Source organism: Leptopilina heterotoma, unplaced genomic scaffold, assembly GCF_015476425.1.
Source record: "Leptopilina heterotoma isolate Lh14 unplaced genomic scaffold, ASM1547642v1 Lhet_221, whole genome shotgun sequence".
NCBI lineage: Eukaryota > Metazoa > Arthropoda > Insecta > Hymenoptera > Figitidae > Leptopilina > Leptopilina heterotoma.
In genome coordinates this window covers 850,097-922,185 of record NW_025110939.1, presented here as the reverse complement: position 1 = coordinate 922,185, position 72,089 = coordinate 850,097, and the positions used below count along the sequence as shown (strand labels likewise).

Sequence of the window (72,089 nt, the reverse complement as noted above, 5' to 3'; positions counted from 1 at the left end):
CGAACATCTCATTTATTATTTACAGAATAAATGTACATTAATAAATTTTATTTTTTTTTAATTTTATACATTTTTAATAATAATTTTAACTTTTTTCCTTTTTTTCAATTTATTTTTTTCCACGACCGATTCTTTTATAGTACGGTATTTTCCGCGACCAGGGCGTTCCTTAGTGTTGTTGTTGTTTATAGGTTAGTTTTCCACGACCAGGGTGTTCCCACTGATTTAGCTTAAAATATAGGTGGAGCGCGTAAGGAGTAGGTGGAGCAATTTGTTGGTCGTGGAAACTGACTTTGCGTAAAAGAATATTGTTTTTTATTAAAAATAATGCTTAGTTTGAATTTTTTCTTGTATAGATGGATTGTCCGGCATGAGGAGTATCATTTAGAAGTAATGAAATGGTTGGTCGCGGAAACTGCCCTTACATAAAGATATATATATATATATATATATATATATATATATATATATATATATATAATTTAATATTCACAGTAGACCAAGACATACATACGAATACATGAAAACAACTCAGATATTCCTGACACGTAATAACAAAATATTGGTTGCCAGTTTTAACCATTATTTTCCACTGAAACTATTATTAACAATTTTTGTCTAAATTTTAGGTCTAAATAAAATTGATGACGCAACTTCTATTCCCAATTTGACAGACATAATTTCGAATATTTATATTCAGATGAATGAGCAAATCAAGGGCCAATTCAACAAAATTTTAAGACCAGAAGTGGATCGTCCTCAGTTACTCAAAACCCACTGGTGAAGGAGTCCTTTCTTCTTCCAAATTATTTAATCTCTTAAAATAGGATGAATGTAAGTTGGAAATAATGGACATTTCAAAAATAGAAATTCCATTCTATTTTGTAACCCATTAAAGGTTGTTACAAATCCAACATTAAATCAGTTGTCCCAATAATTATTTTAATATTGCGTAGAAACCTTCCGCAAGTATGCAGTTTATGGCAGGCAAGGTTCGTAGGCTAGGTTGGTAAAGGGAAGCAAGAAAGGATAAATTATAATTCATAAATAATTAAATAAAACCTAAAAGTTCCCGTTCATGTATATACTGTATGATAAATATAGTTTTAATTTAACCGGGCCAGCATCTACCCTGTATTCAATAATTTGAAAAATTAAAAGATGTATTAAAATAATAAAATTCACTATTAGTGGGAGAGAAAAAGAGCTACAGGACAGAAAGAGTACGCAATACTCTGTAAAAACAATATGTACGAGAGAGAACGCTTCAATGCTATACATAATATTCCTTCTCTCTCGCACAATGTTAAGGGGAGCGCGGGGAGCCTTCACTCAACGCGTTGAGTGAAGCCTCTTGTCCATTCTTCGTATATATATATATGGGACGTTTCACGTTAAGTGTGCCACCCCGTTGGCCAAAATTGAGAGCTTCCTAAAAAATTGGTTATACCCAAAAGTTATTCATATATATAGGTACTTTCGAAAAATATGTGGCCTTTTGAAAAATCCAATATGGCGGCTCCAATATAACCTATAAATGTATCTAAATTAAAAAAAAGCGGCCTAAAAGTGCTAATAAAAAGGGATTGAATGAGGAAATCACCTATGAATTGGGGGTAAAATTAGCACAAGGATACATACTTTGTATTCTATAAGCAAAAACGTTAATTTGATATCGAATTTCAGAAAATAAATATGGCGGATCCAATATGGCGGACAGAAAAATTTTAAAATGCATCGGATTTGCTTGAAAGTTGATACTCAGGGGTTTTTAGGGTCGCTGATGCCGAATCTGATGTTTATTTTCAGAAATTCAAAATGGCGGATCCAATATGGCGGACAAAAAATTTTTTTAATTCATCAGATTTGATTGAAAGTTGTTTCTCGGGGGTTTTTGGGGTCGCTGATGCCGAATCTGTTGTTTATTTTCAGAAATTCAAAATGGCGGATCCAATATGGCGGACAAAAATATAAATTTTTCAGCTTTTATTGGTACTACTTAGTATTAAATCAATAAATTAAATAACACATTAAGTTAAATTTGTTACAAATATTCTTCAAAATTGTTTAAACAAATATTTGTTATTTATTAACGTTTTAGTTTTTTCCATTGTACCTTGAGGGATGTAGTATTTATCTAATTTTGCAATTTATAAAGCTAATTATAATGACCGATAAAAGTTATAAATGTCAAATCGATATTTCAGCAACTGTTTAATAATCATATAATTAAACAATTAATTGTTAAATTTTTTCTAATTACACATAGAAAATGCGTATTTTCAAATCTACAATTTACTGAACAAATAATAATAAATAAGTAATATGAATGACAAATTACAGTTAAAAAAATATTTATTTGAATAATTATTGAGATAACCATTTCACGAAAATTCTTTATTCATTAAATAAATAAATTTTTCGAGGCGCACCGTAAAAAAATTAATAAATATCAATAATAACTTAATTAGATAATTATTAAAACAATTGGAGGATGAAGTAATTGATGTTTTTAAATTTTTCCTTCCTCATAGAGGAAGTATCTTTATTTTTTATTATGTGTAAAGCCGAACACAAGAAAAACTTAGGAAAAAGCATTTTTTTAACGCACCATATAAAACTTTCTGAAAATCGACATCAGATTTAGTATCAGCGACCCCATAAACCCCCGAGTAACAACTTTGAACCAAATCTAATAAATTAAAAAAAATTTTGTCCGCCAAATTGGATCCGCTATTTTAAATTTCTGAAACTTAACATCAGATTCGGCATCAGCGACCCCAAAAACCCCCGAGAAACAACTTTCAATCAAATCTGATGAATTAAAAAAAATTTTGTCCGCCATATTGGATCCGCCATTTTGAATTTCTGAAAATAAACATCAGATTCGACATCAGCGACCCCAAAAACCCCCAAGAAACAACTTTCAATCAAATCTGATGAATTAAAAAAATTTTTGTCCGCCATATTGGATCCGCCATTTTGAATTTCTGAAAATAAACATCAGATTCGGCATCAGCGACCCCAAAAACCCCTGAGTAACAACTTTCAAGCAAATCCGATGCATTTTAAAATTTTTCTGTCCGCCATATTGGATCCGCCATATTTATTTTCTGAAATTCGATATCAAATTAACGTTTTTGCTTATAGAATACAAAGTATGTATCCTTGTGCTAATTTTACCCCCAATTCATAGGTGATTTCCTCATTCAATCCCTTTTTATTAGCACTTTTAGGCCGCTTTTTTTTAATTTAGATACATTTATAGGTTATATTGGAGCCGCCATATTGGATTTTTCAAAAGGCCACATATTTTTCGAAAGTACCTATATATATGAATAACTTTTGGGTATAACCAATTTTTTAGGAAGCTCTCAATTTTGGCCAACGGGGTGGCACACTTAACGTGAAACGTCCCATATATATATATATATATATATATATATATATATATATATATATATATATATATATATATATATATATACTTTTTTTTTTATATATATATATATATATGTACAAAGAATGATTTGGGGACGTATGTTTTTTCGCGCATATATAGCTTCCTCATTATTTAAATAATAAGGCTAAAGAGAATAATTGTAATATACTCTAAAATTTCTAAGTTTAAATCGACGATAAAGTAGACAATGCATACTTTAAGGACATACACTCACAAAAACAAATAAATCATGATCTTTTGTACTTACACAGCATAATATAATAAAGATCATTTTCTTATATCTTCTTCGAAGAAAAGGAATTTTCATGAAACCTTTTAAAATTGATTTATCTTAAAACAATTTCATTTTAATCGTAATTTTTTTGAGCAGTCTACTTATTTGTTAACCCATTAAGGACCAGGCGGACGAAAAATTCCAATTGACTTTGCAATTACAATACAATATAAAAAAATTGTCAGCTACCATTTTTAATGTAAAATTTACTCCTCTTTCAGATTCTGCTGTTAACATTTGTTTTTTCCAAATTGTTAAAAAGTTATAAACAATTTTTTCCAAAAAAACACGATTTTACGAGAAAAAATTTCATTTCACACGTATTTTCACCGGAAAAAAGTAGGTAGATACTCTCAAAAACTCAAAATACCGCGTCCATGGACCCTTAGCTACAAAACCCTAAAGCGATCAATTCTTTTTTTCAAAATGGCGGACGCTAATATGGCGGCTAAAACTAAAAAAATAACTCACATATGAAACATAGTGCTCCAACTTTTTGAAGTCACTGAAATCGCCTGAAATCACTGAAACTCGTTACTTGGGGGTTCTTGGAGTCGCTGATTACAAATATGATGTCAGTTTTCAAAAATTCAAAATGGCGGATCCAATATGGCGGACGAGTTATGTAAAAATTAATTGGATTCACCCGAAACTCTCTACTCGGAGGTTCTTGGGGTCGCTGATTACGAATATGACGTCAGTTTTGAAAAATTCAAAATGGCGGATCTAATATGGCGGACGAGTTCTGTAAAAATTAATTGGACTCACCTGAAACTCTCTACTCGGGGGTTCTTGTGGTCGCTGATTACGAATATGATGTCCGTTTTGAAGAATTCAAAATGGCAGTTTAGTTTTGTAAAAAAAATTTGGATTTATCTGAAACTCTCTACTCGGGGGTTTTTTGGAGGCGCTGATTACAAATATGATGTCAGTTTTTAAAAATTTAAACCTTACAGCGCACCCTGGGTGTGCGACACTCATATTCTAGCTTTTTACTCTAATATCTTGTTTAAATTCGTAAAAATTGAAAATGTATCGCTATTGGACGGTACATTTTGTACATAACTTTATGTTCCCTGAGTGACATTATTCTCCTAAGTGTCTTTGTGTATTTGACAACTGTATGAAGTTGACGGCGAAAAATTTCTATGTGGCTGACGCCCTGTTATCGGTTTAAGGTAATTTCAGTAGTTTAAGAAATTTTTTTTGTAGAAATTAAGAATAAATAAATTATTATGAAACCTATTTTTCTTTAAAATAGATGTACTGAGCTACAATAAATAATTTTTATAAAAGATAATATCCTATTTTAGCTTAGAGAACACACAGTAAAGTCCCCGATTGTCGCTCACCCAGTGTGCGGTTTAAGGATAGATTCGTACACGGAGAGAAAAAACAAGGCTTTTCCCCGTGACTTCAATTGATGCCTTTTTTAGGTAGTAGTTTCACCGGATTCCGCGATGAATTTTTTGCGTTTAGCAGTTAGGCCACGCCTTAGCCCTTATTGGCCTAAGCTCGTTGCAAGAATCTTACCGGGAAAAACCGTGAGCGTCCTGCATTTGTACTGTGGTTAAGGGTTAACATGTTTTGGGGTCTGATTACAAATTCGGTGTTAGTTCTTCAAAATTTTTGATTACAGTTCCAATATGGCAGAATTTTTTAAAAATTATCCCGATTGACCTAAAAATGTTTACTTCTGGATTTTGAAGATCACTGATTAAAAATCTTATGTCAGTTTCTTAAAATTCTAGATAGCGGATCCAATATCACGGGAAAATTTTATAAATAATCTTATTACCCTGAAACTTCTTACTTGGGAGTTTTCGGAGTCGTTGAGTTGGAATTTGACATTATTTTTGTAATCAGCGACGCCGAAAACCTTAGAGTGACGAGTATCAAGTGAAATAGACGACATTAAAATTTTTCGTCCGCGATATTGGATCTGCCATTTTAAATTTTCGAAAACTGACATCATATTCGTAATCAGCGCCCCCAAATAACCCCCGAGAAGAGAGTTTCAGGTGAATCCAAATAATTTTTACAAAACTCGTCCGCCATATTGGATCCGCCATATTAAATTTTTCAAAACTGACATCACATTCGTAATCAGCGACCTCAAGAACCCCCGAGTAGAAAATTTCAGGTGAATCTAATTAATTTTTACAAAACTCGTCCGCCATATTGGATGCGGACAAATGGTCAAAGGTCATCGCTCTGCAGTTGGCCTCAGGTCACAGACGTAGGTCAAGAGGTAAACATAACCTCAAAATCAGGTCAAGGTTCATCGCTCTGAAGTTGGCCTCAGGTCATAGACGTAGGTCAAGGGGTAAACATAACCTCAAGATGAAGTCAAGGGTCATATCTCTGAAGTTGGCCTCAGGTCATAGACGTAGGTCAAGGGGTAAACATAACCTCAAAATCAAGTCAAGGGTCATATCTCTGAAGTTGGCCTCAGGTCATAGACGTAGGTCAAGGGGTAAACATAACCTCAAAATTAGGTCAAGGCTCATTGCTCTGAAGTTGGCCTCAATCAGCTATAGTATATTAAACATAATTTCAGATCACATAACCAAGAGGTCAAGAGGTGAACATAACCTCAAAATCAGGTCAAAATCAGTTATTGCGGTCACAGACGTAGGTCACGAGGTAAACATAACCTTAAAATCAGGTCAAAAGTTATTGCGGCCACAGACATATGTGGAGAGGCGAACATAACCTTAAACTTAGGTCAAAAGAGGACCTATGAAATCGACAAATTTCCTTATATCTTCTGGAGTTAGATGAAAATTTAGATCAAAATTAATCTATTTATTAACTTACACATAAAAAAGCCCTCATTAAGGCCTTCCAATGGATCAAAATTTAGATAAAATTCAACCTTTTTTTAACTTAAAGGGGGACATTAAGGAGTCGTTATCGTACGTCACAATTAATGTCAACAGTGTCAAAAATTAAATTACATTTCTACTTACCTTCCATATGATTGAAAATCGACTTCATATTATTACAAATTAAAATAAATTCAAAAAAATTTTATTTTCAATTTACAAAAATTTACAAAAATAATATTAATTTTTGTAATATTATTAATTAAATTAATTTTCCTGCTTTATTGTTTATTAAACAATAAAGTTTATTATTTCAACGTTTTTTTCGAAGATATATTACAAAGAAAAAACGAATTTTTTAACTCAAAATCTAAATAAAAAGAAATTAGTCATGTCTTATATTTCGGACCTGATTTCAAATACTACAATCTGAATCTATAATCTTGAGATACAAAATTGGTTACTTCCCCGTAGTGTATCTTAAGAAAAGTTGAATAATACAAATAATTTTAACAAACACTAATTTTACTGAATTTGGCTAAAAACCAATATTGATAAAAAATATTATTAATTAATTCTTAATTTAAAAATTAATTTTAAAATAAAAATAGGGGGTTGGCGCGCGAAGTGCGCAGGGGGGCGGAGCCCCCCTAGTATATATATATATATATATATATATATATATATTCTTTTATAACTTTGGTCTGAGATTTGGCACAAAGAGTATCAAGATTCATCCACGGTTAAAAATGAGCTTTACATCACCACCGCGGATAATTCCTGCTACAAGTTCTTTTTTTAAATAAAATGCTTTATGAATTTTTGTCTTATATTGTTAGGTTATGTTCAGAGTCTTCAGTGAGTCACGTTTCGTTATGTTGTATTCGTTAATTGTATTCGTCACGTCGAGAGGCAAGAATATTATTTATTATAAAATAAACAACATTCCTGCTATCAAAAAAAATATAAAAAAAAGATATATTGCAAATAAAAACATACAGTGCCGCTCAAAAGGATTTGTTCACCTTACGCCATGCAAGAGCATTACAAAAAAATAAATAAATAAATAAATAAATTTAAAAAAAAAATAAATAATAAAAAAAAAAATAATAATAATAATAAAAAAATAAAAAAAAAAAAATATATATAAATAAAAAAATAAAAAAATAAAAAAAAATAAAAAAAAATAAAAAAATAAAAAAAAAATAAAAAAAAATAAAAAAAAATAAAAAAAAATAATAAAAAAAATATATATATATATATAAATAAAAAAAATAAAAAATAAAAATAAATAAAATAAAATAATAAATAAAAATAATAAATAATAATAATAAATAAAATAAATAATAAAAAAATAATAAAAATAGCCTATTTTTTCAATTGTTGGTAACTTGAGAACAATTGATTTTTGAAAAAAAAAATATATATATAAATAAAAAATAAAAATAAATAAAATAAAATAATAAATAAAAATAATAAATAATGTGACGAAGTGAATTTTCATCTTGTCATTTAATTGCCGAAAATCCTGAATCGTCACGCCATCCATCGGAAAAGTCCCCGAACTAGCATAAATTACCGATGGTAATTAGGGAAAGTAAGTGCCGCCGGCTGGCCTACTAGTAGTAGCGAAAGTGGGTCGCGCGGCTAGCTACTGGAGAAAGTGATAGATGGCGGGGCCAGCACTATTTTGAGAATACAAGAGGAAGAAGACGGGCCACGTGTGGAGAAAGCCGAGACGCGACAGGTGTCCTGTACTTTCGCCGCCATAACGGATTTTGTTGCTTATTGCGCCGGTACAGTAGTCCGTCGTTACAATTAAATTTCCCGTTTTTGCTGATTTTGAGTTCGTTTTTGTTGGAGTTTTCAGAGTTGTCGAAGAGTGTAGAGTGTTGAGAGGTGGAGCGTGAAGCTCAAAACTTGTTAAAAACAATAAATTGTGAGTTACGAGAATTGTGGTGTAAAGTTCTAGTTTCCCCTTTTCCTTCATATTTTTTTGGATTGAGCCGATATTCTCAGAGGAGATAACTGCCGACTAGCCGAAACTCAAGGAAAACAAGGAAGCCAGAAAAGTGATCGTCGTGGGTAAGTCGTTTTGCCGATATTGTATCAGTCGTGTCTCGCCGTTGGCATTTTCTGCTTGCCAATCGTTCGAGCAGAATTTTCTCTGAGTGAGAGAGTAAGTTCAGAGGAGTTGATCTTGTTAGTAGTCGAGCCGAGTAAAGTTTTATTAATTTAGCTTCAAAAAAATTAATTGGCGCCTGACGGCGAGATTTATTTATTTAAATTTCAAATTATTATTTTGTTGAAAGCGTCGGATTTTGCTTGACGTAAAGCAGAAACTTTGGCTTAAAATTCAATTAGTTAAAATCATACGTCACAAAATTTGGCGCCCAACGTGGGGCCAAGCTCGAACCGAGACACGACTATAAACATAAATTTGACATTGTGTTGTACAAATTTCTTGCCAGAATTCTGAACTTAAATTTGCCAAAGCCGAAAAGTTCAGAATTCAATAGCCAAAAGCCGAAATTTTTGAATTTTCTATTTGCCAGAGCCAAATATATATTTTTTTTTGCCAAGAAAATTCAAAAATTCAATTGCCGAATTGCTTGCCGAATTATTTTGCCAATGCCGAAATTTATTTATTCATAAATTATGAGTAAATTAATGCCAAAAACTGCGTAAAATAAAATTGTAGAATGCCTTTGCCATTAAATTTGAAAATTTCTTTTCTTTTGAGACTGTAAAAAAAAACTTTCCTGCCGTGATAAAAATTAAATTCAGCAATTTAAAAATTTTTTTTCTTGTCGAAAGCCTGTTTTGTGAGAAAAATCCGAGTAAAATTCCCAACAAACTCGTGCAAAATCAAAAATTTTCCCAAAATTTTATGCCGAGCACATGTTAGACCGGAAATAAAATTCGAATTAGTCACGTGACTGCAAATAGTGCGCCGGACGGTCGAGAGAAACGACGCGCCGGGAGATTTAAAAATTTCGACAGCCGAGAGAAAGTTTGCGCGCGCCAGGAAAAAGTAGCCCAGTAGTAGTAGTAATAGCGGCTACACAGAGAAAGAGAGAGAGAGAGAGAACGAGAAGAAGAGATAGAGACGAGTCGAGTCACCAGTCCGCCAGAAAAATTAAAAATTTTAAAAGGGGGCCCTCCTTGAATAGGCACGTCCTTGCTTCAAGACAGCACAGTGCCGTATATACTAATTGTGCACCCCCCTGAAAATTTAAAATTATTCAGACTTAGAAATTTTTCTTTAAAATTTTTTTTTGAAATGGCAAAGGCAATTAGCGAGATGGAGGATTACAAGAGACGAATGAGAGTACTAATCGAAAACCCACAAGTGAGCCAAACGTGGGAAACCATTAGTGAAATGCCGGTCGGTCAGATAGTGACGAACCTATTACGGTACCAACTATGTATTAGTGGGTCGTTGCAAGTTCTTAGAGAGAGACTATTGCGTGGCGAGATGAGATTAGCACTAAACGACGGTAGTGATGTGCCATTTTGCGATCGGTATTACTTAGGAAATTCCGACAAAATCTTTTTGTTGGAAGCGTTCCCGGAGCCAGAAATGGAAAAATTTCCATTTGTGAATTATCGCAGGGGTGGCCAGATGTCATCGGCAGATGACGAAACATCAGACAGCGGGGCGAGTCAGGTCATCGAGCGTATTAGTGCCAGGAAAACCCGAGGGAGTGGGGGAAGTAGAACCAAAAATGGAGCATCGTACAGTAGACCCAGTCCGACCAGCGTTGCGTCCACCCCAAATTTTACACCCCCAACCCCAGTCATGACAACAGCCAGCATGACGACGTTTTCCCCCATCACTACCAGTGCTCAAATGAGTATGACAACGAGCACGATCATGACAGCGCCCCACACTATTCAATCGGCTACAATGGCACCTAGCGTACAAACCATGCGAGATTCGGTAATGAGGTTAGGCTTATCTCCCGAAATTAAGAGGCTAGCAGCTTATGCTGAGGAAATGGACAGACAGTATTCGGGAGGGGGCTGGGAATGGCAACAAAGCCAATGTAGGCCCGCAGTCAGGGACGGATTTAAATTGACCCATCATCAAGAATCCAGAATTGTGTCCCCCCAAAGAAAACAGCCAGTAGCCGAGACCTCACACTCACATCACATTAACGAGAGAGTGAGGCCCACACCTGCCCCTAGAAACCAGTCAAGCTGGAGTAGTGTGAGTGACGTTAGTGTCACTCATCGAAAAGTGCCGAAGAATGGAGAGCCGATTTTCGAGTTTGAAAATAACAAGAGTGTGAAAAGTGAGAGTAGTAGAGGGGGAAGAGAAAAACTTCATACCGGTCAGATAGAGAGAAAACATGAAAGGAGTCGTAAAAAAGGGAGTAGGAGAGAGAAGGTCGAAAGGAGACTCGAATATGACGATAGCGAAGAGAGTCAAATTAGTAGCAGATGCAGTTGTGGGGGTAAAAACGAAGACCGAGCAAGTGAAAAAAGCCGAAGAAGGAGCACTAAAGCGCGTAGGTCACAGAAAACCGTAAAAGAGAGCCGAAGGTCAATCTTGGATGACTCTACTAGCGAGTCCGAATCCGAGAGTGACCTGAGTCAAAACATAAGTAGTGGGGGGGAAAACAGGAAATTTAAATCCAGCCGAAGGTCCAAAGTGATCAAAACACTAAAGGACTGGGATTTAAAATTCTTTGGGGATGACGACAATGCCGAAGAATTCTTGGAACGATTAAAGGTTGCAAAGACAATTCAGATTTCTCAGAGATAGAAATACTACAAGCATTACCAATCATTCTACAGAAAACCGCTAGCAGCTGGTTCAGGTCGTTGCGCCGTGAAATAACTTCGTTGAAATCATTCCAGAGGGCATTCAAAAACGAATACTTAGTGACGGTCGACGATGATGACGTCGTAGACGAGTTAAGAGCCAGGACGCAAGGAAAAGGAGAGAAAATTTCAGCGTATTTGACCAGTTTTAGACTAATTTTGGGCCATATGAAGCGACCTTTAGGCCAAAAACAACAATTCAAGATTGACAAAAAGGCATTATACCAACTTATAGACGTCAGCTGGAACATTGTCATTTCGAGTCACTTAGCCAATTAGAAAAGATTCTTCGGAATTACGAGAAGACAAAGGACTTGGACGAAAGATACGCCCCACCACCGCCCAAAGAGAAGATGCGTTTCCCATCAGCAGCCGCGAAGGAGAAGAAAAGCAGCCAGAAACATGCCAAGAGTGAAAAGGTGGCAGCACTAGAGAAGGAATCGGAGTCGAGTGAGAGCGATCACTCTACAAAGACCGAAAAGCCGAAGAAAAAGAAGAAGAAGAGCAAGAAGAGTAAGAAAGAAACGAGTAAGCCAGAAGAAAAGAGTGTTGAGGCCATCAGCCTAGCAACACCGAGTCAGAAGCCAGCAGTGGTCCAGGGTCAAGTTGCCAGTACTGCGCCATCCCAAGCACAAGTACAAATGCCAATGCAATTTGCCTACCCAATGGTTTATCCAGGGATGTTTCCACCTGGGATGAAACCAAATTACCCCAGGCCAAATGGTCCTAAAGGACCCAAGCCGGGGCAAAATGGTACACAAGCCCAAAGTACCCCCAAAGAGTTCGTTGGGGCATGTTTTCACTGCCAGACTACAGGACATCGAGCCAGAGATTGCCCTCAGAGAACCTGTTTTTCTTGTCAACAACAGGGGCATTATGCAAATCAATGCCCTTTGAAGCCAGCCCAAACAGAAGCGTGTTTGGTATGTAAGAGACCAGGATGCAATTTTCTAAATTGTTCAAATTGTGTGTCAGTCAGAGCCGCTTTGGGAAACGGTGTGTGGGGGCACAGAGCAGCCCTGTACCCCCCTCAAACCCAACAGGACAGTAAATAATACTGTCGAGGGGTGTAGAGCCGAATCGTGTGAGCCGAGTATAGTAGAAAAGAGAGCCGAGATTTGTGAGCCATGTAGAGTAAAGATAAACAGCGAGTATAGAGACAGATTCATGCCTAGTTGTAGTTGGGTAAAAACTGAGCGAGGATTACAACTAGAAAGAGGAGAAGAAGTTAAGGAAAGTTTAGAGCCAGTCATAGGTAGGGACGACCTAACAGAGAACAATGCGTTCAAATTTATGCCAGATTATAGTCAAGGGAGGTCGAGTGAGGAGAGCTCACTCTACCGAAACGAAGTAGAGAAAATGGCCGAAGAGTGTGGGACAAAAGGTACGGATGTGATCCCGGTACCTATAGTCCAGGGGAGGGGAGAGGCTGTGAGAGTCACAGCTGACCCGAACCTAAGTAATGAGGAGGACATCGACGGATCTAGGACGGAGAACAGATACTTCTTCAAAATGTCTATCGGCGACCATCATTACGAGGCACTTTTCGATCCTGGTGCTATGATTTCAGTAATTACCACCAAAGTCGCAGAGCCTTTCAAAAGCTGAATTCAGCCGTGTGGTACAGTTGTGATGAGTGCAACAGGAGGTATCACCGAAACAGCCGGACTTCTGGACCTCAACATCGTAGTCGACGGATTTGCTCAGAAATTCGCAGTAAAAGTCATGAAGACTTTGACACAGGACATCATCTTGGGCATCGACTTCTGTAAGGCCTGGGACATGGAAGTGAAGCTGAAAGAAGGATTATGGAGAGTATTCAATGGAGAATGGCACGAGTTGGGGCCAACAGAAACATACGAGAACGAGAATCTAATATTCGCTGAATGTGCCGGTATTTCTGCGCTTGACGACGAACAGAAGAGTATAATCCAAGCCATAGTAGACAAACGGGTATTGCCAGAGTCAGAGAACACGGAATGACAGACTTGACGGAACATCATATACGTGTCACGGACGAAACGCCAGTACAACATGGTATCAGACGGATGTCGCCAGCCATGTTAACTTGGGCCCAAGGTAACGCCGCCAAACTGTACAAACTAGGGATCATCGAGCCATCTGCCAGCCGTTGGAGGAGCGCGCCAGTAATAACGAGAAGAGGAGAGAACGATTTTCGACAGTGTAACGACTACAGAGATGTCAACAAAGTTACAATCAAAGATGGGTATCCACTGCCATCCATTGATTATATTTTGGATAAGCTCCGAAAAGCCAGATACTTGTCGAAGGTAGATCTCAAACTGGCATATCACCAAATACCAATGGCCGAAGAGAGTAAGAAATATACCGCCTTTGCCATACCTGGGTCAGGACTATGGCAGTTTCGCCGAATGCCATTTGGACTCATGAACGCGCCGATGACGTTCCAACGCCTAATCGACGCATTGCTTGGGCCGAAAGTAGAGCCGCATGTCTTTGGGTATCTGGACGACATCATAGTAGTCACAGACACTTTTGAAGAACATGCTAAGTGGTTAGAGTTCGTCCTCAAGGAGTTGAACAAAGCGAAGTTAATAGTGAACCCAGATAAGTGTGAGTTCGGGTGTTCCGAAGTAACTTATCCGGGTTACTTATTGGACAGAGAGGGTCTGAGGCCAGATCCGAATAAAACAGAGCCGGTGAGAAACTATCCAGAGCCGAAGAACGTGAGACAACTCAGACGTTTCTTAGGCATGGTCGGGTGATATTCCCGTTTTATTCCAAACGACAGCGAAATTAAAATACCATTGCTGAAGTTGCTACACAAAGGCCGAACGTGGGAGTGGGAGGAAGAGCAACAAGAAGCTTTTGAACAGCTCAAACAGAAGCTGACATCTGCGCCAGTCTTAGCCCGACCTGACTTCACGAAGAAGTTCACAATTCAGTGTGACGCCAGCAACTATGCCATTGGAGCCGTACTAACGCAAGAGTTTGAAGACGGAGAGCATCCAATAGTCTACATCAGCCGAGTCTTGACGGAGCCAGAGAGAAACTATAGTGTGACAGAAAAGGAGTGTCTGTCATTACTGTAGTCGATCAAAAAGTTGAGGCCGTACATCGAGGGGTACAAATTCCATGTGATCACGGATCACAGTGCCCTAAAATGGCTCAGGAACTTGAAAGATCCTACAGGCCGATTAGCCAGATGGGCCCTAGAAATGCAGCAGTGGGACTTCAACATAGTTCACAGAAGAGGTGCACAACATCATGTCCCAGATGCATTGTCCAGGTTACAGGAGGAAGAAGAAGAGTCAATAGCCGCGTTTGAATCCATTGAGGATCAGTGGTACCTCAAACGCCGAGAGTTGGTGAGCCAGCATCCTCAGAGGTTCCCAGGGTGGATCGTTGAGAACGAGAACCTATATTGTCACAGAAGTGACCCACTTTTATTGCCGATAAACGGAGATGAGGACGGCTGGAAATTAGTAGTGCCAGAAGAGTACAGAACGAGAGTAATGCAAGACGGACACGCCCAAACTTCAGCCGGACACCTGGGTATTGAGAAGACCTACGACAGAATAGCACGAGAGTACTATTGGCCAGGTATATGGAATGATATAAGGTGTCTCAAGCCGGACCAGTCGGACTAATGGGCCAAAGAATTGTCGAGAGGCCGTGGGCAGTAGTAACCGCAGACACGATGGAGTTTCCGCCGAGTAAGAGAAATTGTAAGCACCTGGTAGTGTTCCAGGACTTGTTCTCGAGGTGGATCGAGGTGAAGCCATTGAACTCAGCAGACGGAAAGTCGGTAGCCAAAGCATTTGAGGAGTTGGTCCTATTTAGATGGGAAACGCCGGAGTACTTACTAACCGACAATAGTAAGGAGTTTGACAACAAGTTTCTCAAGTCAACACTTGAGGAATACGGAGTCAAACACATCACGACGCCATCTTACCATCCACAAGCCAATCCAGTCGAGAGGAGCAACAGGACTTTGAAAACTATTATCTTCACTTTCATTGGTGCCGATCATAGAAACTGGGACCTTCATGTTCACGAGTTCCGCCATGCTGTGAACACAGCAACACAAGCGGCAACGAAGACGTCTCCTGCGTTCCTGAACTACGGAAGTAGACCAGATGGTGCAGAAATAGTGGTGCCTTACCGCTGGCCAGCCGATAGACGACAAGGTGAAAGCATCGAGGAGTATGAAAGCCGGCTAGCAGAATTTGAGTTAGACCGTTTCCTACGTCTCCAAGAACCACTAACGTCTGTGTCGTTGGAAAGAATGCGAGCTGGTCAACGAAGAGCCATTGAAGAACGAAAGCGCCCGATGCTCCGAAAGGAAGACATGGAGAGTGGGGAGCCTGTGCAGAGGGCACAACGTTCACACTCGCCCCATCCCGGACCACCGGTCAGGTGCGTCGAGGAGACCGGCACAAGACACAAGGAGCCCAGAGGAGAAAGACGTAGGGAAGATAGCCAGGAAGGCACCAGTGGTTGGAGACCTAGGAATAATGGGGTCATCTTTAGTGGTTTGAAGGAGATTCCAACAATCGAAGGTTAGACCCGCCCCCCTATTGTTGCTTTAACTGATGGAGGCGAGGACATAGAGCGGCGAACTGCAAATACCCTATTCTTCACATTTACTGCCGAAACTGTGGACGTCGAAACATCAAAATGAAGGACTGCCCAAGATGCGCGGAAGCATATTGCCGTTTTGCGGGTATTCCCTATTATGTAGAAGAGGATGTGGAGGACATTGGGACCGATGAGCCAGAAGAAGAAGACATCGAGTCAACAAACGAGATCAACATGCCGAACGAGAGTGACCAAATTGCGGAAGGAGACACTCAAGAGCCAGTAGTGGAAGAAGAGGAACCGTTAGAGTCGAAAGAAAGCAATGAGCCAGAAAGCCTAAAGTCTCAGTCAACGAGTGTGGAAGAAAAAGAGGACGAGGACCTAGTGGAGAAAATTATGGCCATCACAAAAGCTCTAGCCGGTCTTCCAGCGTCAACGGTCGACTTGGCAATTAGACAATTGTTGGAGGAGAGAAAGGCAAAGAAGAAGAAAGAGTAGGAAAGCCAGGAGAGCCGAATAGAGGAATGGAGAGCCGAACGGAGAGTAGGAGAGCCGAATAAAGAATGAGAATAGAGCCGAATGAGAAAGGAGTAGAGCCGAACGAGAAAGGAGGAGAGCCGAACGAGAAAAGAGGAGAGCCGAACGAGAAAGGAGGAGAGCCGATCAAGAGATGTGAAGAGCCGAACGAAAGAAGAGAAAAGCCGAACAAATTAGGAAGGCCAGTCTTCAAGATCATCATATGATGACGGTCCTATATAAAATAGTACCGGTCATGGGGAGGGGATTGTGACGAAGTGAATTTTCATCTTGTCATTTAATTGCCGAAAATCCTGAATCGTCACGCCATCCGTCGGAAAAGTCCCCGAACTAGCATAAATTACCGATGGTAATTAGGGAAAGTAAGTGCTGCCGGCTGACCTACTAGTAGTAGCGAAAGTGGGTCGCGCGGCTAGCTACTGGAAAAAGTGATAGATGGCGGGGCCAGCACTATTTTGAGAATACAAGAGGAAGAAGAAGATTACATTGAAAAATTCTGACCCTTTAGGATGCGATACAAAAGTTTGAATCTGTGTAACATGTGCCTTTATACTTAAATTTTAAATCAGTGGTTTAGTTTCTATTAAGCTATATGTAATATGTGTATACTATTAATCTTAAGTGGTTTTGATTAAGGAAGATTTCGACTATATCAGCAATTAGTGACATCTATTAGACGTCAATTGAACTCTTTGGTTTAGAGTCAGGTGTTATTCTTAAGATAATTATTCCGATATGGTTGTCGGTAAATAATTATATTTTTGAATTTAATTTTTGATCTGAAAAAATAAGCTGCGTGAACGACTGCACTCTGCATCTGTGAGGACTCGAACCCCAGTTAATAGCTGCCTTTCGCGGGACTAACGCCTACCAATGCACCATGCCAACACAGCCTGGACGTTCACGTTTCTTGTAATCTCAGATCAAGCCCATACACTAGTCGAAGAGCTGTATAGTTAAATGTAGGAAATTATTTGCTGATTAAGAATTTTAATTAAGGAAGATTTCGACTATATCAGCAATTAGTGACATCTATTAGACGTCAATTGAACTCTTTGGTTTAGAGTCAGGTGTTATTCTTAAGATAATTATTCCGATATGGTTGTCGGTAAATAATTATATTTTTGAATTTAATTTTTGATCTGATTATTATTTTTTCAGATCAAAAATTAAATTCAAAAATATAATTATTTACCGAGAAAATTTTTTTTTCAATAAATTTATCATCAAATAATAAATTAAATAGTTAATACAGGCTACAACACAAGAGGGGAAGGGATATAAAATGCTTTACACGCAGTACTAGTATAGTACGAATACAGTAACCGTACGATAATCTAAATGACAAAAACCTTAGTATACCATACTATCATCGTACCCGCACTACACCAGTATACAATACTGGTACGGCATACCAGTGCAGTACCCGTTATCGTACAAAGGCAGATGGCAAGTACAGTACTAGTACGACTCATTCGACATACTTGCACTGTACATGCATCGTACCAGTACGCTGGTTAACTGGGTAATTATAAGTTTAGATTTCTTTCCGCCACCGCAAAATATTCCTGCAAATTTGTTGCGAGAATAGAGAAAGAGAGAGAGAAAAATAAATAAGGAAACAGAAAAAAATTGATCATTTCAACTTTTATTTTTGTAAATCATTAATAATGGTATTGATGATTTTGTGAAAATTAAAAGAGTGGATGTGTGATTTATCTTTACAGTGGTGGAAAATTAAATTAAAAAACTTTTTTTTTACTAGAAAATACAAGAACATGTATTTATGATAAAACAAAATTGTTATATAATTATTAGGGCCATATAAACCTGAATTAATTATAATTTCAATTGTTTTTATACTTTAGTAGTATTTTTTTTCAATTTAGAAGTAAAAGAGGGAATAGAAAAAGAAATACAATTCTGGATTTTACATCAACCTTTAATATTCAAATTTTAATACTGAAATAAATTAAAAACGGCTAGGATCATGGTATCTAACTAAATTTTATTTTTGACTAAAATCAATTATGTAGGGGAATGTAGTCAAGGTTGGCCTACTGTCTAGGTAGGCCACTCGCGTTTTTTTGTCAAGTTCACTAGCGCCACCTACGCGCATTTTTGTCGAAGCTTGTCTTAGTGAAACCTAACTTTTTGTTCAATTACATTTTCGGAAAATCGAAAATTGTGTTTTCTGTGACGTCGGTACAAAAAAAGCTCAAAAAAAGTTTTGTGCATAATGTGAAAAACCATTAATAAAAGATAAAAAACAAATTGAATCGTCAAGGCAAGTATGCAAAAAATTTGTGGGACTCATGGTTGAAAGGAAAACAAAGTAAAAAATCGAATCCCGAAACGTATTTCTTTATGGTTACAACAATTCGGTAATGTTACTTACTGTCAAGGTCGGCCACTATGTGTTTAAAATGCGCAAAGTTGAGGACGAGCTACTTCATTTGCAAAAACTGCAATTCTGTATAACTCATAATATAATTGATCATCTTATTAATATTTTTATTTAATTTTATTAATATTTTAGTGCAAAACTTTTTTTTATTTATATTTATTTTTTTATATTGTTTATTGTTATTATTTTGTTATTTCATTAAGTTACAAACTGTAAACAATAAAGAATCAATTTTCCGTAACTCCAAACATGTTATTTTATTTTTTAACGATTAATGCCCTTTGAATTTTAAACATGGCCGACCTTGACTGTAATGGCCAACCTGGACTACAAATTTTTTATTTTTTAAATCTTTATAACTTTTTCATTTTTAAACCTGTCAATTTACTTTGTACAGAAAAAATGTTCCTATTAAACAGGACTTTCCAACCATATACTTCAATTGTCCAAATTCATTTTTAAAAAAAAGTTATAAACAAAAGTCAAAAAGGTGGCCGACCTAGACTATGTTCCCCTATTATATTATGTATTTTTTTTTTTGATTTGTTAATTCAGTTATTAATGATTATTATTGATTAACTACTAGATAAATAAAATATTTATTAGTTGATTATATTATTTTTATAATATGATTATTCAATCAATGATTAAAGAAATGATACAAGGCCGATTATCCACCCGAACTTAGATAATCAAATTTATTCTCATTTTACCCCTATATCATTAACATATAACAATCATATTTGTTCATTATATTATATTATTTATAACTGTAATAATAATTACTTTAAAAATAAATTTTATTTACATTTATTTATTAATTATACTTAATAATATTTTATAAAGATACTGTTATTAATTATTCGTTTAACTTATTTACTAAATTAATATAATTATACTAATTGTTTATTATAATTTCATTTACGCATATTTTTTTTATACTAAAACTTCTAACCTAAGAATTTTACTATATATATATATATATTTTTTTATTTTTACTTAATTTATTAAATTTATAATTATAATTTAATTAGTGATTCTAGAAATAATACAAAACCAACCATCTACCCGAACTTAGATGGTTAGTTTTTCTATCATGTTATTTTATATTGGAAAATTTTAAATTTTATTTATTGATTATATTATTTTTATTATTATTATATATTTTTATTATGTAATATCGATTATTTTGCTTTATTGTTATTTATACAATTAAGTTTTACTTTCATTTATATTTATTTACTTATCGATTACTATAAAAAAAATTATTTACAGTTTAGCCGACATTCTAAATTTACTCGATTTTACAACTTGATTGACTTAATTTTATTTATTGAAGTTGATGTTTTTATTTATCATGATTCTTAAATCCCTTGAAAGAATCACAAATATTTTAATTTTCATTGTAACTATTTTTCCTTTCCATTAATAAATATTAGTCTTAAAAACAATTTTAATTATTCAAAATTATGCAAATTCCTTTTAGTTTTTATTAATTGCTGTAAAAAAATTGATAAATTTTAAGTTTTATTATATTGAAATATTAATTTTTTTTAAGAACAAGTAAAAAAAAATTTAGCAGATTGTTATTTACTATTGGTTGTATTAGAGTATTTCCTAAAAGTTATGCGGAAAGATTCTAATTACAAGGACGTAATGTATGTGACCCAGTATACTCGCGTTTAAAGAGTCATGGTCGTTCTTTGTAACTCGATACATGAAGAATGATGACAAATACTTTTTTGCATTTAATAGAAGAAATAAGAAAACAATTATAGAATTTAGATCACACCCTTTTTTTAGAAACCAAAAAAAGTTTAAATTAAAAATTGCAAAAATTTTAAATTGACAAAATATATATATATGTATTTATAAAATTATTTATTTCTGAATTCCAAAATGACAGATTTCTTTTCAACTGTTTTTTTTATTCATAGAATAAAATTGGAGTTGCGCTATTTTTTTAATGTTAATATTCTATCGTCTATATTGACATTAGAAAAATGTGTTTCTTTTTATGAATAATTAGATCATTCTTGGAGACAATTTGGAGAGCGTTATAAACTAATTGGTTTAAACCAATCAGTTTACAACTGGTATTTTATTCATTTGCATACATTCAAAAAAATAAGATAAAATAAGGAAAAGCATAAAAGGGAAAATATTTTCCCTTCTTTCCCGATTCTAATTCCATTTTTAAATTAGTGATTATTTTTCATCGCCACCGCAGAATATTCCTTGTAACTTACATGGAATATACATGATAAAAAAAAGAAACAGAATCAAGAAATACTCTTTCTCTTATAATATATGATTCTAAATTTTGATTGTGTGTTAAAACAGAAAAGTCCAAAATACAAAAAGAAGAAATTCTCCCAAAAAAATTAGAGGAAAATTGTTAGTTGGAAAATGAAATGTTGCAGGGAAAACTGTCTGAGAGATGACAGAGTTTAAAATTTCTATAGCTTTTCCATTTACTGCAAATTTATATGATAGTAAAAGTATAATTGGTTTGATCAAAATTGTTATATTTGATTTTATTTTGAAAATCTAATCTTTCTGCAAGTTCACTTATTTCTTGCAATTGAAATAATTTGTTAAGTATTTTATAATAGAATTTCGGAGACTTGTCTTCCAGTGAGCGTATCACGGAGACTTGTCGTCACGGAATATCTACGACAAAATTAAAATTAAACGTATAGTTTTAAATTTTAACTTATAACAAATTTTTCATTTGAAAAAGAATGATTAAAGAAATTGCATAAGGAATCTAAATTGACTATTCTTTTTCTATTTTAGTGTAATTCCTAATTCTTATCAAGTTCTTTAGTTTCTTCCTCCGTGAACATTTCTACATTTATGAGGCATTGCAAAACATTCTAGACAAATTAAGATAAACTAAAGGAAGTTAGATAATAAAAAAAATTGAATATAAAATTTTTTAGGAGAAAGTGAAAGAAAATACCCTTTTTATTATTTATTTAATCAATCACAATGACGTCATCATTGTAATTTACCGTAGTGTCGCTGTCAGAACTGTCACTGTCAGATATAGAAATCAAAATAGGGGATTTCTTGATCTTTTCTCCGTTGTAATTTTCGATACGTTTTACTCTTAACCGTAAAGGTATCTGTAAGAATGTCTGCTGAATGTACCAAGGTCAAAGAGAGTTTTCTCAAATCCCGACCATTTATTACAGTGCCCCTATGAAATGGAAACTTTGGGTTAAACACTATAAAATAGTGTAATTTCCCTGGAAGATTATTTTTAATATTAGTGTTAGTCAAGGAGGAAAAGGTTTCAGAAGGAATTGTTTGAGAGATAGCGGAATTTGAAATATTTGCCTCTACTGAAAATTCTTCTTGTACTCTTTCTTGTGTTTTAATAGAAGTAGGAAGTAATTTGATTAAAGTTGTGTTTAATTTTCTTTTTGGTCTATTCTTTCTGCGAGTTCTTTTTCCTCTTTGTCTAAAATTATTCGACATTGAGATTTATCATAGTGACAAAAATTCTTCTCATTCTTTCACAACAAATAAAATATTTTTAGAATTATTTTGTAATAGAATTTCGGAGACTTGTCTTCCAGTGAGCGAATCACGGAGACTTGTCGTCACGGACTATCTATAACAAAATTAAAAATTAAACGTCTAGTTTGAATTTTTAATTTATGAAAAAAAATATTTTTACTTGAGAGAGAATAATTAGAGAATTTATTTAAGAATAAAAATTAAACAACACCTTATTCTTTTCATAGAGTGATATATTATTTTTAGGATTATTTTGTGATAGAATTTCGGAGACTTGTCTTCCAGTGAGCGAATCACGGAGACTTGTCGTCACGGACTATCTATAACAAAAATTAAAAATTAAAAATTAAACGTTTAGTTTGAATTTTTAATTTTTGAGAAAAGAAAAAAAAATTATATTTCACTTAAAAAAAATAATTAGAGAATTTACTTAAAAATAGACCAAAACACTTATTCTCTCAACAAAAAGGAATGTATTATTTAGGATTATTTTAAGAGTAGAATTTCGGAGACTTGTCTTCCAGTGAGCGAATCACGGAGACTTGTCGTCACGGACTATCTACAATTAAGGTCCCAAAATTGAATTAAAATAATTTTTAATTCTATTTCAAAATGCCCATTGTTAGAAAGGAAGAAAAAAAAAGAAGTTGGTATAGAGAAAGGCTTTAGTATGAAGTTTAAAAAGGTTAATTTAATACCAATTTTTTTAATGGTACTTCATCGGTGTTTTAATTCATCGAGGGCATAGTAAAATATTATCATGTCCTCTTGCGATGAACAGCTGATAGTAAGAATGATCATAAGTAAATTGAGAGATCATCCAAGGGAATGTAGAAAAGTAAAATTAAAAAGTGAAAATTTCGAAAAGAAATAGAAATCCCTTATAAGAAAATTCCTTCCTTAAATTCTGAGGGGTAGCAACGTCAGGAAAAATCCCACCGCTGCCACCATCAGTTTGTTACGAACCAGAAAATATTTAAATAATTAATATAGTTAAATTAACTATATAGATTATTTTAGGCCTTTGAGATGGCCCTATTTTCGAGTTTTTTTGGAGGAATTCAAACTGCCAGAGCATGAGCTCTGTTTATCTTACTGGGATTCGTGTTTCCTTGTTGCTTAAATCAGAAATAAAAAAGAGGAGGGGAGAGAACAAAATAGAATGAAGAATAAAAGTTAGAGTTAAAGAAGTGAATTTATTTGTTTAAAATTTAATATTGTTATTTTCCATCTCTCGCACAATTAAATGAGGGAGGAAAATGGTATTTGTTACCCCAGAACGACACAGAGTACTTACCGCTCCGGGATCCTTAAAACTACCGTCAGAAGATTCTTCTTTCTGCGGGCGAAGATTTCACAATTTTTCTAAATGCGGTCACACGTACACGCACAATTATGAATTTTTATTGTCCTTAATTATTAATTTCTTAAATTAATTTCTTAAACCATTAAAACAGGGCGGATGCGGCAACAACACGAAACCGGCCGGACTTTTCGACAAGAAGATTTTAAAAGGATTATAAAATTTTATTTCTTCACTATTTTAATTTTTAAGACGACCACGCGGATTTCGAGGTATTTTAAAATTTTATTTTATGTCCGGCCAAATTGCTTGTATAAGCATACAATCAATTTGGATCCTGTATACCGGACGGGAACGTTATAGGAAATATTAATTTTACTCCGACAGAGTTCGAGTCTCTGTGCTGTGGGAAACCGTACTGAACAATTTGGATGGTCATTGATGTGTCTTTTATAGTTTGATGGATTTCTAATTAGGTGGGAAAATATTGCAATAAAAGATGGTAGGGACAGGGCGTTTGACCTGTTGCCATGCCAAAATTGCTGAACTTGCATTTTATGGAATCGGTTCATTGCACTATGTTGAAATAAATTCCTTTTTTTCTTGTATTCTTAGAAAAGAATATCTTTTAATATTCTTTTAATTATTGAAACAATTTTTAATTTGTTTATTTATTTTTCAAATTAAACTCTTAAAATAGGATTAATGTAAGTTGGAAATAATGGACATTCCAAAAATAGAAATTCCATTCTATTTTGTAACCCATTAAAGGTTGTTACAAATCCAACATTAAATCAGTTGTCCCAATCATTATTTTAATATTGCGTAGAAACCTTCCGCAAGTATGCAGTTTATGGCAGGCAAGGTTCGTAGGCTAGGTTGGTAAAGGGAAGAAAAAAAAATTGCGATTGCAAAATGCTAAGCATGCATTTCATTAATTAATTTTAATCAATTAAAAATAAAATATAAAATTTTTGTAAAATTTTTGTTACGATAATGGCGTAACAGAGAGTATCTACCTACTTTTTCCGGTAAAAATACGTCTGAAATTAAATTTTTTTTTCGAAAAATCGTGTTTTTTTGGAAAAAATTGTTTATAACTTTTTAACAATTTGGAAAAAACAAATGTTAACAGCAGAATCTGAAAGAGAAGTATATTTTACATTAAAAATTGTATCTGCCAATTTTTTATTTGCATTTTAATAAAAAACGAGGTCCGCAAAGTCAATTGGAATTTTTCGTCCGTCTGGTCCTTAGTGGGTTAAATACGAAAAATTATATAAATTTAACCTGATTTCTATTGAATTTTTATTTTCATGATTAAACTAAAATTCATCTTGAAACGTATGATAAAGAGATGAACCTGAGTCCAGTTAGGAAAAGAGAAATTCAATAGAAATCAGGGTGTCAATCATGTAATTTGATTTTACTTTAATTTAACTTTAGCTTTGATCGGCATTCAAGTTTTTTTGGTGAGACTCATAATTTTTTAGTGACAGTTCGTATTATTTTAATGTTGTTTGTGTTGTGGAAACAAATTTCATCGAGTGTCGAATGAAATTTCACATCCGTTAAATTTGCTGCCACGACGCGAAAAACGTCAAAACAATTCGAATTGCCACGAGAAAATTATATGTCTGACGAAAAAATTAAATGCTGGTCAGAGTCAAATGAAATTACATAATTGACCCCCAGGTTAAATTTAGGATATAATTTTTTGTGTTTAATAACTAATTTACGAGTGGAGTTCCAAAAAAATTCCAGTTAAAATAAAATTATTTCAAGATGAATCAATTTCGAAAAAAAGTTTATTATACAAAAGATTATGATTTAACTGTTTTGGTCAGTAATTTTCAGATAATTTTCGTTTATTTTAGTGAATTTACCAAATATATATTGTATTTAAAATAAATAACAGTATTTATTTTTCTATTTTTTATGATTTTTATCGAGTTGTAAAGTGGGTCATGTATGACTGCATAAATTAAAAAAAATTATTTAAAGGATGTAAAACATATTTATAGACATAAGCCCCCAAAATATAATCAAATTGTATTTAGCCCTTTAATAGCCAGTGGTACACATACTTCAATAAATCATAACTTTCTTAAAACTTAACGGATGAACTCCGCTAAGGTCTTACTTTGAAGGGGTGAGCGAGAGTAACAAATACATATGAATGCCATTTTACAGAATACTACCCTTTATAAAATACACCCCTTCAAAAAACGCAAAAAATGACAAAAATTAATAAAAAGGTATAAATTCAAGAAAAAATTTTTTTTTCGGCTTTCAAAGTAACATATGTTCTAAAATATTATAAACTTTGTAAAAAAAATTAATAACAAAATTTTACCTTAAAGTAAAAAAAAATTCCCCCAAAAAACGAAACAATTAAAAAATCTGCCAAATTCGCCTAAAATTTGGTATTCGGGAGGTGTCGGGGTCACTGTTTACAAATCCATTGTTAGTTTTCAAAAATTCAAAATGGCAGATCCAACATGGCGGACGATAAATTGAAAATTCATCAGATTCGTCTAAAATTTGTTACTTGGGGGTTATCCAGGTCGCTGAATACAAATGCAATGTCAGTTTTTAAAACTTCAAAATGGCAGATAATAAATTTAAAAATTTACCAAATTGTCATAAAATTTGTTACTCGGGGGTTTTCGGGGTCGTTTATTACGAATCAATTGTCAGTTTTCAAAAATTCAGAATAGCGGATCCAATATGGCGGACAAAAAAATAAAAAAAAATTATCAGATTCGCCTGAATCATGTTATGGAGTAGGGGTGGTTGCGAGGGGTGTGCTTATTAATATTATCCATATCTGTGTCACTTAGAAACATTTTTTTTATAATTTAGAAGCATTTAGAAGCTATAGATATTTTTTATCATTCACAAAAACTTTTATCAATAAGGGGTGCTTATTTGACCATAGGGTTGTTTTTAGAGGGTAGTTCACATTTACTATCATTACCTAGTCATCATAAAAATATTTCTTTGTATTTTCAAAACGTATAAAATCTATGGAAATTATTTTTTTAATTGTTCAAAACTATTGACAGTATTTAAGAATAATTATGAAATAGGGGTGGGTTCCAAGGGTGGTGTTTAACATTTTTATCCATATTTGTGTCACTTAAAAACATTTTTTTATAATTTAATTGCCTTTAAAATATATAGATTTTTTTAAAACATTCACAAAAACTATTATCGTCAAGGGGTGGCTATTTGACTTTAACCCCTTGGCTGTCAACAAGATTTCCACTGTTTGGGCCAAAAGTGTGTTAAAAAAATTTTTAATGGATTTTTATGAAACTTGATACTCTAAGGTTTCTGGGGTCGCTGATTACGAATCTGACATCAGTTTTTCGAAATTCAAAATGGCGGATCCAAGATGGCGGAAATTTTTTCAAAATTCGTCGAATTTGCTTGAAACTTGTTACTCGGGGGTTTTAAGGGTCGCTGATTACGAATCTAACATTAGTTTTCCAAAATTCAAAATGGCGGATCCAATATGGCGGACAACGAAATAAAAAATTGATCAGATTGTTTTGAAACTGAATACTCGGGGGTTTTTAGGGTCGCTGATTACGAATCTAAAATCAGTTTTTCAAAATTCAAAATATCTGGTTCAATATGGCGGAAATTTTTTTTAAATTTATTGAATTTGTTTGAAACTGGTTAATCTGACATCAGTATGATAATTTTTGGTGAAATCAAATTTCGATAAATACCCTGAAAAAATAATGATAGATTCGTAATCAGCGACCCTATAAACCCCCGAGTATTCAGTTTCAAGCCAATCTGATCAATTTTTTATTTCGTTGTTCGCCATATTGGATCCACCATTTTGAATTTTGGAAAACTAATGTTAGATTAGTAATCAGCGACCCTTAAAACCCCTGAGTAACAGGTTTCAAGCAAATTTGACAAATTTTGAAAAAATTTTCGCCATCTTGGATCCACCATTTTGAATTTCAAAAAACTGATGTCAGATTCGTAATCATCGATCCCAAAAACCCCCGAGTACTACGTTTCGAGTCAATCTGATTAATTTTTTATTTTATTTTCCGCCATATTGGATCCGCCATTTTAAATTTTGGAAAACGAATGTCATATTCTTAATCAGCGACCTCGAAAACCCCCGAGTAACCAGTTTCAGGAACATTTAAGAAGTTTTTAATAACCTTTTTTAAGTTGCGCATATATGCCTCATGAACCACTTTTGGCCAGTTTAGTTTTGCGCATATATGCGTCAGCAACAGTCAACGGGTTAAGGGTGGTGTTTAAGTAGTTATTTATAATTATTTTTTATTTTCGATCGACCAGAGAATATTTGTAAATAAGTATAAAGCAGACAGGAGCTGAAAATATTTAATTTATCACTTAGATTAATTATTAATTTTTTTGGGTAGTAATATACGTTAAGGTTGGTTTTAAGGGGCGGAACATGTTAAAAAATGTTTTTTTATATTGAATAATATAATAGTCGAATTTACTAAACATTATACATTTATAATAACGGCAAAAAACTCGGCTATTAGAGGGTTAGTCCAGTCGCTCTGTGAAAAATTCGTCATTTCTTGCCAAAATTAATACCTGACTTTTGTCTGTGTATTAATGTAGTGTGGAGTAGAAGAATAAATGTGTACGTTTTCCAAGCAGCATTTAACATTTCTCAAGCAGTGCGTTGTAAAATTGTTAAAGGTGTGAAGAAACAGTTTTTCGATCATTGTTCCTTTTAATGACATTTTAGAAACAAAGTGTTATTGCAAGTTGTAAAGCTCGGAAATACCTCTAAAATGACGGGTCTTCAATTAAAATTGGTAATTTACTTACAAACGAATTAATACCACTACAAATAACACTTTTTTAATTCTTTAATAACTCTGTAGCGATACGAATTCATAGTAAGATGAGTTTGCGCCTTTAAGGTGACAAGACTGAAGTAATAGGAGTGTGAGTGCGAAATGTGTGTGAAGTATTGTCGAAAAGGAAAAATCAGCAGTGTGGTCAACGACTCCCAGCATGTCGTTAGGTGCGAGGAAAGAAAATTTAACTGGCTAATCCAGATATTTGTCACGACGCCCTAAAGGGGTAAAGTATAATTATTATTAATTTGATAATTGTTGTTTTTAACGTGAAGTTATAATAAAATTGGTGGTAATTTGATTATAGCCGCTTGTGTATAACGATCAAACGACACAGCGTGAAGATTCGCCTGTTGTTGCTAATCTCAACGCCGACGATACAAAATATTGTTTTAAGAAAAATAACTCGCCAAGCTGAAACGGATAAGAATCCCGATTTCTACGTGAAATTACTTTGTAAATCATCGTCTCGATACCGGCTGAATCTCCTGATTAACTGCAAGCTGCACGAATTTGCGAAGCTGAAATCCCACGACGAACGATAGGATTCGTTCGAGAATTGTTATTTTGACCCGGAATCGAGCGAAAATCATTGTACAATTGGGATTGAGATAAATCTCGTAGTTTGGTGAGTTCGTTCCTTTTTTTATTTTTTGTATTGACGACATTAATTTTTATGTCTGTTGACCACACACTTTTGTATTACATAAAATTTGTAATTGTCGTTTTTATCTTTTTATCGCAATTTCTTCGAAGCACTGAATCTAAGACTGAATTATATACATTAATTAGTAATTTTTATTTCTGATCAGAATTTTTATAAATGGCTATTTATTCTTTGAAAGAGTGAATGTAATGTTGAATGTGGAGTGCTTTTCTTTTTGTATACTAAAAAATAAGACGTAATATTTTCTAAAATTAATTGAATATTATCAATATATGTTCACTTCTTTGACTTCAATTTGTTATTTATTTAAAATTTGTCACAACTCGTACAAATGTTAACAAATTCTTTTGATATTTTCCAAAAATATACCTCTCGGGACACTTAGAAAGTTTGACAAAGCTGGATCCAATGGGATAAATAGTTCATGAAAATTTGCATTTGTTAATTAAAAACATGGTTTTTAGAATATAATTTCTACATTTTTCGCCGGATAGAAGTCAATTTTTTTGTCTTGTTCTCTTCATGAAATACCAATCTGGGATAACAATTTATGGTTAATTGAAGTTTTGCAAAAAACTGCTTTTTAGAGGTGTGTTTGATTTGTAAAAATAGTTTTTGTCATTCGTAAAGTAAGAAGAACAATTTATTGAATTGACGACAGTTCTTTTGCAAGAATGAAAATTAAAAAAGATATATATTAATTTTCTCATGTATTGTTTATCATTTTTTTAGAAAAAGTTATAAAAAAATTTGAAATCCTGAGAAAAAGCTAACCAAGTTTAAAACATAATGAACACAAATTATTAATTTTATATAACTAATAAATTATTATTAAAAAACCAAGTAATAATATTGATAAACAATTGCTCAGGATTTTTTTAATAAAATTTTCTTCCATCTCTTTAATTCTAGATCAATAATTTTTTTTTGAAAATTTGCAGAAAAATATATTTATTTAAAAGGCGTTTATCCCAAATTGTTAAAGAGAGGTTTCCATTGCGGGAGTCAAAAAAATTAATTTCTTTTTTAATGCATTTTTTGAAAGCTATATATATGTAGAAAATGCGTGTACAGCGATTTTTTTATCTAAAGAATTTTTCGTTTTCATGGAGTCTTGAACTCACCGGCGTCCCGGGCATTGAGTAACAAAAGTCAGGCAAATCAAGTCGATTTTAAAAAATTTTGCAAATCTGACCTCAGAATCATAAAGAGCGACCCTAAATACCTATAGATATTTATCATATACGGATATTGATCAAAGAATACAATTATTGCACAAAAATGTTTTTCAAACTTTAAACGCGTTTTTCTCTAAACAAAATTTTTCAAACTGGTGGGAATCGTAGCGTTTAAACTATTTAATAAATTAACTTCGGGTTTGCGGCTAATTAAAGGTAACTAAATTCTACTGGGGTTATACATATAATATGATATAATTGTCAACAATAGATATTTTTACAAGAGGTCAAAAATGGAAAAATTATTGCAAAAACGCAGTTTTTTTTTTAAAAATATGTTCGCCATTTTGTCAACTTTTTAACTATTTTATTGGTATAATCTATTCTTTAGGATGTCATCTTTATAAAAAATTTTGAGTTTTTGTTTTAGACTAAAAATTGCGCACTGTAGAATGCCCACCGTTTGCCCTATTTAAAAAAACATTATTTTTTAGATGCGCCATATTTGCCGCCATTTTGCATTTTTTTGAAAATGAAATATATGTTTTAAAAGTTTAAGAATGTATCTTTATTTAGAAAAAAACTACATCACTAAGTCATAGCCGTTCCTCACAAAAAATTGTCAAAGTTTGTGTTTATTTTGGCCTTCGCAATGAAAACCTCCCCTTTAAAGTTGATACTGTCGCTACTGTATTGAATTGTTTATATGTAAACAATTAGCCCTTTCAAGAAACCAGTTTTTTTATAAAACTTCAATAAACCACAAATTGTGATTGATAGATTGAAATTGACATTTTATGAAGAGAACAAGATAGTCATTTTTTTTAATCAGACGTTTTTCCGCTAAAATAGTGAACCAAATTCGTAGAGGTGTGCATAAAGCTCAAATGGCCGAGCCGAGCCGGAATATTTTCGAGCCGAGCCCGAGCTTGGCTCGATGTACCGGGTACCCGGAATTTTCGGGTACCCGAATTTTTCAGGTACCCGAATCCACTCGGGTTCTCGAAAATTTCGGGTACTCGAATTTTTCGGGTACTCGAAAATTTCGGGAACTCGAAAATTTCGGGTACTCGAATTTTTCGGGTACCCGAATCCACTCGAGTACTCGAAAATTTCGGGTACCCGTGTTTTTCGAGTACTTGCACCAGTTTCAGGAAATTTAGGTTTCCATCAAAATAATCATGGCTATAGACAATCACTAAAGTGCACCCGGGTGTCCAGGAGTCATGTGAACCTCATATTCAGGTAATTTTTGTTTTTATCGAATAATCATAGCTATAGACTAACCGTAAAGTGCACCCGGGTATCCAGGAGTCAAGTGAAAATCATCCTCAGGGAATTTAGGTTTCCATCAAAATAATCATAAACATAGACTAACCCTGAAGTGCACCCGGGTGTCCAGGAATCAGGTGAACATCTTCTTCAGGGAATACTGTTTTTTTCGAGTAATCATGCTGCCAAAATAATACTAAAGAACACCCGGCTGTCTAGGAGTCAAGTGAAAATCATCCTCAGGGAATTTTGGTTTCTATTGAATAATCATAAACATAGACTAACCCTAAAGTGCACCCGGGTTTCCAGGAGTCAGGTGAACATCTTCTTCAGGGAATTTTTGTTTCTATCGAATAATCATAGCTATAGACCAACTCTAAAGTGCACCCGGGTGTCCAGGAGTCAGGTGAACATCTTCTTTAGGGAATACTGTTTTTTTCGAGTAATCATGCTGCCAAAATAATACTAAAGAACACCCGGATGTCTAGGAGTCAAGTAAAAATCATCCTCAGGGAATTTTGGTTTCTATTGAATAATCATAAACATAGACTAACCCTAAAGTGCACCCGGGTTTCCAGGAGTCAGGTGAACATCTTCTTCAGGGAATTTTTGTTTATATCGAATAATCATAGCTATAGACCAACTCTAAAGTGCACCCGGGTGTCCAGGAGTCAGGTGAACATCTTCTTCAGGGAATTTTTTGTATCTATCGAATAATCATAGCTGTAGAGGTAGACTAACCGTAAAGTGTACCCGGATGTCCAGAAGTCAACTAAACATCTTCTTCAGGGAATTTTTGTTTATACTGAATAATCATAAACATAGACTAACCCTGAAGTGCACTCGGGTATCCAGGAGTCAAGTAAAAATCATCCTCAGGGAATTTTAGTTTCTACTAAATAATCATTGATTTAGTCTAACCCTACAATGCATCCGGGTGTCCAGGAGTCAGGTAAACGTCATGTTCAGAGAACTCTGTTTTTTTCGAGTCATCATGCTGCGAAAATAACAAAATATTATGTTTTCAAAACTCTTTATTAATTTATGTACAAAAAATTATCATATAATAAATTAACATAGAATAGTTAATTCAGCTCAAAGTTTGAAGCTTTTAAATAAAAAATAACTATTTAATAACAGGGATCTCAGTTATTACCGTTTATTTTTTAAATTTAATCCCCTGTTTGGAAAATAAAATAGCCTATGATACCTAATATTACATTAAAGTCACTGTGATCCGTCTAATGTTTTTAATCAAACAATTTAATTTGTCATTGGAGCATTGTGGTGCAAAAAGCAAAGTTCCTCCACATGATCAGAAGACAGTGATGACCGTTTTGTTGTCACTATATTTCCAGCTGTCGAGAATAGCCTTTCGCTGCTTGCTTGAGTAGCAGGAATGCTTAAGTAATTTCTCGCTAATACAGCTAAGTGTGGAAATAAGTGCTGATTGTTTCTCCACCAATTTAAGGGATCCAAATTATACGGTAGTAAAGGGTTTTCCAGATAAAATTTAATTTCTTCTTCAATGCTGCTCGGCTGTTGTTTCTTAAAGCAGTTTTCTTCGAAGAACATTTCAATCTTCTTTTTTGATTTGCCTATTAAAAGATAAGTATATTAAATTTTTTGAATCTATTAAAAACATTGAATAGCTTATAATTAAATATTGCATTAAAATAGTCATAATATTCTCATATCTACCATAAACTGTTATTCGTATTAAATAATAATTAATTAAAATGTTTATTTTCACTAATTAAAAGTAATTAAATTTTTTGTGTACCGAAAGACTTTTGATTTTGAGAAGACTTCAACAATTCATCGCTTTCTTTCAGTGATGTTGATTCAGACGAAACGGCTTCAAATAATTTTTTTTTATTTTCCTTTTTGCTGATTCAGTTTTGATGTAGCAACTTTTGTAGCGGGGATCTAACATCATGGCTAATTGTAGAGTTGTATTTTTTTTAATCACTTTGAATCTTTTTTTAATCGAATTTGATAGATTATCCACTAAATTGTTGCTATCATTAGGGAGTTCTTCTAATGTCTTCTGAATTCCATTTACAATCGGAATATAAGACGATGCTGTCGGGTATGTGTCAGCACACAATAATTCCGTTGCCTCCTTTAAAGGTTGAAGAACATTAACGTAATCATTTAGAAGCTTCCATTGACAATTTGACAAGTTTTTAGGCATTCCTAAAAAATATTTAAAACTATTTTTGCATTATATATTATTATATTATCTTGACAAATAATAATTCTTGTGTACATCAGTGTTGCCACAAAAATATAATTTTCTTTTTTCCTGACTTTTTCCCTGATCTCTATTAAAGAATATTATGATTAACTCTAAAAATTATTAGATATTTCAAAAAATATTCTAATACATTTATTTGCGAACATGAAAAAATCGATCGATTTCTTCGTGTTTTAAAATAATTAAATATGACGGCGTTATAAAATAATTATTTTATATTATAAGAATATTGTTACTGTAATTTCTTTAATATTATTTTCATCATTTCAATTAAATTATTATTTTCTAGAATTTTTAACTCAAGTTTTTCATGAAATCAATTAGAATTAGTTTTAATAATTTTTGAAAAAATTCTTTAAGAATGTTCAAATTCATTTCAATTTTAAGGAATTTCAATTATTCGGAAATTCTGCAATGAAATATATATTAGAAAATAAAAACTTCAAATAATTTAAAAAAGATTAAATTAAACTTTTTCAAAAAAATCAATTGTACAGAATTGTTAGTTAAAAGTATGAAAAGTTCATATTTTTAAAGATTTCAAAATTTACAAATCTAAAAATTTTCGATATGAAACTTTTGGTATTCAGTTATTATCTAAAATTTTATCTGAAATTCATTTTTAAGTCAATTACTATCAGAAAGTTGTACGAGAATTCAATTAAATTTATTTAATTTAATTTTTAATTTTATTCAATAATTGAATGTTTCTTAAAACTTAATTCTCAAAAAGAATTTTATCAACTAATTTTTAAATAATTGGATTCTTTTGACGATTTTTAATAAAAATTGTAAAAATAATTACATTTTTCGAGTAATTCGATTAAAATTGGATTGTAAATCATTGAAATTCTGAGATGAGTTTTGATATTTATGAAAATAATTAAATGTTTGCGTAAAATTTTATTAAAATTCAATTTAAATAATTGAGTTCTTTTGGAAAACTTTATTAAAATAGTAGATATTGAAAATCATTGAATTGAGGAAACTTTTAAAAATAATTGTATTTCAGTGAAAAATTTTATTAGTTATAAAGATAATTGAAATTTTGACAAGAATTTAAAAAAATTTTTGAACATAATTGAATTTCTCCAAAGTATTTTATTACTCTTAAAAATAATTAAATTTCTGCAATGATTTGTTATTTTCCCAAAATTTATTTTTTTAGTGTTTTTAATTAAAATAGAAAGAAATTATTGTCAGAAATAGAAAAAATTAAAAGTTTTGTATTAGAGTTCGAGGTAATTTCATAATTTATGAGAAAATATAGTAAAGAAAAGACTTTTCCCTGACCAATTCTACTCTCTGACCTGTGGCAACCTTGTACAAAGATTTAGTTTTTAATAATTTAGTAAATATCTTAGTATAGTATCTTGTCAAGTAATAATATTTTTACATACCTTTAGTTTTTAATAATTTACTAAGAGGCCTTCGTAATTTTAACAACCGCTCGAACATTGCATACTCCGAATTCCATCGAGTGTCAACATCGTGGATTAATAAAAGAGGTCGCGAATTAGGGTTCAATAATTTTTGAATCCGTTTGAGCTTTGTTCTTGCAACTGAATAACGTGCAAAGTAACCCACAATACTTCTGCACTTCTTCACAAAAATTTTGAAATTTGTACATGATTTTTTAGCATCTCCTATACAAAGCTGCAATGTATGAGCAAAGCATGAAATACGCTGCCAATTATCTTCACATTCGCCTATTTCTATAGCTTTAACAATGTTACGTCCATTATCGGTAACAAAAAAAATATTTTTTCCTGCAGTTAATAGGTTCCACTCTTCTAGCAAGCTCCTTAATAATTCATAAAGATTTTGTCCTGTATGTGACACAATTATGTTGCGAACATTTAGGACAAAATGTTTTTGTATAAAATTTACACTTAGATAGTGTACCGTTAGGGAAATGAATGATTCTATTGCCCTGGATGTCCATCCATCCGTCGTAAATGTTAAAAATGTTACACCTAAAAAGAGTAAATAAAAGTGAAATTAACTTTATATTATTACATTAACAATATATAATAATAATAATAATAATAATAATAATAATAATAATAATAATAATAATAATAATAATAATAATAATAATAATAATAATAATAATAATAATAATAATAATAATAATAATAATAATAATAATAATAATAATAATAATAATAATAATAATAATAATAATAATAATAATAATAATAATAATAATATAATAATAATAATAATAATAATAATAATAATAATAATAATAATAATAATAATAATAATAATAATAATAATAATAATAATAATAATAATAATAATAATAATAATAATAATAATAATAATAATAATAATAATAATAATAATAATAATAATAATAATAATAATAATAATAATAATATAATAATAATAATAATAATAATATAATAATAATAATAATAATAATAATAATAATAATAATAATAATAATATAATAATAATAATAATAATAATAATAATAATAATAATAATAATAATAATAATAATAATAATAATAATAATAATAATAATAATATAATAATAATAATAATAATAATAATAATAATAATATAATAATAATAATAATACTATAATAATAATATATAATAATAATAATAAATAATATAATAATAATAATAATAATCCCAGCGATGGTTGTCCACTACCGAACATCATCGATGTCTTTGATGTGCTGGGAGAAGTGGATGCTTATCCACTGCCAGACATGATTGCCATCATGGATATGTTCGGTAGACCTTGCCGTGGTGGCGGGGCTTTTCACTAAAGGGCAACCAACAGGGTGGTTCCCTGATTCTAAAACCAAAAAACAAATGAATGAAATGGATAAAGATTCAAATAAATTACTCCAAGCGGGTACCTCAAATGAGGGTAATCCCGTCACCGATTCTGATCGGGTTCAAGCCCCGGTAGTCGGTGCAGACGGCTCCAAGGATTTTGGAGGGAGCCAAATAAAAAATTCTGAGGATGTGGGACTTAGCAGATTCGAAGAAAATGTTTTAGAACAGGTCGATCTGATCCCAATAATACTGGATAGTATGTGGCGTGCTTGCAAAAAGCAAAAAAACATTAGCAAGGATGTTAAGGATGGAATGGTGGCAATGGAGAAGGTGCACGAGGTGCTTTGCAGAAACCTGCGATTTATACCTAAGCCCTTCATTAGCCCAAGCAAACCAAGGTCGAATCCTGAAACTCCTAGATCGATGTCGCACGCCACATCCAGCGAGAGCAAGTCCATCGACCCAAGGAAGCGCCCTAGAGAGTTTGAAGGTCCGGAGACTGATTCTTCTGTGACCACTCCCAAGGGTAAGAGGGTTAAGAGCAAGGAGACCAAGGCAAACCCTACTGTTATGGAGACGGAGGTGAGTAAGGCTGCTTCGGCCAGGGTTGCTTCTTATTCGGAGGCAACTGTGGCAAATAAGCCTGAAAACGAAAAAGACTTTGAAACTGTCTCCAATAGGAAACGGGAGGCCCGTAAGAAAAAGGCCTTGAAGAAAGCGGAGGAGAGGGAGCGACTTCAGAAGCGCCCCCCCAAAATTAGAACAACGGAGGCAATAAAAATTGTGGCCCGGAATCCAGAGACCTACCATGATCTCATAAAACTGGCAACAACTTCGGTAAAGCCAGAGGAAACTGGAACAGAGATTGTGAAAATTAGGAGAACTCTTAAAAAAGAGGTTCTTGTTGTTGTGAAAAAGGGGGGTGAAACTTCAAAGTTCGCTCAGAATCTTACCTCCGTTCTTCTGGACAAGGCCGAGGTTACGGCTCTTGTCAGTAAAAAGACCCTCGAAATTCGGGATCTTGTCGAAACAACTTTAGAGGAGGACGTTTTAACCGTCTTAAAGCAGAAGTTGCAAAAGCCCGAATTAGAGGTGACTTGCCGACTTCTGACACGTTTTGGTGGTACGAAAGTGGCACTAGTACGCTTGAATGAAACGGACAGCGAGAGTCTGCTTAAGCTGGGCAAAGTGCGTATTGGCTGGATAAATGCATCCATCCGAACGCACTTAGAAGTGACAAGATGTCAAAAGTGCCTAGCCTATGGACACGTGACCCGAATTTGCAAGGGCCCCGACAGAACAAAAACTGTCGGAGATGCGGCGAAGCGGGACACTTCTCCAAAAAGTGTACTAATGACAAGCCAAAGTGCATAACGTGTACAGATTTGGGAAAAACGGAAGTCAACCATATCCCTGGAAGAATTTCCTGCCCGGTTTACAAGGAGGAACTGGAGAAACTTAAAAGGGCAAATCCTTAAAGCTCCTTCAAGTCAACCTGCATACAAGTAAGGATGCACAGGTGCTCCTGATGCAAACAGCTAGGGAAAATGAGGTGGATATCCTGTTCTGCAGTGAGCAGTATCAAGGAAGCGACCTCGCACCTTGGTATCAGGATAAGGCGAAGAGAGCCGCCATCAAGCTGTGCAACCCAGAATTGCGGGTTGACAAGTTCTTGGAGACAAGCAGCGGGTTTGTGTGGATAGAGGTGGCTAACATACGTATGTATAGCTGCTACTTCTCACCCAACGACCCGCTGACCACCTTCGAAGCCAATATAGAAGACCTAGAATCGAGCCTCATAGAATCCAAGCTGGATGTCATCATCACTGGCGATTTTAATGCAAAGTCGCCAGAGTGGGGTGAGACGAGGCTCGACAAGAGAGGAATTCTGATTGGAGAAATGATCTCCAAGAACGATTTATTAGTTGTAAACCGGGGAAAAACATGGACGTTTAGACGAGGTGCGATCGGATCGATAATAGATCTAACGATAGCATCGTCTAATATATTTAGCCGCATAAGCGACTGGCGGGTCTCTGAGGAATATACAGCAAGTGACCACCAGTACATTGAGTTCTCAGTCTCAATGGGAGACACACGAGGAGGAAAGAGACAGGAAGCTCCTAGTCGCAAAACCTTCTCGTGGAACATTAAGAAACTCGACAAGGAGAAGTTCAGCCGGTCCCTAAAAGAATCTATCTTAATTGAGGATTCTGGTTGGGTGAGGAGGCCGAAAAGTCTAAATGGAGAGGTGCGAGCGGTGCGAAATATAATCGTCACCGCTTGCAATGCGTCGATGCCACGTCGCAAAGGCGCCTTTCCAAGGAAAAAATCCTTGCACTGGTGGTCAGAAAAACTGTCCTCCTTGAGAAAGGAATGCCTCAAAGCAAGAAGGACATATACCCGTTCTAAGGGAGATCCCTTGCTGAAAGAGGCTTTCAAGGAGGCGAAAAAGGACCTCAAGAAAGAGATCCGCAAGTCGCGACGCCGTAGCTGGAAGGACCTAATCGAGGAGGTCGATAAGGACCCATGGGGTCTGGCTTTTAAAATCGTAACTAAGAAATTAGTGACGAGGCAAAAGACCCCCGGCCTGGACAATCCCGATTGGGTCAGAAAGATAATAAGTTCTTTGTTTCCTCCTGCAGAACCATACCTTAGAAGGGACTGGAGTTTTTGCAAAGTCGAAGAGGAAGAACTCTTCACACTTAGTGAACTGAAAAAAGCAGGCAAAAGATTAAAAACAGGCAAGGCGCCTGGAATCGATGGGATAAGTAACGAGATCCTAAAGTTGGTAATCGACACTTCACCCCAGATTCTGCTTCGATGCTTCAATCTTTGCCTTGAGAGAGGAGAGTTCTTCCGCGACTGGAAGCGACAGAGGTTAGTCCTCCTAAGGAAAGGTGAAAAACCTCTAGATAAGGTTTCATCGTACAGGCCTATATGCCTGCCTATATGCAGCGTGGGGCTCCTCAAGGCTCGAGGGTGGGTCCATTTGTATGGAATGTATCTTACGATGATTTTCTGCGAATGGATCTGCCCGAAGGTGCGATGATCATCGGCTTTGCGGACGACGCGTTGTTCGTGTGCACTGCCGAGAGTGAGGAGGCTCTTGGGACATTGGTGAACGAATGTCTGCGACTAGCAAAAAGCTGGCTGGATACCAGAGGTCTTGAAATGGCCCTGGAAAAGACCGAGGCACTGCTAGTCACAGACAGACGTGGTTATGAGCTCCCACGAATCGTGATAGACGGATTCGAGGTCAAGTGGAGTAAACAAATTAAATACCTTGGTGTGGAGTTGGATGGAAGGTTAAACTTCCACCACCACATGGCTACGGCGTCGAATAAGGCGATCGAGTGTGCGGCTAATCTTTCACGGTTAATGCCAAATGTTGGCGGACCCCGTGAACAAAAAAGAAGACTGGTGGCGAGTGTCGCCCACGCTAAAATGCTCTATGCAGCACCAGCGTGGGCCCCATCCCTGAGGAGTAAAAGATGTGTTACCATCTGTGAAAAGATACTGTCGGCGCAGAGATCGATAACAACGCGTATCATCTCTGCATATAAGACGGTATCTACGAGTGCTGTGCAGGTCCTTGCAAGTGTCCCGCCAGCAGATCTCTTGGCGAGGGAAAGGGAAGAAATGTTTCTCTTTTCTAAAGAAAGCAGTTCCTGGGATGAGGAATTAAGACCAAGCAAGGGCCTGATCCGCAAAGAAGCGAGGCACAGGCTCATAGAAAGATGGCAGGAAAGATGGGATGGTGAGGGAAAAGGTCGATGGACCTATCGCCTTATCCCGGCACTCGCCACCTGGATAAATAGGAAACACGGTCAGGTTTCCTATTATTTGACTCAGGCGCTCACAGGTCACGGGTGTTTTAACTCGTACCTGTGTCGCTTTAAATTACGCGAGAACGAGGTGTGTGCATATTGCCAGTTCCCTGAGGACAACGCGGAGCACACCCTCTTCTCATGCAAAAAATGGGACTTGGAGAGGCGGGCCATGTTCGAAGGTGTAAACAGTCAAGTTACACCGGAGAATATGGTATCGCTGATGACCCAGTCGGAAGAGAATTGGCGGCAAGTCGAGAACTTCATAATCTCGGTTATGTCGAGGAAGGATCTCGACGGCCGCCAAAAAGCGTAATTTAAACAGCTTTTAATTTGTTTGTTTGTTTTTTATTAATTTATTTTGTGATTAGTTGTCCCTATACATTTTTTTTAATTTGTTTTGTTTTTTTTATTCATCTTTGTACAATTTTATGTTTTCAATATTTTATACGCGTTTATTTTTATTTTTTTTTATATATCCGTTTATAATTTTATCTTTTGACTTTTTAAACTTCTTAAAATTTTTGTTTTTTATTGTTGTTGTGCTGTTAATTCCGCTTTTATATTGAAATAGTTTTAAATTTTTTAACTATTGACGCAGGAGAACCGCAGACACAGAACAAAGTCGCAGCAGCGATAGAGTTGGAGCGCCTCCCTCGAAGGCTAAAGTCTTACGACAGTTCCGAGGGAGGGTAAAGGGCTCCAAAAGAAGGGTTACAGGTTTTAGTGGGTCGGGCTGGTAGTAGGTCGCCAGTTTATTAAATTTACTATAATATATATTTTTTTTTCTTTTTTTATATTTCCTTTTGTTTTATCATACCAACCCCACATAACCTTGGAGTGCGGAATCCAAGGTATCTGTAGGCAGATTTCCCAAAAGTCCCTAAGCAAAAAAAAAAAAAAAAAAAAAAAAATAATAATAATAATAATAATAATAATAATAATAATAATAATAATAATAATAATAATAATAATAATAATAATAATAATAATAATGAGGGTAAACTCTGTGAAGAGATACCAGGATGCACTCCCTTTGCGGAAACTTCCTGCTATCTTGGAGAGACACATCGACCTCCACGTCCGAACACACATGTTCACGTGCCCTTGGATATCATAGACGTCGCATCAATGCTCCGGCAATGCTATAACGTCTATGTAACTAACGGAGGCGGTTCAGGGCCCATCTTGGCCAGATGGTAGTACCCTGTTAAGGCCCGATTGTCCCTCGACACGGGACAAAGAATTAAAAAAAACACAAATGAAATGGACAAAATTTTAAACGAAATACTCCAAGTGGGTACCTCGAAAGAGGGTAATCCCACCACCGATTCTGATCGGGTGCAAGCCCCGATAGTCGGTGCAGATGGCTCCAAGGATTTTGGAGGGAGCCAAATAGATAGCCAGCTGACATGCTACGAATCAAATGTCGTAAATCAGTTTCTGGCTATTCCCGGGATTTTTAAGAGCGTGTACCAGGCATTCAAGCGCCAAAAGAACGTCAGTCGTGACATCCAGGATGGCGTGGCGGTTTTGGAGAGTTCGTTCTTAACAATTTGTAAGAATTTACGTTTTATCCCCGAGCCGTTCAAAGACCAGGCGCCGCAACATCCAACTGTGGGAGCTCGAGATCAGACGGAGAGCACGACTACAGCTCTGGACGGCGTAACTGCACGCCCTAATAAGGCAAAGGGCGTTAATAAGCGCCCCAGGGAAGGTGCAAGCCCAGATGCGAGTCCGCAACGGGCGACTCAAAGCGGGAAAAGAATTAAGCGAAAAGATGCTCCACAGCTTGGTTCTGAGTCGCTAGATGGAACGAAAGAGGCGCCCTTAAATAGTCCTGGCAGTTCGTATGCTGAGACCGTTTTAAAGGACGGAGCGGACAATGGGGACGGCTTCAAAGTTGTTAAAAGCAAAAAGAAACGGACTCCAAAAGAGAAACCCTCAGGTGAGAAAAAAGAGCTTCCGAAGCCCCCTTTGAAGCTGAGGAGCACGGAAGCTGTTAAAATTACGGCAAGCGACCCAAAGCTTTATGAGGGTATCTTGCCGCTGCTAAAAGCAAAAGTAAACCCAGAAGATACGGGTACCGTGATCCGGAAAATCAGGAGAACCTTTAAACAGGAGGTTCTCGTGATAGTGAAAAAGGGCGGAGAGACCTTAAAATTTGCAGATGCACTGTCTTCGGCCCTGCATGGTAAAGCTGAGGTCACACCTCTAGTGAATAAAAGGTCTCTAGAGATTAAGGATTTGGACGAAGCCACCTCAGAGGATGAGGTAACTGCAGCACTAAGAGAAAAGCTGGGTAAACCCGACCTGAAGATGGAGTGTCGACTTTTGCCGCGATACAGAGGAACTAAGGTTGCTCTGGTACGTCTGACAGAGGCAGAAAGTAACACTCTGCTAAAGCTTGGTAAAATAAAAATCGGCTGGATAAATGCTCCAATTCGCGAGCATGTTGAAGTAGCTAGGTGCCAAAAGTGCCTAGCATACGGACACTCAACCCGAACCTGCAAAGGCCCCGACAGAAGCAAAAACTGTCGGAGATGCGGCGGAGAGGGACACCTCGCGAAGAGCTGTAAAGTTAAGCCGAAGTGCCTTACATGCTTGGACCTGGGAAAGCCAGAGACGGATCACGATTCCGGAAAGAGAGCCTGCCCGGTTTACAGAGCAGAACTGCAAAAGATTAAAAGGGCAAATCCTTAAAATTTTTGCAGGTCAACTTGCATACAAGTAAGGATGCACAGTTGCTCCTAATGCAAACAGCAAGGGAAAATGAGGCAATACATGGACTTTTAGACGAGGTGCGATCGGATCAATTATAGATCTAACAATCGCATCGTCTAAACTATTTAGCCGCATAACCGACTGGCGGGTCTCAGAGGAATATACCGCAAGTGACCACCAGTACATTGAGTTCTCAGTCTCTATGGGAGACACACGAGGAGGAAAAAGACAGGATGCTCCTAGTCGCAAAACCTCCTCGTGGAATATGAAGAGACTCGACAAGGAAAAGTTCGGCCGGTCCCTAAGAGAAGCCCTTTTAATTGAGGACTTGGGCTGGGTGAAGAGGCCGAGCAGTCTGGATGGGGAGGTGCGAGCGGTGAGGAACATGATAGTCACCGCTTGCAATGCGTCAATGCCACGCAAAGGCGCCACTCCAGTAAGAAAATCCTTGCACTGGTGGTCAGAGGAGCTAGCCTCCTTGAGAAAGGAATGCCTCAAAGCAAGAAGGACATATACCCGATCTAAGGGAGATCCCTTGCTGAAAGAGGCTTTCAAGGAGGCGAAAAAGGACCTCAAGAAAGAGATCCGCAAGTCGCGACGCCGTAGCTGGAAGGACCTAATCGAGGAAGTCGATAAGGACCCATGGGGTCTGGCTTTTAAAATCGTAACTAAGAAATTAGTGACGAGGCAAAAGACCCCCGGCCTGGACAATCCCGATTGGGTCAGAAAGATAATAAGTTCTTTGTTTCCTCCTGCGGAGCCATACCTTAGAAGGGACTGGAGTTTTTGCAAAGTCGAAGAGGAAGAACTCTTCACACTTAGTGAACTGCAAAAAGCAGGCAAAAGATTGAAAACAGGCAAGGCGCCTGGAATCGATGGGATAAGTAACGAGATCCTAAAGTTGGTAATCGACACTTTACCCCATATTCTGCTTCGATGCTTCAATCTTTGCCTTGAGAGAGGAGAGTTCTTCCGCGACTGGAAGCGACAGAGGTTAGTCCTCCTAAGGAAAGGTGAAAAACCTCTAGATAAGGTTTCATCGTACAGGCCTATATGCCTGCTAGATACGATGGGTAAACTTCTAGAGGATATGGTTCTGCAGAGAATGCAAGGCCACTTGACCGAAGAAAATCGTCTGTCCGATCACCAATTTGGTTTCCGTAAAGGCAAGTCCACAGTTGATGCCATCCAGGCAGTTGTGGACATAGCCAAAGCAGGAAAAAACAAATTGGGACCTGGGAAAAAGAAGAGCTTCTGCGCGTTGGTAGCAATTGACATACGCAACGCGTTTAATTCCGCAAGATGGAAAGATCTCATCGAGTCGATGGAAAAGAAAAACATGCCGCCCTACTTGTTGCGGATAATGAATAATTATCTTAGCGACAGGTGGGTTATATATGAGGGAGACACCTGCACTCTCAAGGAAGAGATGCAGCGTGGGGCTCCTCAAGGCTCGAGGGTGGGTCCATTTGTATGGAATGTATCTTACGATGATTTTCTGCGAATGGATCTGCCCGAAGGTGCGGTGATCATCGGCTTTGCGGACGACGCGTTGTTCGTGTGCACTGCCGAGAGTGAGGAGGCTCTTGGGACATTGGTGAACGAATGTCTGCGACTAGCAAAAAGCTGGCTGGATACCAGAGGTCTTGAAATGGCCCTGGAAAAGACCGAGGCACTGCTGGTCACAGACAGACGTGGTTATGAGCTCCCACGAATCGTGATAGACGGATTCGAGGTCAAGTGGAGTAAGCAAATTAAATACCTTGGTGTGGAGTTGGATGGAAGGTTAAACTTCCACCACCACATGGCTATGGCGTCGAATAAGGCGATGGAGTGTGCGGCTAATCTTTCACGGTTAATGCCAAATGTTGGCGGACCCCGTGAACAAAAAAGAAGACTGGTGGCGAGTGTCGCCCATGCTAAAATGCTCTACGCAGCACCAGCATGGGCCCCATCCCTGAGGAGCAAAAGATGTGTTACCATCTGTGAAAAGATACTGTCGGCGCAGAGATCGATAACAACGCGTATCATCTCTGCATATAAGACGGTATCTACGAGTGCTGTGCAGGTCCTTGCAAGTGTCCCGCCAGCAGATCTTTTGGCGAGGGAAAGGGAAGAAATGTTTCTCTTTTCTAAAGAAAGAAGTTCCTTGGATGAGGAGTTAAGACCAAGCAAGGGCCTGATTCGCAAAGAAGCGAGGCACAGGCTCATAGAAAGATGGCAGGAAAGATGGGATGGTAAGGAAAAAGGTCGATGGACTTATCGCCTTATCCCGGCACTCGCCACCTGGATGAATAGGAAACACGGTCAGGTTTCCTATTACTTGACTCAGGCGTTCACAGGTCACGGGTGTTTTAACTCGTACCTGTGTCGCTTTAAATTACGCGAGAACGAGGTGTGTGCATATTGCCAGTTCCCTGAGGACAACGCGGAGCACACCCTCTTCTCATGCAAGAATTGGGACTTGGAGAGGCGGGCCATGTTCGAAGGTGTAAACAGTCAAGTTACACCGGAGAACATGGTATCGCTGATGACCCAGTCGGAAGAGAATTGGCGGCAAGTCGAGAACTTCATAATCTCGGTTATGTCGAGGAAGGATCTCGACGGCCGCCAAAAAGCGTAATTTAAACAGCTTTTAATTTTGTTCGTTTGTTTTTTATTAATTTATTTTGTGATTTATTTGTCCTTATACATTTTTTAATTGTTTGTGTTTTTTATTCATCTTTGTACAGTTTTATGTTTTTTGAATTTTTTATACGCGTTTATTTTTTTTTCTTTTTTTTTATATATCCGTTTATAATTTTATCTTCTGACTTTTTACACTTAATTACACATTTGTTATTTTTAATTATTGTTGTGCTGTTAATTCCGCTTTATAGTGAAATAGTTTTAAATTTTTAACTATTAACGCAGGATAACCGCAGAGAAAAGCAGAAAGTCGCATTAGCGATAGAGTTGGAGCGCCACCCTCGAAGGCTAAAGTCTTACGACAGTTCCGAGGGAGGGTAAAGGGCTCCAGAAGAAGGGTTACGGGTTTTAGTGGGTCGGGCTGGTAGTAGGTCGCCAGTGTATTAAATTTAATTTTTTATAGATTTATTTTTCTTTTTTTTATATTTCCTTTTGTTTTATCATACCAACCCCACATAACCTTGGAGTGCGGAATCCAAGGTATCTGTAGGCAGATTTCCCAAAAGTCCCTAAGCAAAAAAAAAAAAAAAAAAAAAAAAAAAATAATAATAATAATAATAATAATAATAATAATAATAATAATAATAATAATAATAATAATAATAATAATAATAATAATAATAATAATAATAATAATAATAATAATAATAATAATAATAATAATAATAATAATAATAATAATAATAATAATAATAATAATAATAATAATAATAATAATAATAATAATAATAATAATAATAATAATAATATAATAATAATAATAATAATAATAATAATAATAATAATAATAATAATAATAATAATAATAATAATAATAATAATAATAATAATAATAATAATAATAATAATAATAATAATAATAATACTAATAATTAATTAATTAATAATCATAATATAATAATAATAATAATAATAATATAATAATAATAATAATAATAATAATAATAATAATAATAATAATAATATAATAATAATTAATAATATAATAAAATAATAATAAATCTAATAATAATACTAATAATATAATAATAATAATAATAATAATAATAATAATAATAATATAAATAATAATAATAATATAATAATAATACTATAATAATAATAATAATAATAATAATATAATAATATAATAATCCGTGCCCGGTTGGAACTTTTGTTCTAATTGGAACTTTTGTTCTACCCGGGCGCATTAGAACCTGTTCTTTTGCGCGGGGTTGCTGGTCCTCTATCGGACGCGTGCCAGGTGGCGGATAGGTTAGCTTCCTAGAAATCAGGTGGTATCGAGGAAATCAAATACTCGACGCGGACCAAAACCAGCAAACAAGAAACATCCGTCATGAGCGATTGTAAAAACGAGGAAGAGTACCTGCGGGGTAATGCTACGGCTAATCCCTCACTGGTTCCGATCGTCAAGCGCATAGCGTGGGGACGGTGGCCAGTGGCCCAAGGATGCAGGAGGGCAACAACGCGTTGGGAGTCCCACAGATCATCGTGGACAGGGCGGAGAGACGAGGGAGTACGAGCAGCGTGACGAGTCAAGCCAGCTGCATTTCTGTATTCAGTAATGCTTCTGCGATTGACATTGCTAGCTGCAATGAACATCGAGATGAATGCGTGAAGCTGCGGGCGGAAGAGGCAGCAAGCATTCTAGAAATGGAAGAAGAGGTCAGCAAGATGCTGAAGTCCTGCGAAGTCCAGAAGAATGTCAATAGGACAATTAAGGATGGACTTAGAAGCATAACATCGCTCATACGGGATGTGAAGGAGAAGCACGCAGCAGCGTCCAGAAAAGATGAGAAGTTCTACCAGGGGTTAGCCTGGTCAGAGGATGCACGAAAGGACCGAAGAATGAGACGTGACCGTTTTAATGCAGTAATGCTTAAAAACGTTGTCCTGGAGTCTCAGAAGCGGAAGAGAAGTGATCCTGAGAGTACGAAGGACCCAAAAAAGAAGAAGGAGGAGGGACCTTCTAGAAGGTCTAAAGGTAACGAGACCAAACCGGCACCAAAGCCAAATCCAGTTAAGAAGGGAAGAGCCACAGTGGTCGTCAAAGTGGCTGAAGGAGCTACCTTCGCCGAGGTGCTGGCGAAGGTTCGAAAAGAGGCTGACCTGGAGGCCAGTCAGACAAGGGTTGTGGGAGCTTTACCCACTAAAAAGGGAGACCTGCTCATTAAAATTGGGGGGTCTTCAAACAAGAAGTTGTTCACCGAAGAGGTGACAAAGGTGATCGGCGATCTGGGTAAGGTGCAGATGGCGGACCGGCGAACTACGTTGGAAATCCGCGATATGGATGCCCTTACAGAAAAAGATGACGTACTGTGTGCCCTGGAGAAAATTTCTACGGTGCCAGCAGGAAGTAGGAGGGTGACGGTTCTGGGACCAAACAAGCGAGGAGTAAAACTCGCTGTCGTGGTCACCAATCAGGAAGACGCTGATAAGCTGGAGAAAATTGGGCACATAAAGATTGGGTTCGTCTCCTGCAAGATAAGAAGCAGAACTATGGTCACAAGGTGTCCTAAGTGCCTTGACTATGGCCATCTAGGTAGAGATTGCCAAGGTGTAGATAGGTCAGCTGCGTGCTTCAAGTGCGGAGAAGCTGGCCATAAGGCAGCAGATTGTAAGAAGAGCCCATGTTGCTTCTTATGCCAGGCAAAGTTCGGAGAGAAGGAGAATATCCAGCATGTCGCCGGATCAGGAGGTTGCAAGGTCTTCAGAACTGCCCTCGAGGAAGCAAAGAAGACTTTGTCAAGGACAAGGAGGAAATAATGCCAGAACAAGAGCGGCAAGAGACGGAAGACGATGTTGACCGGAGGAGTACAGTGCTCAGCTGTGTGTGAGTGTGGGGGGGAGGAAATCATTTAGTTTTCCTCCCACCCACGTTCCCACAAGGCTAGAGCGGATTAAGGCCCAGTTAAGGAGTAGGACAAGGGGACCACCATTTGCGAAGTTGAAGGCCTGACGGTAGTTCCGCAGGTGGATCAAGTGTCCCAAATTAAGACGGGAGTGGTTTTTAGTGGGTAGACCAGAACAAGAGCGGTCACCCCCACATAACCTGGAATTCATTACCCAGGTATCTGAATTCGCAGATTTTCCACTTCCGACTACAAAAAAAAAAAAAAAAAAAAAAAAATAATAATAATAATAATAATAATAATAATAATAATAATAATAATAATTATAATAATAATAATAATAATTATTATTATAATAATTATAATAATAATATAGTTAAAAAATTGAAATTACCTTGCAACAAATCACTCCAAATTTCATTTTTAACTCTTTCTCTTTCTTCGACGTACATTTCAGGAATTATTTTTCGTGAAAATGTTGTTCTGCTCGGTATTTTGTAAGTCGGATCTGCTATCTTTAAAACATTTTGAAAAGAAACATCCTCCACTAAACTGTAAGAATGTGAATCTAGAGCAATCATTAATGCAATTGCTCTAGTAAGCTTTTTTGCTTTTGTCGCTGACTTGTGTAACCTTTCTACCGACATTTTATGAATACACTTTTTTAAAACTATAAAAAGTGGGTGACTACTTATTTGGCTATTTTTTGCTACTGCTGAGTGCTGACATTCGTCGATTTTTACCAATTTTTACATGTTAATTATCTATAAATTAGTAATATGTACAAATGAACACTATTTATTTATTCCTTTTCCTTTAGAAAAAAGGCATGAGTGCGAAATCTCGAATTTAAATCGAAATAATCGAATGTACTCTCGCAGTTATATAGCAATGAAAATGAAACATAGAAGGGAACACTCACATTTCTAATGAAATATAGTACCTTAAAAACTCACACATAGTTAGAAGATGGAGCTACAGTCGTTCTTTTCAATGTCATTATCACCTTTAAACGTAAAGGTTCTGTGTGAGCGCCTTAAACCTCAAAGTTTCGCGTAACTTCTCAACCCTGGCTCTGTGCCCAAACCGAAATTTTTTTCTGTGTTCTTGTATGTTTATGGCTGTCATTTCAAGCTGTTTTAATATAGATTTCTCTAAAATATCAATTGTAATGAAAAATAATAAGTAACAATGTAATTATTTATTTTTAACAAATTAAAGTATAAGTATTTGTCATCAAAAATGCATTTACATAATTAAATATACTTGTTTGCTATTTTCATTTATTCATTATAATTTTGACAACTATTCCGTAAAAGTTTAGAATGTTTTTCTTTGTAGTGACTTATTTAAACATTACATATTTTTATTTAATTGATTTTTATCTTATTTACAGCAATTTATGGTACAAAGGAAAATAGTAACGAATTTCTATTAATAAGAAAGGCTATTCTAAATTCGATATGGATGATTCCGTTAACAATAACACTGAATTGACAACGCAGAAAAATGATGAAATGGAAGTAGAAGAAAGCGAAAGTATAAATTTAGAATTTTGAATACTAAATTACTTTTTCGACTTTATTTTTATATATTGCAACAAAATTTCATTTTTTCGAATAAAATGCAAATCATTTTTATTTTTGTATTATGAAAAGTAACTACACACAAAAATTTTCCTCTAAAAGTGTCTTACTTATTTTTGTAAGTCTTTTGGAGCAAAAAATAGAATTTTCACGTAAAAAGTGAAATCGTCATTTATTAAAATAAACTGTTTATATTTAGTACAAAATATTTTTTAAAACTTATATTTGAGTTAGACTTTCTTACAAATATTTTTATTAATTTCAATAATAATAAAGTTATCAAAAGTCGAGAAAATGGGAAAATTTTATCAAAAAGTGTAAAAAATATTTCTAGAAATGCTACACAAATTATACTTTTGGATGTCTTTTGATAATATTGAAAATCTTAAATTGGCACTGAATTTTCTTTTTCATTATAAAAATTCTACAAAAAAACAAGAGAAGTTACAGTTGCAATTTTTATAAAAAATTGAATTTTGGTATTTATCCAATTGAATTATAGAATAACTTTCTGAAAATTATTAAAAATAATTAATTTATAGAGGAATTATAGTAAACATTCTAGAAAATAATTGAGAATTGAAAGAGTCAAAGTTGAATTTATAAAGATAATTAAATTTTAAAAATTTTCAAATTGAAATTTTTTGAAAAAATGAATTTTGAATAATTTTTATTGGAAATTTAGTTTTTTGAACGTTTTTATTTTATCAATTTTTTTCTAAATTAGTTATGTTGAGTTTTTAAATATACATTTAACTAAAAAAATTTCCAAAAATTGTCGAAATTCAGTAAAATTTATTTATCAAAATCATTTATATTTTGAACAATTAAATTCAGAAATTCTGAAAAAATTAGGATATAAAAAATTTTTAATTACAATTTGTTAGCGAGTAAATTTTCTGAAAACTTAGAACTTATATTATTATGGGCCAAAGGAAAAAAGTTAAAATACTTTCTGGAAATCAGGGAAAAGTCAGTTTTCTTTTAACTTAAAAATTGAAAAATATAATACTTCATAAATAAAGCCGTAGATTAAATATATATTAAATTATTAATATATAAAATCTTTAAAAAATTCTTTTCCAGAGGATTCAAGCTTCTCAAAAACATTAAGAAGCTATGTGTGGAATCACTGCACAAAGCGTACCCCCAACATTGCTATATGTAATCTCTGTAAAGGTGAATTCAATACTACTAGCGGAAGCACATCTACCCTGCTACGGCACTTAAATTCAAAACACAAATCTGCTGTTGATAATTATAAGATTGATGTTGAGTCGAAAAACAAAAGCTTTACGAAGGATTCATTAAAAGCTAAAGAGATGACCAAAGCTCTAAGTTTACTTGTAACAGTTGGACTTCAACCATCCTCAATTTTAAATGAGCAGACTTTTATAAATTTTACTAAAGTCGCTGAACCGCGGTTTAGCATCCCTACTGTAGAAGAATTCTCGAGTAAAATAATTCCAGATTTGTTTAATGAAGAAAAGGAACGATTCAAAGATATAGTTGGAAAAGATTTTAAAGAAGGTCAGTTTAAAAAAATCAATTTAAGGACATTCATCTAAAGAAATACAAACTTTACAAAAAAAAATATTTAACGTTAAAAAAATTGAAATATTATTAATAGAATTTTCTATAAAAAATTGAAAACCTACAAAATTTATTTCATTATACAATTTGAATATGATCCAAATATTATTATATTGCTTCTATAAACAAGCAACTTATTTGTTTAAAAAAGCAAAAGCTTTCTTTTAAACAAACAAGCATATTTTTAATACGGTGTGGTTATTTGAAAATTTTAAAGATGTCGTTATAGAGAATCACTTTTTGAAGAAAATAAGCAAAATTACATTAAAATCGAATTATATTTAAAAAAAATTCTAAGTAGCAATGTGATAAAGAATTTTTTATGTAAATTGTGTAAATAAATATTTTTTTAGAAAATTGATATTTTTGTTTTTCTAGAAAGTATTATTAATAATATATAATAATAATAATATTTTAATTATTTAAACGTTAATTAGTTTTATTTGATAGTTCTATTTTTAAAAAATTTTTTTTACTAATAAGTTTGAATTTTATTGTGTTTTATTTTTATTTTATTGTAGAGTATAAGACAATAGCAATTTCAATAAATGGATTTACAAAGTGTAATATTGGGACCTTCATCGCTCCTACTCTTCATTACATCAATTCAGATTTTAAGTGTCAAAATATTACCCTTGATATAAAATAATTGCCTACTTCAGTTTCTGCTGAAACTATAGTTAATTACATAGATGATTTAATGACTGAATGGAAAATTCTACCTAGAGAGAATTGTCCAATTTATTTTACAGTGGAAAACACAGAAGTCATGAAAGAAGTAATTTCTTCTGATAAAACATGGCAGAAAATTCCATGCCTGTTTAATATAATCGAAGAATCAGTTATGAAGGCCATTGAAGCTACTGAATCATTCATTGATCTTTCCTTGCAATGTATAAAGATAGTGAAACACTTCAAAGAGAATTCTTTCGACAATGAAAGATTAAAGAAGTTAATTAGCACAGAAGAGAGCATTAATAGAATAAAATTACCTTCAGATAATTGGTACTCCCACTTGCAATTTTTTCAAAAATTACTGCAAATAAGAATTTCTTTGAGAAAAATCGTGAAGGAAAACAGTAAGTTCTAAACATTAATTTTTTGAAAGTATAGATTAAATAACCGTCCGGACAATTGGTCGCAAAGTATAATATCAGGGTGCCTATTAATTTCGTTCAACAAAATTCCTGTCTTTGTCCTAATTTTTCTCTTTTTTTCTCATCAAATTTAAATTTATTTTATTTGGAACAATCTACAATAATCTACAAATTGCTTCAAAATAATCTACAAATTGCTTCAAAAATGTTTATTAGAGTTTTTATGAATAATTAAATTCTTTTGGCGAGTTTCTTTAAATTTTTTAAAAATAATATTTTTTTAATAATTTAAATTGAAAATTTGGAAAATAGTTGAATTAAAATTTATAAAATAATATTATAATTACGGTGATTAACTTCTCTTAATTATTTTCGAAAAATTAAAAAAAAATTCTTTAAAAGAATTCAATTATTCTTAATAAAATGTGAAGAAATTTCAATTATTTCAAAAATGTCCAATTATTTGCTTATAAAAATTTAATTATCTTGACATAATAAAATTGAAAAATTTCAAAAATATTATTTTTCAGAATTTTCAAAACAACTTTGTGAAAATTCGATTTGTTAAAAAAATTTTAGTGAAATTCTTTAATAAATTTAATTATTTTCAGTTCAATTTCACAAAATTTCTATAAATTCGATAATAATTCACAAATAAGGAAATATGTGTATTATTTTTTATTATGCGTTTTAGGCACTTCAATTAATTTATTAGCATACGAATGGGAGATAATAAAAGAGTATGTGGAAGTTCTCGAAGCAATAAGTGATACTGTTGACACACTGAAAAGTTTCACTGAAGAACAATTCCCTAGTTTATCGTGTTTCTTTCCTATCTTGAAAGGTTTGATAGAAAGTGTGAATGGAGAATGTGACTTAGCAACGAGAATTGTGAATGAAGTGACTAGTCATTTTTTGGAAATAAATAAAATCGATGTTATTAAAGTGTCAATGATACTAGACCCGCGATTTAAAGATCGATTTATGGAGAATAAAAATGCGTCTACAATATTAAAATTGTTTATGAATGAATTGAACTTTTCACAGACAATAGATGGAAATACTGAAATTTCAAAAGTACCAACAGACGAAGGTGTTTTTCTATGACGTTTTTTATTATATTTTATTAAACTTTCGATGATTAGGTTTCTTTTCAAAATAAAATTTTTTTTGTCAATTTATTTATATTTAATTATAATTTTATTCTAATTACTTATATTTTATTGATCTTACCAATTATTAGGTGAACCGAAAAGTAAAGTGCAAAAATTTTTAATGCAACACTACATTGCGGAAAATTTGTCTACCGAACGCAGATCACAATTTCATCTCAGTCAGGAAATTAATGGATATTTGGAAACGATAACTACTCCTATTACCTCTAATCCAATTACTTGGTGGTCTGAGAATGGTGACAAATACCCTAGTTTAAAAAAAGTTGCGAAAGAAGTGTTGATTATTCCCTCAACAATGGTACCGAAATATTTTAATCACAAACTTCAAATCTTGCGTTCCAAAGTCGACCCAGAAGACGTACCTACAATTGGATTTTTACATTCTAATTTAAAAAGTGGTTGTTAATTAAAATTTAATAACATAATCAAAAATATTAGTAACAAAATAATTATTCATTATTGATAATATTTTTTTAATTAAAAAGTATAAGTAAGTGTTAATTTGTTTTCATTAAAATATCATATGTCACATGTCATATCATGTCACATATAAAATGTCATTATTCACTATTGTTAATATTTTTTTAATTAAAAAGTATAAGTAAGTGTTAATTTGTTTTCATTAAAATGTCTCAAGCCCACAACCTTATATGTGACTGTCCACGAGAAAACAAGGCTTAGGTCCAAAAAATCAATTTTGATTTTTTTTATGGTAATCGACAGATTTTATGTTGCTTTTTCAAATGCAAAAGTCAAAAGTTAAAAATATCAATTACTTTCGACAATATATCGTTTTAAAGATGGGTATGTTAAGCGTAGTTAACTTCAATCGTAGTACTTCAATCGCTCGCCCTGTGAAATTCACGTTTGGGAGCTAAGCCTTGTTTTCTCGTGGACAGTCACATATAGTTAACATAAATAAATTTAGTTTTCTTTAACAATTTCTGAACATAATAAACAAAAAATATTATTAATGTTTTTATTGATTTTTTTTTAAATATTTAATACTTAATACATATAAATTTTTTTTGAACTGTCAGTAAATTGTGAGGTAAATGTTAAGACTGAAATGGTATTATTTTATTACCAAAGTGAATTAAAATAATATGGAACGCTTTAATCCATCCAGGTTTAAAATAATACATAGATGGATAATTTCTTCAAACTGTCATTCAGACTTAAAAATTTTATTTTTTCTTTAAATAACAAACATTATTATACATTTAATTTTTAATAAAAATTACGTCAGGTCAACAACAAGCTACAGCACGAAAGACGCACAGTCACTTTTGGTTTCCATCTAATAATTATAGCTCTTAATTAACATCACGGTATACACTAATGTCCAGGAGTCCAGGAGTCCAAGGTGCACATTAGGGTTAGTTTATAGCTATGATTATTCCATAGAAACAAAAATTGTCTAAAGATGACGTTCACCTGACTCCTGGACATCCGGATGTTCTTTAGTGTTATTTTGGAAGCATGATTACTCAAGAAAAAACAGAATTACCTAAAGACGATGTACAACTGACTCTTACTCATCCAGTTGCATTTAATTGTTAGTCTATAGCTATGATAATACGTTAGAGACAAAAATTCCCTGAAGAAGATGTTTAATTCACTCCTGGACATCCGAGTACACTACACGGTTAGTCTACAGCTATGATAATTCGATAGATACAAAAATTCCCTGAAGAAGATGTTCACCTGACTCCTGGACACCCAGGTGCACTTTAGGGTTAGTCTATAACTATGGTTATTCGATAGAAACAAAAATTCCTTGAAGAAGATGTTCACCTAACTCCTGGACATCCGGGTGTACTTTAGGGTTAGTCTATAGCTATGATTATTCAATAGAAACAAAAATTCCCTGAAGAAGATGTTCACCTGACTCCTAGACACCCGGGTGCACTTTAGGGTTAGTCTATAGCTATGATTATTCAATAGAAACAAAAATTCCCTGAAGAAGATGTTCACCTGACTCCTAGACACCCGGGTGCACTTTAGGGTTAATCTATAGCTATGATTATTCAATAGAAACAAAAATTCCCTGAAGAAGATGTTCACCTGACTCCTAGACACCCGGGTGCACTTTAGGGTTAGTCTATAGCTATGATAATTCGATAGATACAAAAATTCCCTGAAGAAGATGTTCACCTGACTCCTGGACACCCGGATGTTCTTTAGTGTTATTTTGGAAGCATGATTACTCAAGAAAAAACAGAATTACCTGAAGACGATGTACAACTGACTCTTAGTCATCCAGTTGCATTTAAATGTTAGTCTACAGCTATGATAATTCGATAGATACAAAAATTCCCTGAAGAAGATGTTCACCTGACTCCTGGACACCCGGATGTTCTTTACTGTTATTTTGGATGCATGATTACTCAAGAAAAAACAGAATTACCTGAAGACGATGTACAACTGACTCTTAGTCATCCAGTTGCATTTAAATGTTAGTCTATAACTATGGTTATTCGATAGAAACAAAAATTCCTTGAAGAAGATGTTCACCTAACTCCTGGACATCCGGGTGTACTTTAGGGTTAGTCTATAGCTATGATTATTCAATAGAAACAAAAATTCCCTGAAGAAGATGTTCACCTGACTCCTAGACACCCGGGTGCACTTTAGAGTTAGTCTATAGCTATGATTATTCAATAGAAACAAAAATTCCCTGAAGAAGATGTTCACCTGACTCCTAGACACCCGGGTGCACTTTAGGGTTAGTCTATAGCTATGATAATTCGATAGATACAAAAATTCCCTGAAGAAGATGTTCACCTGACTCCTGGACACCCGGATGTTCTTTAGTGTTATTTTGGAAGCATGATTACTCAAGAAAAAACAGAATTACCTGAAGACGATGTACAACTGACTCTTAGTCATCCAGTTGCATTTAAATGTTAGTCTATAACTATGGTTATTCGATAGAAACAAAAATTCCTTGAAGAAGATGTTCACCTAACTCCTGGACATCCGGGTGTACTTTAGGGTTAGTCTATAGCTATGATTATTCAATAGAAACAAAAATTCCCTGAAGAAGATGTTCACCTGACTCCTAGACACCCGGGTGCACTTTAGGGTTAGTCTATAGCTATGATTATTCAATAGAAATAAATATTCCCTGAAGAAGATGTTCACCTGACTCCTAGACACCCGGGTGCACTTTAGGGTTAGTCTATAGCTATGATTATTCAATATAAACAAAAATTCCCTGAGGATGATTTTCACTTGACTCCTGCACACCCGGGTGCACTTTACGGTTAGTCTATAGCTATGATTATTCGATAGAAACAAAAATTCTCTTATCGATTGACTCCGGGGCATCCGGATGTACCTTGGTGTCAACGAGAAGAGTATCTATATAATTAAATATTCAAGTTTTATTGTCACGAGTACTTGAAAAAATCGAGTACCCGAAAAAATCGAGTACCCGAAAAATTCGAGTACCCGAAAAATTCGAGTACCCGAAGAATTCGAGTACCCGAAAAATTCGAGTACCCGAACTTTTTCGAGCTTTATATGAGGCTCGACTCGGCTCGAGCTTGACTCGAGCTCGAACTGAGTAGGCTCGGCTCGGCTCGGCTCGAAAAACGAAAAGCCCGAATTAGCTCGACCGAGCCTCGAGCTTCGAGCTTTTTGCACACCTCTATTAATTAATAATTATTTAAAAAAATAAAAATTTATTTTTTTAAAATTAATATCTCTCGGAAAATAAACAAGTAGTGAAAAATTTGAAAATTAAAAATTGTGAATAAAATAACAACGCCTATAAAAATAATAAATAAATAAATTGATTAGTTAATAGACAGATAATGACATTGATTTGTAAATGAATGACTAATAAATCGGTTAAGGTGGGGAATCAGATTTTAATTGGAGATTACACTTACCGTAGAAATAATACTAAGAAAGTTAGTACAATTTCTTCATTATCGGCATTCAACGACTTGGGCATTTAATGAAATGCATTTTATATTTGGACGTATTGTGAAATTTTATTTGGTTTCACGAAATGCATAATTGGCTGTAGCACTTCATGAAATGTCCAAGAATGTTGGACACATTGTAAAGTAAATATTTTTTTCACAATATGGCTGCACTTCATGAAACGTCTTGGCATTTCATAAAGTGCGATTTTTCACAATGTGGCTACGACATATATACGAAGTAAGCGAGCTCAGCGATACAGGAGTGTAACGATGTGGTAGTAAGTGGTGGGGTCATTTTCTCACCAACCACAAGTTGTCAGAGAATACGAGTAAAATGATTATGTTTGAAGCCTAATAGCACGAAAAATATTTAAAGAAGACAATTTTTGTTTTATGAAAATGAAAAAACAACTCAAAAACTGTCGATTAGTATAAAAAAATGGGAATTAATTGTTTTTGGCGTTAAGTGTCTTTTACCGCGTCAGGACACATAACAAACGAGATTGAAAGAACTGTAAGAGGAGCGAAAGTTAAGCTTCTTACCATTAATGACAATGCAGAAGAGTTTAGTTAACGTGTAAAGTTACGGGAACAACGTCTACATATGTAAATCATTCTGCTGAGAAAAGTCAGTTTATCCAAATAATCTAATTTTTTATCGGTTTTAATAAACGGATCTAATATTCAAGTGAACTTACATATAATCATTACTTTCATCTGCATATAAATCCCAAAACAATCCTTGAGGTTTATTATTCAGTTTACCAAAAAATTTGAATTTTATGGTAAAAATTCCTGGTTGCAGGTCATTGCAAAAAATTAAAATAAATATTTCTTCTTCTTCCTCGTAAATATGTTCAATTGGCTGCAAAGTATTTTCATTTCCAATAAGAAGTGTTTCATTTTCAAATATTGTCAAATTCACCTGGTGCAATGTCAAATTATTTATTGTAGACAAAATTTCAACAACAATTTCTGCTTCACCATCATATGTCAAATTATCTTGAGACAGGTGTGGTTCAAATTTTAATTTATAATGAAGTGGTTTTGTAGTATTTGGCAATCGAAAGTTAATCGATTTTTTCGTAAATAAAATTAAGACAAATTGTAAAAGGCTAAAGTGAATGATATTCATTTTTGAAGTGCCAATACAACCTGATACGTGTTTAATTATGTCCTGAAAAATTATTTATAATTAACTATCATAAATGTAAAATATTAATTCAATGTTGTTATACGTATTCAATATACATAAATGGCACATATTTTCTAAAGTGTACCAATCTCAAAAGGAAAAGGAAAATCGGACTGATATTTTCACAAAATTTAGTAGGAGAGAGGCTTGCAGGTTGTTCCAAATGCTTTATGTTTTATTCTAGAAGTACCATAATTAAAAACGCGACTGTTACTGTTGTTAAATGATTAGTTATTACGGATTCGTAATCAGCGACCCCGAAAACCCCCGAGTATCAATTTGTGGACAAATCTGTGTGTTTTTGTAGCCAAAAATCTGCTTGCGTCTATACACGTCATCGATAGTTTGAGCCCACCTGCACCATGGCGTGTATAGTAGGGTGGTCCAAAAAACAAAAAGTCAGAATTTTTTGCTCTTACCCCCCAGGATTGAAGTTTGTAGGAAAAAAATACCTCTGTTTTTTTTCTTCATAATAAAATAATATTAACCCGTGCCTCATAGCCCATCAAATTTCTTATGTATTTTAACCCTTAACCCTTTGTGTCACGTTTTTTTCAGAAAGAATTGATTTCTTGAAACATGTGCTATATAGTTTTCGGGGTCGCTGATTACGAATCTGAAGTCCGTTTTCAAAAATTCAAAATGGCGAATCCAATATGGCGGACGAAAAATTAAAAATTGATCGGATTGGCTTGAAACTTGTTACTCGGGTGTTTTTGGGGTCGCTGATTACGAATCTGAAGTCCGTTTTCAAAAATTCAAAATGGCGGATCCAATATGGCGGACGAAAAAATTAAAAATTGATCGTATTGGCTTGAAACTTGTTACTCGGGGGTTTTTGGGGTCGCTGATTACGAATCTAAAGTCCGTTTTAAAAATTCAAAATGGCGGATCCAATATGGCGGACGAAAAAATTAAAAATCGGTCGGATTGGCTTGAAACTTGTTACTCGGGGGTTTTTGGAGTCGCTAATTACAAATTTGGTGGCATACTTTTAAAATTCAAAGTGTCCGATCTAATATGTCAGACACAGAAATCAAAATCGGTCGGCTTGTCTTGAAACTTGTTATTCGGAGGTTTTTGGGGACTCTGATAACGAATTTAGTGACATATTTTTAAAATTTTAAATGTCGGAGTCAATATGATGGACACAAAATCATAAATTGATTGAATTATCTTGAAACATGTTATTCAGGGGTGTTCGGAGTCGCTAATGACGAATTTTTTGACACTTTATGAAATTAAAAATAAAAAGCTTACCACAGTTGACACTAAATTTAAAGTGCATTTAGAATAAACTGCTGTATAATAATAAGGATAATAATGATATAAAAGGTATAATAATATTTTTTTAAGTTGCTGGAAAACAAAAATTTATAATTGTTATTATGTTAATTTAATTAGTCAGAGTGTAATAACTACACATTTAATCAATTTTAGCACAATAAATTAAAAATTTTTTAGAGATGTAATTAATTACTTATTATGACTTTCTGCGAAGAAAGGAACCTTAGAAGCGATTCTCCGATTTTACAGGACTGTGAAAAGAAAAGACGAGCGTGCATAGCAATCTGTGCAATCCGCCAATGTATGATTTCTCATAGTTCGAAAAATATCCAATTAAAACACTATCTAATTTTAGAGTATGAAAAAATAACCTTTAAAAGAAGAAAACACCTTGCATTCTCTACTTAGGGTAATTTACATTTTGAAGAAGCAGGTTGTAAACAATTTAGAGTCTAATATCCTTCTTTTTTATAACCAAGCAAATAGGTAGAACGATAAACTAAGAAGCAATAATAGATCATAGGATTATAAAAATAGATAGTAGATTGATAGGTACCTCATAGAGAGAGCATTGAGACAACATAACTGAATTATTGTTAGAATATAACTCCATCATTTCTGCAAGGTACATCATTGATACATTGATGCATAATTGATAAACTATTGATGCAACATTATTGAGTTATTGCGACAACATTAGTCTATCATTTCTGCAAAATACATTATTGGTACATTGAAACATAATTGACAGAACATTGAAACAACATTACTGAATTATTGTTACAATGTTACTGCATCATTTCTCAAGATACATTATTGATACATTGATACACAATTGACAAAACATTAATGGAACATTACTGAATCACTGCTGCAATATTACTGCATCATTTCTGCAACATCAGTACATTAATACTGCATCCTTCTTAGCACATTGCTAAATAATTTATGTGTCATATCTGCATCATTCCTACAACATTACACTCTACTCTAGTAGTCTCATTTTTAAACAAACTTGTGACTCGACAGTAATTATATTTCAAAGAACACAATTCTTCAATGAAAGTGTTTCCTGCTGTTTTGACTAGATATACTAGTCAGTATTAAAAGTTAACACTTTGAGACTATTTTGGCTTGGTACATATCAAGATACATTTTCTGAACTTGAGCTGCATCTACTCAAAATGGATGATGATACAGAGTTCAGAGGATGAGAATCAGAGGATGACCTTTGCGATGATGTCAATGATGCAGATGAAGATACTCATTCTGAAAATTCTACAAAATATCAATACAATGACGATCATCTTGTGGAAGTTTTGAGTAGTGAGCAAGATGATTATGATGATTTACCTTACAATTAGCGTTAATCCGACTTAGATCAGATTTGGGAACAATGCAGTAGAAAAAAGCTGACATTGAATTCGCCAAAACTGTAGGATCTAATTTAACAACTGACATTAAATCTCCCCTTGATATATTACTTTCCTTATTCCCTGAAAGTTTGATTCAACATATTGTTGATCAAACAAATTTATATTGTTCTCAGACAAAAGGAGAAAATAATTTTACGCCTGTAAACATGTCTGAAATGCAAACATTTCTGGGAATTAATATAATGATGGGGATAAAACGATTGCCCTCTTATAAAGATTATTGGTCAAATAATATTCAATTGAAAGATCCCAACATTAGCAGTTTGATGTCTGTAAATCGTTTCAGTTTTTTGCTGGAAAATTTTCATTTGAATGATAATTCGAAAGAGGCAAAAAAAGGGGATCCATCATATGATAAGCTCTATAAGTTACGTTTTGTATAATTGATAAATTGAATGAAAATTATAAAAAAATGTGGAATCCTCACAAACATCAATCTATTGACGAACCTATGGTAAAATTTAAAGGCAGAAGTTCCATAAAGCAATATATGCCTGCCAAACCTGTCAAATGTGGGTACAAAGTATGGATTCGTGCTGACGAGAAAGGATTTGTTTGCGAATTTCAAATCTATACTGGGAAATCTGAAGGAAATAATTTTTATGGATTAGGCGAACGAGTTGTCCTTGATTTAATAAGAGAACAGTTCGCAAAAATCGTAAACTTTTACCAAAGAAACAAATGCGAGACAAAAGTATGGCAAGAGGAGAAAGTGAATATAGAACTTCATTTACAGGCTTACGTTGGGTCAAGTGGAAAGATAATCGTGCAGTACAATTTTTGTCCAACTTTCATGATCCAGGAATTATGGGTCTAGTAAATAGGAGGCAAAAAAATGGCACGTTGCAATCTTTAAAATGTCCACTGATGGTGTACGATTATAATAAGAATATGGGGTTTGTAGACAAGGCGGATCAAATGAGATCAACATATTCGATAAATCGAAAATACAAAAAGTGGTGGCCTAAACTTTTCTTCTTTATGCTTGACACAGCTGTCCTGAATGATTTTATAATTTATAAAGATCTGCATAAAAATTCACTCTAAACATCCAAAGACTTCAGACTACATCTTGTTGGGGAGTTGGTTGATTACAACCTAAAAGGTAAGAACGGAAGAAAGTCTAATCCAACTGAGATTCCTTCTTTAAAGCCACAGATTCCAGAAAAAATGCGACGTGAAAACGCTAAACACATGCCTTTGAGCATACAAAGTCACAGACGTTGTACTAATTGCAGTACAAAAGAAAAACCAAATTTTACTAACTGGATGTGCAAAACTTGTGATGTTCCTCTTTGCTTGTCGTCAAAGAGAAATTGCTTCATACTTTACCATAAGTAGGCAGTTTTTACGATATACATTGCTATTTATTGTCATAAATAAATGTATAAAATTGTTTAGTAATGTACCAATCGTTGTTGTGATAGGTACATAAAATAATATTTATAGAATTTTTTAGAACGCATGACTAACAATTTTAAAAATATAAAGAAGAAAGAAGCTATCAATTATCCAAATCAAATTTTTACTAAATAAATTAAATATCTTAAATAAATCTCTATAAGCTCTTAGATTTCATATGTGTCGACAGCACAGCTGCCCGAATACAGAAACCTGCTTAATCTGAAAAATATTTTCGAAATTAATTAATAATTTCAAAATTATCAAGAAATCCAGAAAAGACGGTAGCATGGTGGGATACGAGCCCACGACCTTTCTATTGCCGGTAGACTGTTCTGACCACTGAGCTACATGCACCCCGAGATTCTCCTTCCTACGTTATTTTAATGATAACGTAGGAAGTTTCTTAAAGATGGTAAGCCTAGTATTTCAATTCATAGGCAATTATAATTATAGAAAGTGAATTTATCATTCGGCAGTTAAATACTAAGAAGAAAGAAGCTATCAATTATCCGAATCAAATTTTTACTAAATAAATTAAATATCTTAAATAAATCTCTATAAGCTCTTAGATTTCATATGTAATCGTGGGCTCGTATCCCTCCATGCTACCGTTTTTTTCTGGATTCTTTGATAATTTTGAAATTATTAATTAATTTCGAAAATATTTTTCAGATTAAGCAGGTTTCTGTATTCGGGCAGCTGTGCTGTCGATACATATGAAATCTAAGAGCTTATAGAGATTTATTTAACCCCTTGACTGTGGATGACGTGTATACACGTCATGAAAAAAACTGGCCCAAACAGTGGATGACGTGTATACACGTCATGGCCCGAACAAGAAAACATCTTAACGTATATTCGCAAAAATTTTTACTCGGGGGTTTTTGGGGTCGCTGATCACGATTCTGAAGTCAGATTTTCAAAATAAATAATTTTTCATCCAAAATGGCCGCCAAAAATTTTGAAAAATTTCAAAAGTGGATAAATTCTTTTAAAAATTCTTACTCGGGGATTTTTGGGGTCGCTGATCACGATTCTGAAGTCATATTTTCAGAATACATAATTTTTCATCCAAAATGGCCGCCAAAAATTTTGAAAAATTTCAAAAGTGGATAAATTCTTTTAAAAATTTTTACTCGGGGGTTTTTGGGGTCGCTGATCACGATTCTGAAGTAAGATTTTAAGTAAGATTTTAAGAACATATAATTTGTCATCCAAAATGGCCGCCAAAAATTTTGACAAATTTCAAAAGTGGATAAATTCTTTTAATAATTCTTACCATTTAAACTTTGAAAAGCTAATAACAGATTCGTAATCAGCGACCCCAAAAACCACCGAATAACGAATTTTAAGCGTATCGAATGAATTTTTCAAAATCGTGACCGCTATTTGGAATCCGCCATTTTGAATTTTAAAAAACTAATGTCAGATTCGTAATCAGCGACCACGAAAACCCCCGAGTAACGATTTTTAAGCGAATCCAATGAATTTTTCAAAATCGTGTCCGCCATTTTGGATCCGCCATTTTGAATTTTTGAAAACTAACACCGGAATCGTAATCAGCGACCCCAAAAACCCCTTAGTACCTATTGTCATGAAAATTTATTTACAAGAAGATCTTACACATTTTGGGACCATTTTGTTATATTTTAGCTACACACTGAAGGGGTTAAGATATTTAATTTATTTAGTAAAAATTTGATTCGGATAATTGATAGCTTCTTTCTTCTTAATATTTAACTGCCGAATGATAAATTCACTTTCTATAATTTTAAAAATAGTGAGTAGAAATAACATTTAAAAAAAAAACAACAAAAAATTTAAAAATTTAAAATTTAAAAAAAAAATTTTAAATTTTAAAAATTAAAAAAAAAGAAAAAGAAGGGACTAGAAGCTTGCCACATCCACGTTGTTAGTTCCGGGTATCGCAAAGAGCAAGCAAGCAACAAAATTAAAATTTTCATATCGCATATTAAAGTTTTAAATCTAGACTTAGAGTTGGTAATTACTGCCCCCACGAGCGATATTGAATCTGACATTTCGAATTTAAAAAATATTTCACCAGATTCGTTATCGACGATCCCAAAAACGCCCCAGTGACAAATTGCAAGACGATCTAATCGATTATTGATTTTTGTGTCTACCATGTTGGATCCACCATTTTGAATTTCAAAAATACGTTACCTAATTCGTTATAAGTGACTCCAAAAACCCCCTAGTAACAAGTTTCAAGAGGATCTGATCGATCTTTGATTTTTTTTATTTCTCAATTTTCAATCCGCCATTTTGAATTTTTTAAATCTGACTTGTAATTCGTAATCAGCGATCTCAAAAACCCCCTAGTAACAAGTTTCAAGAGGATCTGATCGATCTTTGATTTTTTTTATTTCGCAATTTTCAATCCGCCATTTTGAATTTTTAAAATCTGATTTCAAGTTTTTAATCAGTGATCCCAAAAACATCGATTACATAAGTAATTGAAAGCTGTTAATAATCTAAATTTTTCACAAACGATTTTTTTTTATAAAATCAGCATTTTTTTCACTTTATTTGTTTATAATTATTTATTTATGCATAATTAAACTGTAATAATAACTTTGATCGTTAGATTTATGCCTGCTATGTAGGAAAATGTGAAAATTTACAAATAATATCTTAAATTACTTTATTTATAATAAATATACTGTACTGTTACAAATGTTACTTATACGTAACACTGTGACGCAAAGGGTTAAACCGCACACTTCCGAATCCATCCCTAAACCGCACACTGGGTGTGCGACACCCGGGGACTTTAAAGTGTGTTCTCCAAGCTGGGAAAGGATATTATGTTTCAGAAAAATTATCTTATGTAGCTCAGTACATCTATTTTGAAGGAAAATAAGTTTCATAATGATTTATTTAATCTTAATAATTAAAAAAATGTTTTTTAAAACTACTGAAATTACCTTAAACCGAAAACTGGGTATTAGCCACCCAGAAATTTTTCGCTGTTAACTTCATAAAGTTATCAAATACACAAAGACACTTGGGAGACTAATGTCCCTCACGGAACATAAAGTTAAGTACAAAATGTGTCGTCCAATAGCGACATATGTTAAATTTTTAACACTTTAAACGAGATATTAGAGTAAACAGCTAGAATACGGGTGTCGCACACCCAGGGTGCGGTTTAAGGGTTAAATGAGAAAAAAACCATTTTTCGTAAATTTAATATAAAATCTAGAGAAATTTTTTTTTCACTCGGTTGAGTATGTTTTTCTTCTAGAGTGTTTAAGGAATAAAATCCTTTTCCATATTTAACAAATTTTTAATTTTATATATTTTTTTATTTTTGAAAAATTCTCAAAAATGCAAAAAACGGTAATATATTATTTTTTATTACTTATCATCATTATTTCTCATCTATTGTAATTCAATTGGCTTTTATGAATCTATCAAATATTAAATTCATAAAACTAATTGTATTACAATCAATGAGAAAATATTATAATAACGAATAAAAAATAATAAATTACCGGTTTTTGCATTTTTGAGAATTTTTCAAAAATAAAAAAAATATATAAAATAAAAAATTTGTTAAATATGTAAAAGGATTTTATTCCTTAAACACTCTAGAAAAAAAACATCCTTAACCGAGTAAAAAAAAATTTCTCTAGATTTTATATTAAATTTACGAAAAATGGTTTTTGTCTCATTTAAAATACAAAAGAAATTTAAGGGGCTTTGAGGCACGGGTTAATATTATTTTATTATGAAGAAATAAAACAGGGGTATTTTTTTCCTACAAATTTCAATTCCGGGGGGTGAGAGCAAAAAAAATTTTGACTTTTTTTTTCTTAATGTATTTTTGGACCACCCTAGTGTATACACGTCATCGACTGCCAAGGGGTTAAGTTAAATTTTTTTTTCCAAGTTGCTCTTTTAATGAATTTTGATAGTCCTAAAGACATTTTAAAAATATCAAGAATTAATATTATTTCATCGAATTAAAAATAGAGTTCAAAATTGCAGGTTGACTCACTTTACGGCTTGCAGGTCGAAAATGCGAATCCAATGACATAATTTGGAGTAAATTAACAGGATTTTCGAAATTTAATTTTTTTTACATATCATGTTTTTCGTTTGATTTTGAATTAAAACTTTTTTTTAAATGAAAATTTTTTATTTATTAATAAATCGTTTAAAAAATTTAAATTATTATGTTCAGAAACATTAATTGTATCAGAAAATTATGAAATTTTTATAAAAACCATTTCTAAGGTCCTCTTTCCGATGGTATGTTCATATAAATTAATTTTTCTTTAATGAGTTATGAGCAAAAAAGCTTAGATGGGTCAACCTGCAAGCCTTTACTCTACTATTGTTTAGTTACTACTTTTACCACAAAATATTTTAGAATTTTATTTGAAAATGTGCTCGCGACTCACCGGTGTATTATAAACCTTTCAGGGACACACTTTCTCATAAAAAACTTTATCCACAATGTCAATAAATTAGATATTAATCAAATGATAAAATAAATATTTAAAAACGAATCTCGTTTTTCAATTAAATTTTCATTGTTCAATTTGAAATAGATGTTTTAGAAAAGTTTATAAGTAAAGAACGGAAGTTCATGTCTACTCCTACAATGATTCAAACGCACTGTATAAACGCAATGTCAAACGGAAACTCCTATCAGTACATTCTTTCACTTCAAAATGACAAAATTATTTTCTGAAAAATTTTACATCCTTTACATTCTATTATAGATCTATTTAAATTTAAATTTATCGTATTCTGAATGATATTACTTAATCTTACAAACCAGAAAATAGTAGTAGTGAAATAATATGAAATTAAAAGTTGAAATTTTCTATTGAAAATACTTGAGAGAAATGTATTTAAAAAAAATAACCTTTACAATTTTTCAGCAGAAAATTATATTAAAAATACTCAATGGGAAATAAACAATTGGTTCAATAATTAACAAACTTATACACGGAACGCATTATTTCAGGTTGAACTTAACTGTAATAAAATTGAATCAGTAACCTATACTTTAAATTATGGCTGTTTTCTAAATTCTCGGGGTTCGCTGAATATTAATCTAAAATCAGATATGCAAATTCAAAATGGTGGATCCAATATGGCGGACAAAAATTAAAAATTAAACAAATTTGCTTAAAAATGGTCTCTTGGGGGTTTTTGGGGTCGCTGATTACGAATCTAAAGTCAGTTTTTAAAAATTCAAAATGGCGGATCCAATATGTCGGACAAAAATTAAATAAATTTGCTTTAAAATTGTCTCTCGGGGGTTTTTGGGGTCGCTGGTGACGAACCTTAAGTCAGTTTTTAATATTTAAAAGAATGGATCCATAAATCCATATGGCGGACATAAAAAGTTACGAATTTAAAACAACCCTTTTCTTTTTTAATACGGGCTTGGGACCGGCAATGGCAGAGTTTCATCTCTTTTTTAAAAATTTTTTTTGTTTTTTTAAACGTTTTAAATGTTTTTTAAAATTTTTTAATACTTTTATTAATTTTGTTTATTTTTGGAATATTTTTATATTTATCGTAACAAACGCAAAAGACAATAGTGACGAAACATAAAAGACGAAAGACAAAAAAACAAAAGAAAATCAAGAGAGATAAAAGGGGCCGTACACATAATACGTCACGCGGCTAGGGGGAGGGAGGGGGTCTGAGAATTGTGACTAAGTGTGACATGGGGGAGGGGGGTGAACTCATGTGTTACGTCACAATCTTTTAAATGTAAAGATTATAAGAAATTATATGTGACAATGTCACTTTTTCTAAATAAAACAAGTTAAAAATGCTTTAAACTATTTAATATCTATTATGTACCTGTTTAACATCTATTGGCATATTATTTATAATATGATGATAAATAATATATTCTCTTAATTTGAATCAGTTAAAAATCATGGTTTTAACTGACAATCAGCAGTGACTGACTTTTTGCTTCTGAATCAGTTAAAAATAACTGAAAAATTATCAACAAAACACCGAAATTTTTCTAAATATTGTATATTAACGATTTGCTTGCATAATTCGAAAAATTTACTTGCAAAGTTTATTTTAAAATTGTGTAAAGATTTAAATTTCTTACTCCAATAAATGTCTATCGTCAAATTTTCTTAAAAATATAGCTTGAAACTTTCCTGAACATTTGAATTGCATTTTCGACTATATTGTCGTGAAAATTTTCCTGAAAATTTAACTTAAATTTTCAGGAAAGTTTCGCGCTAAACATTTACTAAAGTGGGATATTTATATCTTTCCACAATTTTAACTAAACTTTGCATTTAAATATTTCGAAGCTTGCGAGTAAATCTTTAGTAAATTTTTAGGAAAGTTTCGGTGCTATATATAGGTAGTTAAACGTGACTAATTGAATCAATCAAAAACAATTGTATTGAAACATCAGTTATTTTCAACTAATTGTCAGAAAAAAATATTACTATTTGAATTAGTGACTGACTTTTTGCTTCTAAATCAGGTATTTTTAACTGATTTAATAATTTAGAGTGTAAGATATAATATATATTGTCCAATGTATAAAATTTACAGTGAAATTTACGTGTGTGACGTGACGTAGAGGGGAGGGGGGGTTCAAGATTTGTGACGAAGTGTGACAGGGGAGGGAGGGGTTAAAAATGGTCAAAAATCGCGTGACGTATTATGTGAACGGCCCCTTAAAGGGAAAATGGCAAACGACAAAAAAACATTACTTCTCTCCAATTTTTCATATTATTGTTGTAATAGTCGTGACATTAGATTCGCCATTTAAAAATTTTGTAAGAATGATTCCAGATTTGTATTTACACACCCCGCAAACTTCCAAGAAGCAGCATTCAGTCCTATAAATGTCAATTTTTAATTTTTGACTATCATATTGTATCCATTATTTTAAAGTTAGAAAAACTGACTTCAGATTCGTAATAAGTGACCTAGAAAAAACCTAAGCGGTAATTTTCAAACAAAGATGGATTTTTTATTTCTGCTTCCAACATATTGAATCCTCCATTTTTAATTGTAATGAACTGACGTCAGATTCAGAGACTTCAAAAACCTCCAAATGTCAACTTTTAAGCAAATTTGTTTCATTTTTAAATTTTGTCCGCCATATTAAATCCGCCATTTTGAATTTTGACAAACTGACTCCAGATTTGAAATCAGCGACCCCAAAAACCACCGAAAGACTACTTTCAAGTAAATTTAATTAATTTTTTAATTTATCGTCCGCCATATTGGATCCGCCATTTTGAATGTTGACAAACTGACTCCAGATTCGTAATCAGCGACACCATAAACACCCGAGTGACAACTTTCAAGTAAATTTGGTTAATTTTTTTTTTACTTTATCGTCCGCCATATTGACTCCGCCATTTTGAATTTTCAAAATTTTGAAAATCTGATTCCAGATTCGTAATCAGCGACCCCGAAAACCATAGGTACTATACCTATTGTAGATATTTTTCACTTGCCCTAATTATGGGACTGAAAGGGTTAACAAAAATTAAATAATAAATTTTTAAATTGTAGAAGTGGCGTAAAACAGGCGAATTTGAATGTGGCATCTGTCGCCGCCATTTTGTAGTAAAATTCAAGTAAAAAAAATTTTTGACACTTTAATAAGTAGGGCGTTGTTGGCACCCGAATAAAAATATAACACGGACTATGTAAATACTATGTAGTATTTATGTAGCCTTAAAATCGGCCTTTTATGTGGGCCAAGTTATGTACATTCTATGTAGAGTGTACGTAGATTTCCCTATGAAGGCCTATAAGATGTAGTATCTATGTAGGATATACGTAGGCCTTTCTATAGTCAATTAATGTAGGCCTTACAATGTAGTGTCTACATAGGTTTTGTGTAGACATATCTATGTAGGCCTGCAATTTCTGAATCTATGTAGGATCTACATCAACATTCCTATGTCTGACAGATATAGGTTTTTTTTCGTTTTTTTTATTGAGGTAATATTTGGGTAGGTCTTTCTATGTAGGCCCATATATATTAAATTTATTTAGGATCTACATTAGTATTCGTACATAGGAAAGATATAGGACACCCTACGTAATGTTGAGGTAAGTTTTGTATAGGCTTTTCTATGTAGGCCTTTAATTCATAAAATCTATGTAGGATCAACATCTACATTCGTATGTAGAAATGACACATGCCACCCAACGTAATATCGAGATAAGGTATGAGTAGGTTCCCTGGGGGAACGGGTTGATGCTTTCTTGACGCGAAAACGTCAAGAATCCGTCAAAAGTTGACGTTAACAAAAAAAGTGTTTTAAATGCAAAAATATGATAAAGTAAGTATTGGGTTTTGTATAAAAAGTGTTTATTAATCGTTTATGACCATATTTGTTACAAATTAATGTAAATTAAGTGAAATAAAAGATAAAATATGTGGAAATGTCAAGTGAATGTGTATTGATAAATTAGTGTGTATTTATTGAGAAAGTGTTATTGTCA

The 72,089-nt window shown here is 33.8% G+C and overlaps 2 protein-coding genes across 2 annotated transcripts; one reads left to right on the top strand and one right to left on the bottom strand.

The window, feature by feature from the left end:
* Positions 1-33,183: 33,183 nt before the first annotated feature.
* On the bottom strand, positions 33,184-35,999 carry LOC122502164 (E3 SUMO-protein ligase ZBED1-like). Its single transcript, XM_043612089.1, has 3 exons — positions 35,388-35,999; positions 33,511-33,926; positions 33,184-33,325 (listed from the first exon to the last, which is right to left on the bottom strand). The coding sequence occupies exons 1-2, from the start codon at positions 35,443-35,445 to the stop codon at positions 33,559-33,561; spliced, it is 426 nt and encodes a 141-aa protein (XP_043468024.1). The 5' UTR covers positions 35,446-35,999; the 3' UTR covers positions 33,184-33,325; positions 33,511-33,558.
* Positions 36,000-50,345: 14,346 nt separating this feature from the next.
* On the top strand, positions 50,346-52,036 carry LOC122502182. Its single transcript, XM_043612107.1, has 2 exons — positions 50,346-50,421; positions 51,555-52,036. Exons 1-2 carry the CDS (start codon positions 50,346-50,348, stop codon positions 52,034-52,036), a joined length of 558 nt encoding a protein of 185 aa, XP_043468042.1.
* Positions 52,037-72,089: the final 20,053 nt, after the last annotated feature.

Coding starts and splice junctions, on each gene's coding strand:
- LOC122502164 (XM_043612089.1), bottom strand. CDS start 35,445: ATGTTCGAGCGGTTGTTAAAATTACGAAGGCCTCTTAGTAAATTATTA. Junction 33,927..35,387: donor TAAATTATTAAAAACTAAAG/GTATGTAAAAAT, acceptor AATATTTTTTAG/GAATGCCTAAAAACTTGTCA.
- LOC122502182 (XM_043612107.1), top strand. CDS start 50,346: ATGGATGATTCCGTTAACAATAACACTGAATTGACAACGCAGAAAAAT. Junction 50,422..51,554: donor GGAAGTAGAAGAAAGCGAAA/GTATAAATTTAG, acceptor ATTCTTTTCCAG/AGGATTCAAGCTTCTCAAAA.